This window comes from Bos grunniens, chromosome 2, assembly GCF_055505025.1.
Source record: "Bos grunniens cultivar Pamir isolate PY7600 chromosome 2, Bosgru_T2T1.0, whole genome shotgun sequence".
NCBI lineage: Eukaryota > Metazoa > Chordata > Mammalia > Artiodactyla > Bovidae > Bos > Bos grunniens.
Genome location: NC_141166.1, coordinates 90,709,484 through 90,781,572, shown reverse-complemented (window position 1 = coordinate 90,781,572; position 72,089 = coordinate 90,709,484). Strand labels below are relative to the sequence as shown.

The 72,089-nt window shown below is 39.3% G+C and overlaps 2 long non-coding RNA genes across 2 annotated transcripts; one reads left to right on the top strand and one right to left on the bottom strand.

Annotated features, from left to right (window-relative positions):
• Positions 1-10,266: 10,266 nt before the first annotated feature.
• LOC147378327 (uncharacterized) lies at positions 10,267-10,884 on the bottom strand. Its single transcript, XR_015151888.1, has 2 exons — positions 10,815-10,884; positions 10,267-10,399 (listed from the first exon to the last, which is right to left on the bottom strand). It is a non-coding gene; the product is annotated as an uncharacterized LOC147378327 (long non-coding RNA).
• Positions 10,885-32,062: 21,178 nt separating this feature from the next.
• LOC147378326 (uncharacterized) lies at positions 32,063-43,043 on the top strand. The gene is made up of 3 exons (XR_015151887.1): positions 32,063-32,149; positions 42,235-42,275; positions 42,780-43,043. It is a non-coding gene; the product is annotated as an uncharacterized LOC147378326 (long non-coding RNA).
• The last annotated feature ends 29,046 nt before the right edge of the window (positions 43,044-72,089 follow it).

Here is a 72,089-nt window from a genome sequence, read left to right as displayed (position 1 = left end):
CCCTTTCCTGTTCCAAGATCACACCCCCACCGACAGACACCCACTCACAGTTCATTGTCATGTCGCCCTGTTCTCTTCTTGCCTGTGAGTTTCTCAGTCCTTCCTTATTTTTCATGACTTTGACAGTTTGGATAATACTGGTCTTCTGAAGACCATTCATCTTGTACAAAGCCCCTTAATTTGACTTTTTCTTGTAGTCTTTCTTGTAGTCTTTTTCCCATGATCAGACCAGGGTCATGGATTTGGGGAAGAATTCCACAGCAGAGAAGTACCCTTCTCATCAGGTCCTATCAGAAGGTCCATGATAGTTCAACTAGGAGGGGGATGTATACCTATGGTTGATTCACGTTGAGATTTAACAGAAAACAACAAAGTTCTGTAAAGGAATTATCCTTAAAATATATATATATAAATACATTTTTTAAAAAAGGAAGGTCCATGCTATGTAGTGGATGTATATGATGTGTAGTATGCTGTGATGTGTAGCTGGTGTCATTAACATTGACCTCTTTATTAAGGTAGTGCCTTTTGGTTTCTCCACAGCAAAGTTCCTACTGTGTCCTTTTCATTATTGTCTTCTTAGGAAGGAGGTAAGTCCAGCCCAAATTTAAGGGGAGGAAAGTTAAGCTCCACCCTTCTGGAGCTTTTGTTTCATTTTGTTTTGGAGCAATAATCTTTAAGATTCTCTTCTAACAAAGATCTGTCCCATTTTAGCCATTTATGTATTTATTTGATAATTTATATCAGTATATGAATATTTTTATATATACATATAAATATATATATACATTATATTTTATACATGCATTTTATACTTTGGATTATAACACAATACTACATTATTCTGTTACTCAAATTGCTCCAATTTGGAAAAGAATGTTAATGCATGCAACAATTGCAGCAAGCTCTAAGGATAGCATTTGTGGCATGATTTCAATAATTGTAATAATTGAAGCTGACTGGAAAGAAATATTGAGCAAAATTTCATGAAAGAAACTCCTTATAAGTATGCATACAAAAAGCTGCACAAATAGGAACAGATGGGTGGTGGAGGAGTATTTCATGGAGATGGTTAGATACATTAATGAAGGTAATAAAAAGTATGACACTTTATGCATGGGAGTGCTGATTCTGCTTGGCTGCATCTAACCACCTCAGAAAAAGACTTTGTGTCAACTGATTACAAGCTTGTGTTTTAGTCTACTGCTCTGGAGGTGACATCTGTCTAAGTGGATCAGAAATAATTCTGAAACACAAACAGCACCTAAAGTAAATTTTGATTTTACTATCATTCATTGTAACATAGTGATATTCAATAATGCTTTATTCATTGGGGGCAATGAAGACACTAGACTAGAGCTTACAGTCCAACGTGTGAATCATTAAGCATAGTGAGCTAATCACGTGTGGAAAATAGGTCTTGTAAACAATATTGATGCTTTGTTTTTTATGAGAGAGAAAAAGAAATACAGACAGCTGGATGTTTATTGGCAGTAAAAATTACATTAAATGTTACAAGAGGGGGGTAAAAGTTCTAAAATAGGCTTAATTTCCAAGCAAACTATAATGTAACATTAAGTTTCATATGTACTGTATATACAAAATTTTTGAACTATTCCATATAGAGAGCTCACCACCCTTCTCTTTTATTTCACATGTCCCTTGCTATTTTTTTTTTCTTTTGGCCACACCACATGGCATATGCCATCTTAATTCCCCAACCAGGGATTGAAACTGTGCCCCCTGCATTGGAAGCATGGAGTCTTAAATCAGCACAGGCTCCTCCGTCCATGGGATTTGCCAGGCAAGAGTACTGGAGAGGGGTGCCATTGCCTTCTCCTATAAAAAGTGTCTAACAAACATCAAAATATATTAAGTCTCAGAAAAAATGACTCAACAAAAGAGACATTTAAGAACAATGTGTGTACCAACACCCCCCCCTACCAAAACAAACACAGAACAAAACCTCCAAACCAACGATATGCATTATTTCTGCATTATTTCAGTGTACCAAGTTCTTGCCTTAAAGGTGTTTACATACTATGCCTCTATTAGGAAAGTGCTCCCTCTCTTCCTCTCTTTCTCCCTCTCTCACTCTGAACCTCTCTCTCTCACATTGCCTGGCCCCTAATCATCATTTAGGATTCACCTCTCTCTTTCTCATGTTTCCTAGGCTCACTCTCGGAGAAGGCAATGGCACCCCACTCCAGTACTCTTGCCTGGAATATCCCATGGACGGAGGAGCCTGGTAGGCGGCAGTCCATGGGGTCGCTAAGAGTCGGACATGACTGAGCGACTTCACTTTCACTTTTCACTTTCATGCATTGGAGAAGGAAATGGCAACCCACTCCCATGTTCTTGCCGGGAGAATCCCAGGGACGGGGGAGCCTGGTGGGTTGCCGTCTAACGGGTCGCACAGAGTCGGACATGACTGAAGCAACTTAGCAGGCTCACTCTTGTATAGTTCACTCCTCTTAGCCTCTATTAAAACACTCTGTTCTTGATCGTGGTGGCATTTCCCACACTTTCACAAACTTGTGTAATACTAGCCTCCCTCTAATAGACCTTAATCTCTTTGGGGCAAGGGTCTCATTTAATGTTCATCACTACACACAAAACACTGTTGGCAAAGAAAGAGATTTTCCTTTACCCTTCTAGGTTCTCCTGGCTGGCCTAATAGTGAAACAGACATGAGAAATATTAATTGGATGAAAAAAAAAATAAACCCCACCAAATTTAATTATATACATATGGGGAACCTGGACCAACATGGGAGGTTCCAAAGAGAGTCAGGCCAAGTGAGGTATACACGTCAATCTGGGCTAAGGAAAAGGGGGCATTGGTCTGAGACTTCAAAGGGAAGAAAGGTAAATCATAGGAAAATGAAAAAAAAAGCAAATGTTGGGTAAATAAATGTTTGCTGGGCCATGTAGAAACAGTGGGACCCAGGAATTTTAACAGATTTAACTAGGTTCCTCCCCATCTACCACTCTGAGTCCATATTACACTCTAAATATTTCTGCTGATTGTTCTCTTACCTGGAATAGCTGCCTATCTAAATTATTTTAGGCAGTTAAGAGAGAGGTGAAAAGAAAAACTTCCTGAGTCTTTCATTTCTTCCTCACATGCCAGACAATCAAATTTTTAAATTAGCAAATTTTTCTTCTCTACAACACGGAACCTATATAAGGCCTGGCCTTGTATCTTTATTGATAAATACATGTGTTAATGAGATAACACTAAGCAAAGTATGCTTTTTGGTGCTTAAAATAAATAATCTTGTCCTTGAGATTTTAGAATAGAACTGAAATGCTTTGTTGGAGCAAACACTGAAAACTTCAAGTTGTTTATTTTAGTAGAAATACTTATAACGTGTGACTTTTACAAGGTGTTTTATAGTTTTCAAGTAATCTTCTATGGGCAAATTCAACATGCTCCAAGTTTCTCTAAAAAGTTTCGCAGGAAACTGAATGAGATTTCAAGAGGTTAAACGAACTAGCTGAACATCTAAGTCCTTGGGAAACAATGAAGAACTCAGCCCTGCCTTCAGCACCTGGCTGATTGACTGGATGGGATGAGGCATCACGCTGTCACCCCAGAGCACACAGGCCGGGAGTTCATTTTCTCTCTAGCCTGTGGTTTTAGTTTTATCCCTCAAGACAGGGACACACTCTCTAAGTTCATGCTGATAGTCACTTGAAGCAATAATTTTCCTAAGTTCGATATGATCACACCTCCGTCTATGGTCTCAGAGTATGGCCTAATTGTTGCAGTTAGAAACCAGTTTGCTCGATCATAGCCATATGTGTGCATATATAATGGGTTTCACAAACTTAACCTTTTAAGAAATAGCATTTTCCCCCCTTCGCTTTAAATTTACCAGAGCCCTTCTCACACAACCCATGTAAAGTCCTATTTCATCCCTCCGTGGAAAATGCCCCTTGCCCCATTACTGTTTGGAGCTCCCAGTATCTGGCACCCCTCAGATGTCAAAGAGGTTCTCTGAACACGGATTACTCCCGCCTGGCCCCGCGGCACGTAAGGCTCGAGTCCAAATGACGCTGGCAGGTAGAACTCTGTTATTCCCATGCTGTGGAGAAGCTGGGAGCCTCACGTGCGTGCAGCACTGAACTCTCTGCTGAGATCCTTCACCTCCGTGGCGCGCTGTCAACAAGGGGGCAAGATCACCACTTCCCCTCGCAGCATCCGCCCCCCGCTCACTTCTTCCCAGCTGTAGGAGACCTTCTTCTTTTCTAGTATTTTCTCAGGGGAACACCCTCTCCAAATCTCCCCCTGGGACACACAGAACATCCCTTTCAGGGGTTTAGGCAATTAGAAATGGCAAGAAGAAATACATCTACTTCTTCTGCGTCCTGCCCTAGAAAAATCCCCAAAGCAATGAAGTAACGGGGATTTAGCGCGCTCTGTGAGGTAGTAGTGGAGGAAGAAAATATCAGGAGTATGTGTTTTTAATGTAATAGTCTACTACGGGTTTAGTTCCCCAGTGACAGTGTGGGCATCTTGACAGTAGTGAAGAATGCCTTTTGAGTTTTGATATTATGATGCATAGTCTCTGACGTAAAGGTTCTTACAAGGAGTGGAAGGAAAAATTGAAGGAACAGAGGGAGGGAAGGATGAGGACAGGAAAGAAGGGAAAGAAAGAGGCAGGGAGAAAAAGAGAAAAGGCCTGAAAGAAAGGGAGAGGAATATAAATATTGAATCAATCCAACAAGAGTGCACTGGACAAAGTAAGTATTCCAAGTATGTCGCTAAGTACTGTTGGTCATACAGAAGTGCATTAGCATGCTGAAAATGAGAAGACAAGATAAATACATAAATATATATGTGTGTGTCCTCAGTCAGTCATATCCACTCTCTGCGATCCCATGGACTGCAGCCCACTGGGTTCCTCTGTCCATGGGATTTTCCAGGCAAGAATACTGGAGTGGGTTGCCATTTCTGCCTGTAGGGGATCTTCCCAACCCAGTGATTGAACCCCCCATCTCCTGTGTCTCCTACGCTGGCAGGCAGACTCTACCACTGAGCCACCTGAGAAGCCCATATATATATATATATATATATATATATATATATGTAACTCTAAAACAGAGTATGAAGACTTGTTCTACAAGGTCCCAGGAATCTGCCACATGTACAGCCTGGCAAAAAAAGACCATTCCAAGGCACATATACTTTGGTCAACATGACTACCAACTTCTAGTCCCAGACTGTTCTGGAGGGTACACCTGACCTGAGGCATTTAGCCAGCAAACTGAGATGTGGCCTTTTGTGGAAAGATGAGCTGAGCTAATGTTATGTATTCACTGGATATGATTGCAACTCCACTTATTTATGACAAGGACAAAAAAAAATTGTCTTTAGAAATAAAGCTGTGTTGATATAAGAATGGAGTTGTGTCTGACATCTCTCATCTGCTGTCCTTGATGAGCACTTAGCAACTCAGCCACTGGGGCCATTCTGGGGGCTCATGGATAAGAACATTTGGAGAAGCAACTCTGGCAAGGGGAGGTTTGGACTTAAATGCTGTGAGTTTGCCAGGAATATCCCCGAGTCTCAGTAAGGATAAAGCTATCTTCTGCTGGTCTAGTTCTCCAACGATCTTGAAACACTTGCTTCTGCCATGGCTAAGGTGACTCTTTGGTGGGCAATGGTGTTAAATTGTGCAGTGGTCTCAGAAAGAGAAGGGACATTTGCTTCTCATAGGCAGTGTCATAACCCATGCAATGGTCCCCTGTAATTGCAGCCCTTGGAGCTGTCTAGCCTGTCCACTGTCCCCTCAGCAATGTGCTCTGCCAGCTTTTGGTTGGCAAAGCCATCTATTTCAAGAAACCAAAAATCATAGAAAAGCTACACCTCAACTGGATTTGAACTTTATTTCTATCATCATCCCTTGCCTAGAACAGTAGGATAATTACTCTATTATGGGTTTGAAAAATGTTATTTATTTCTTGGCTTATTAAGAATCATTATCTTGTTTGCTATTAGCTTGTGAAATCATTTCAATGAATTTGTGTTAAATAAACTATTGGCAAAGAAAATATTAGTCTCTGAACGTAATGTGCTACCCATCGAAACAAAACATCCAATCAGAGTCTGTCTCAGAAGGCAAGCAACTATCAAAGGGAGGTGAGGATGAGAGACCGTTGTAACAACTGTCTAGACAGTTCTTAGGGATCAGGTAGAAATTGAAGTCATGTTGAGCAGAAACTAAGAGGAACCAGAAGCTCTGATATAGACCAAAAATTGACTCCATGAAGGATGAGGAAGTATTTCAATAGAGAATAGAGAAAAAAGCTGACAAACCACTAGATATAGGGATTTTTTTGAGAGTGGTCTGGTGAATGAGAGAGAAACAGAGAAATACTGTGATGCCGGACAATGCAGGAACTGGCAGGGCTGTCTCACTTGACCCTTCTCCCGTCCTATGTAGGTCCTTACTATCCACTCTCTTACTAACGTGTGTGGGGTTTTTATTCCTTTAGCAGAATATCCTGACCAAACAAGAGCAATAAAGAGCAAAAGGAGTCAAGTTAAGAAGTTTCCTGCTCCTCCCCAGACAGGGGTGGCACAATCCTTAGCCAAGGGTCCTCAGTGCTGACTGACCCTCAAGGTTACTCATGCAATTTTAAAACACACTTTAAAATGCACTGAGGTTGGGCAGTTCTGGTGAGTTTAAAACCAACAGCTCCAAAGTGAAGGAAGTCCAGACAGCCACATTTTTTACAGTGTTGAGGTGATTCTCAGGCATAGCCAGAGGGGAGAAGATTACAGTCACTACATCTTTGTGTATGAAGGCAGTCCTGAGCATCATTAGCCTTTACAAAAGGCTCCACTTTTCCCTTTATTTTGTGTGCTTAGAAAACTTACAGTCCCTGACTCTTTAAAAGATGTATCATGGTGTGAATTGTTTCGGTGTTAATCATGTGATTAGTTATCTATACTACCCAAACTCAGACACTCAGTTGTGTTCCTGTTTGACTCTTTGCAAGCCTTTGGACTGTAGCCCGACAGACTCCTCTGTCCATGAGATTTTTCAGGCAAGAATACTGGAGACGGTTGCCATTTTCTTCTCCAGGGGATCTTCCTGACCTAGGGATTGAACTCGTGTCTCCTGTGTTTCGGAGAAGGCAACGGCACCCCACTCCAGTACTCTTGCCTGGAAAATCCCATGGACAGAGGAGTCTGGCAGGCTGCAGTCCATGGGGTCGCAAAGAGTCGGGCAGGACTGAGCGACTTCATTTTCACTTTTCCCTTTCATGCATTGGAGAAGGAAATGGCAACCCACTCCAGTGTTCTTGCCTGGAGAATCCCAGGGATGGGGGAGCCTAGTGGGCTTCCATCTATGGGGTCGCACAGAGTTGGCACGACTGAAGCGACTTAGCAGCAGCAGCAGCAGCTCCTGTGTTTCCTGCGCTGTAGGCAGATTCTTTACCAATGTGATTAGTTATCTATACAACCAATCTTATGAGCCTTATTTCTCATCATCTGCTTTATTCAGTATCCCCTTCTACTTCATCATTTATTTTTAAATTTATTGAATATCTGCTATAGTCCAGAAATGGAGTTTTCAGCCTGGCCTGGGAGAGGACGACTGTATACATAGGTAATTATAAGTCAAAGAAGTAAGTGGTGTACATCAGAAGAATAATGACATAAAGTTAATTGTACTCATTGCAAAGTAATGTCTGGTGAAATAGCTGATTTCAAGATTTCTTGATTTACTCAGAAGGTTCTCAATTTCTAATTCTCTTTCTAAATTCTCTGCTCTTCTCTGAGCTTCTGCTTTCTGATTTCAGCACTGGTGGGGTGATTGTATATGAAATATTTCCCACTCAGATACTTTCCAAATGTTTCTCTGATCAAAATATTTACCCATAGTCACTGTAATTAAATAACAAAGTAAAAGTACATGCATTTTCATTTGTACCTAGTTCAAAAGGGGAGCATAGGTAAAAATATCATATTTAAGTGATATGATGTCCCTGAAAACAAGTAATTGTCATATCTAATCGTGATTCAATTTGGTAAATATTATCTGACTGCTGGGAAATCAGGAGACATATTGTAGCAACAGAGCAGCATGTCGCCTACAATAACCTTTTTATTTATTTAATCCAGCTCATTAATAAAGATCTTCTTTTCGTTTTCCTGATGTACGACTACTCCAAAACCACAAGCTCACATTTTGACAGCTAATTTTGCAGGATATAATTTTCCTGCTTAACCCAAGAGGAAAAAGAGACGGATGATTGAGATTAATCATTTGTAAAATTATAATTCTGTCACAGATAATAATTTGCAAGATCTTTTCCTTTTCTGAAGTCCCCAGAATGCACCATAAATTGTCACACTTTGTAACCGAACGTGTAACACATTAGGGGAGTCCTAATAAAGCCAGTCTGCTAGAAAAACAAACCAATTGCCTTATAATTGGCATGTTCCCCACGTGACTATTCTCCTGTGAAGGAATACTGTGCCTTGGGTGAAGAAGGGTTTAAAAATGATTATTCAAGAGGTGGTTATCGCCATCTCTTATTACCATTTGAGCTGTAATAAATGGTATTTTCTTTACTTCAAGTAAGCCTGTTAGAAGATACCATTGTGTACCCAGAAGGTGAATCGGTCCCTTGTGGAAAAGTGAGCAAATTCAGAAATTTTTAATTATTTTCAATTAAAAAAGATACCAGCATAGCCATATAAAAATACTGAGTTTTTCAGAATGGCTATGTTAGTCCAGGGTCTACAGGGCTTACCCTTTTACTGGCAAATCTCTCTGTAAACTTTGCTTTATTTACTAAATCCACTTGATAGGCATTTAATACTGTTCCAACAACAAAGGCAAAGGAACTTCGAGGATTTTATATGAGGCTGGCAGACAGTACATTGACTGTATGAGACTCTATGGGAGGGATGGGGGATGGTGCAGGGCTCTCTGCAGTTTCATGACCCACATTTGGCTAAATTGATTAGGGCTGAAGTTAAGGAGATTAGGGTCATGGGTTTAATGCCTGGGTGGGCCAGCAGGCTTTGCTCAGTTCACATTTTCAGACTATACTGAAATCCTACCAGTCACAGGAATACATGCTGAAGGGGTGCAGGGTGGAGAGGGTTTGAATGCAACAGAACACTCCCATCACTAATTCTTCTTTGAAAATAGCACCCAAAGACCTGTTCTGCCACGAGTTGACCACTTCTCACCAACCCCACAGCCTCCATTTGGGTTTGACCCACCACTATCTTTGCCAAGATTATTGATGTAGCTTCCAACTCCTCTTCCTACTACAAGCCCTGCCTCCTTTAGATTATTCTCAACAAAGATGCAGCGCAATCCCGTTATAATGAAAGTCGCAATGCATCACTCTTATGCTCAAAACCCTCTGATATTTTTCCTGTCTAACCCCAAGTAGGAGCTGAAGCCCTTGCAATGCCAATGAGACCCTAAATAATTTGCCACCTCCTCCCCTCAGTCTTTCTTCAACCCAATGGAAACCCTCTCCTCCCAAGCCCTCTGCAATGTCTGGCGTATGATCTGCAATAAGCTTGGGCTTCCCTGGTGGCTCAGATGGTAAAGAATCTGCCTGCAACACAGGACATGCAGATTCAATCCCTGAGTTAGGAAGATCCCCTAGAGAAGAGAATGGCTATCCAGTCCACAATAAACAATTTGTGTGCGGAAAACTGTTTACCAGAAGATACTGGTTTTTGATTCTGCAACCTGAAGAAATGTGAGTCAAAAGCCTGCCTTCCTTCTTAAAAACTGGAAAAAAGAGAAACAAACCCTAAATTGATCCCTTATTTGTTTCTTTGACAGCAATAAAAGCAAAAGACAAATTAATATCTCAAATATCTCAGTAAGTAAAATTATACCACTACTTGTTAAAAACTAATCTCCTGATTGCCTCAAAGAAAGAAATATTTTCTTAAATTTTCAGTAAGTGCCTAGTCCCAGCAGACACTAGCGTATAGTGTAATGCAATTTAAAACAGGAGATCTGCTTTGATCCTCAATACTCAGTGTCAGTTCAGCGAAGACAGAAATATATAGGACCAGAACTAGGATCCCTATAGTTTGTAGAAAAGAATTATACAAATCTTTCCTGAGTACGTTCTGGCAAACTTAATGAAGGAAGTCACAATACAGAACTAGTTTTAGTAATTACCTGTCTAATAACAAATAATGATTTACATTTACAGACTCATACAAGACCTCATTTGAGTATGTGGTACACATAAGGCATTCATTCATGCATTTAAAAAACATTTAATGAGCACTTACTATTAATATAAAGGAGGCACTATTCTAGGCGATGATGGTAGATCAATGAGCAAAGTTGGAAAAAGCATTGTCTTCATGGGGTTTATATTCTGGTAGGAGGAATCTATAAAAAACATAATAGATACTTTATAGATTATATTACAGGCTGGAAAGTGCTATGGATTAAAGGAAAAATGGACTTGAACAAGGGAAATCAGGAATGCTGTACCATGTATCAATGGCATGGGGGGCAGGGTATGTAGCTGTGTGTTACATATGTTACAGGACAGCAAGAACATCACTGTCTCCACTTAAAACATCTTGGAGGTAAGTGACTTCCCCAGGGATAGTTGACAATTACCTAGCAGATACAGTTCTGAAGTCCAGCTTAAAAAAAATCCTTTAACTTTTTTTTTTGTCTACACCTTGCTGTCTTTTTACATAATGGAATAGGATTGTTTTGATCATAATGTCCCTTAAATCATATTTAATGCCTTGCTTTAAAGGCATGGTTTCATCCCAAGCACCCAGGGCCAGACCTGCATCCATATGCTAAGGTTTTATCTCTGTCCATCCATGATTTTCCTACATGCCTCTGCCCCATTGTGCCTGCAAGAGAAGCAGATATTAGTGGAGAGGCAAGTCACCATGTTCTATTGAGATCTGGAGATTATCAGCTCAGTTTCTGTGGCCATATAGCTTATATACGCTTTTTAGACAACAAAATGAAAAGTAATATGATGAACAACCCTATAGCAATATTTTATTAAGGTGTCATATTTCAAAAGGGGTCTCCAGAATTTCTCGTTTACTCTGAATGTCTACATTTCTTGTAGAAAAGGTTGTGACTGCCCTTAGAAAATGTGTATTCAAAGGTTCTTTCAAATTAAAATGAGGCAGTGAAATGAAAAAAAAAAAAATCAGACAATGAGAAAGAAAGAGGGATCAGCAGCTACTAGGATATCTATGTTGGCTGACTTTCTCAAAAGGAAATACAGTACAGAAACAATCCACCCAAGACGAGGAAATTAAACATGACTTAGTGACGGTAACTGCATCTGTGGCAAAAGCCCAAGTACCATTTATTTTCTAATTTAGGCTAATGTCTCAGAAAACTTTGATTTTTACTTGGATATAAATAAGAGGAAGTTGAAAAACTGCCTGGTGTATGGTTCAGTCTTGATCGTCTATGATATGCAAAAATGATTTAACCTTACCCTTTGGAGGACTATTTTCCTGTAACCCTTTACTTTTCCCTGTTGCTTTGATGTGTCTCTTCTGTCGTAAGGATTCCCTTGTATCTTTACAATCGGTGATTGTCCTTAACATCTGGATTGCCTGGACATCTGCCTGAGACCATGCACCACTCACAAGGCCACTGGTCCACTTCCATCACAAACCCTCCTGTGGCCCTGCTCAGCAGAAACTGAGGCACAGAACTAGACGCTCAACCTGGGTTGGAGAGTCATGAGACAAGGGAATCTGATGTTGGTTCTAATGAAACAATGAACAACCTCTGCTTCTGCTGTGTACATCTTCTTTGTCTGGACTTTCTGGAAGTCTGTGCTTCTAAACTGACAAATGAAGCTAAGATCACATAACCAAAACAACTGGGGGAAAATGGAAACCTCAATCAGCCAGATGTTTTGCCTACACAGTCTCTAAAGGCCAGTCTGATTAGTTGTTTTTATTATATTATTTTCTTTTAGAATAATTGTTTTTCCTATTATGTAAAGTAATGTATATTCGTTGTGGGAAATATACACACTACATGAAAGTATAGCTGTGGACTTTTTTCTAAAATTCCGACTATACTATTAATATTTTTATGTATCTCTTACAAGTCTTTAAGAAAACTTACATATCTGTAATTTTATGTGTGTAATTTTATGCATTTATGCTCTACCTAGTATTATGCATCAATTTCTCTTACCTAAAAATAAATCGTGATTATTTTCCTAGATTATTGAATAGTACCTTCCAGTATGGTTTAATTATTGAATAGCACTATAATTTTCTTTAACCAGTCCCCTTTTGTTGGGCAATTAAATTACTTCTAGTTTTCAAAGCTATGAAAACATAACATACTAATAAACAATTCTGAACAAACTTTTTGTACAGATATTAGATTATTAGTAATGATTATAATATGAATGCTTTTTGCTGAATAATATTGGTGCATTGACAACTAATTGAATGAAAGGGTCCAAGCAAATCTGCTAAATGATTACTTGTATATTTTTAGTTCAGTAGGACAAAAACCCAAAAGAATAAAACTATCTTAAAATTCTATACTGACATATTCAATGGCATGCTTTTACAAACTTAACTCATTTTTATAGCAATACTCATATCATCCTTCTGAGTTTATTAGGAGCAAAGGAAGAGGACCAACACCACTTGGTTCTGTGCTAGTCTTTGCATATGTTATCTATTATGGTGTGGTTTAAATAAGTATCTTAGACTTGATTGGAGAAGGCAATGGCACCCCACTCTAGTACTCTTGCCTGGAAAATCCCATGGACGGAGGAGCCTGGTGGGCTGCAGTCCATGGGGTCGCTAGGAGTCGGACATGACAGCGACTTCACTTTGACTTTTCACTTTCATGCATTGGAGGAGGAAATGGCAACCCAATCCAATGTTCTTGCCTGGAGAATCCCAGGGACAGAGGAGCCTGGTGGGCGCTGTCTACGGGGTTGCACAGAGTTGGACACGACTGAAGCGACTTAGCAGCAGCAGCAGCAGCAGACTTGATTAATATTATTTAAGCTGTCAAATGTACACTGATTAGAGGAATTTTTGGAGGCAAGAGTGTTTGAAGCTCTGTCTTCTACTGAATTTAAGTCTGAAAGGAGATGTGTCATTAATTCAGGAATTCAGGGAATCTCCCTGAGAGTTCTTGTTTTAGAAGTTAACTACTTCAAAAGAAGCATAGGTGTTTATTAGCTGCATGGACCTTTCTTCAGTTTTCTACAAAGAAATCAGAGTTTGTGTTTGGCCCAATCAACTAAATACCTTTGGATTCTATACAAGTCACTGTTTATGCCAATGCTCTCTTGGCTCTATCACCCAAATCAAGAGTAACTTCTCCAGGTCACTGCCTTTAAAAAGCTGTGGTGCCGTGGGACTACTGAAAGGTCTCTAGAGGTCCAGTGAAATTCGGTTTCTAGAATAGCATCTAGAATATCATAACCACCAGAAGTTTCTTGAGTCCTAGTTGAACTATCACTCAGAGGGGATACCAAATCACAAGGCTTTCATCTTTTCCTAATTTGCTTCCCATAACCCCATTGTTTCTGATAAAAGCTATTACCTCCCAAGGCTGAAGTTAAAACATCACTTTCCTAGAATCACCCTGGGCTTCTGCTATTCTGCACTGCTTAGGACCTGGAATGCAAGACATTTCTCTTTGGCAGAAATAAGTTAGTTTGTATCATATCTGAACCCCTTCTGCAGAAATCTGGAGGAAATTGAATCTGTTTTGCAATTGTTAGTGGAGAGGCTTGCACATGGAAACCAATCACAGACATCTGATACTTGTTTCCATAGAATAAGTCATATGCTTGAACGTTATATGTTAGTAGAGACTAGATTGTACAGGTCTACAGTTCATTTTGGAAGAGATAGACTGCTTCATTGATTACAGAAGGTAATCATTGGATTGGAACAAAGGCTAAATATAATTTGTCTATGTATATCTTAAACCAGCACAAGAAGAGTAGTGCAAAAGCAGGGTAAAAGTGTATGTTCATCAATACTTAATTTTACACCAAGCATTTGTATTAACACAGCAGAATATTCTGTATCATTCACTGGTATTTTGAGTGGTGAAGCCCTCAAAGTAACTGCTTTTTTTGTACTTCAAATTTAGGTCATTTTATTGCATAGAGAAATAAAAAATATTTTGAACCCCCCTGGGGTTGAGAAATATAAAGCATGTGAAGTAGAAAGATACTTTAGGTTTCTTTTAAAGTTTCTGCATAAATCTAAACTGCTCTTCAGTAATTAAAGTATACCCTAATTGCTTGAGGCCATCCAACCTGAATAAACATTAGAAACCTTGACGATTTCCCATGGAAAGAATCATCTTCACCCTAGTTTGGGAGAATTGAGGGAACCGTACCACAATGCACTCACGCTTTGACGTCTACTGACGCTGGGCACCGGCCATCCCACAGGCCCCCCTTGCTCAGAGAAGTAGAGATAAGAACTGGGCACCATAACTGCAGACATGATGACTCTTACAGTAAGTCAGCAGCAGTATTCTTCAACCTGAGTCATGGTTTTCAATGTGCAGGTTCATGCAGGAGGAAACAGAGTAATGGTTAGAGAATGAGCATGCAAGAGCAAAACTGTGCTTTCAGATCATAGGATAATATTATGCGCAACATCCCCATCTCCAACAAGGAGTGAGTTCTGCTAAAAACTCACATTGCCCAGTTGCTACCTTTAGAAGTTACCAGTTCACTTGCTTTTTTTTTTTTTTTTTTCCAGCAGTTATGCTCCATTTTTACCTCTTAGCTTGTCAGCACATTTCTGTGTGAACCAATGGTTCCAATTGGTCTGTTATACTCATTTAACCTGGGAGTCCTAAAATTCTATTGTTTGTATTTGTTGTTAAAACCAAAACCCCAAATCAAACAAACTAAAAACTGGCATTGCTTTAAGGGAAACTTGCTGTCGTATCAGACCACTGATATGAACACAATACAAGACTACACAGTTTCAGCATTAGGCTTAGTGATTACATGTGTGCATTTTAATTAAACCAACTGGTGTTCTCTCAGGGCCTAGAAGAGCCTATAAAGCTAGGAAGGCCACATTTATTACATTCTCATAGGAAAGGACAATAGCATACCTCTGAAGTGTGTATTGTATTTTGGTTTGATGTTATTACTGCCAGGATTTGTCACCATTGGTTCTGAAAACTGAGGTGAACTGGTACACATTTTAATTCATGGATAGTTTTAACTTGAAACAAGTAAACAATCTGATCTGATACCGTTTAAGGAACTAATGGAAGAAGGAAAGATCATAGATCTTGAAATTAATTAAACTCAATAACAATGCAGGGACTTCCTTGGTGGATCAGTGGTAAAGAATCTGCCTGACTAAGCAGGAGACATGGGTTACACCCTTGATCTAGGAAGATCCCACGAACCACGGAGCAACCAAGTCCACGTGCCACAGCTATTGAGCCTGTGCTCTAGAGCCCGGGAGCCACAGCTACCAAGTCCATGTGCTGCAACTACTAAAACCCGCATGCCCTAGAGCCCGTGCCCCACAAGAGAAGCCACCACAGTGAGACGGCCACACACTGCCATGGAGAGTAGCCCCTGCTCACTGCAACTAGAGAAAGCCTGCACACAGGCACCAAGACCCAGAGCAGCCAATAAATAAATTAATTAAATCTTTTTAAAAAAATAACAAAGCAATATCTGTTAGTAACTGGAATAATCCTCCTACATGGTGGTTTCTGAGTTGACCTAAGTAAATTTATGCCTAGGAAATTAAAGCTTTGTTATGATGTAGATGAACCAGCCTAAAATCAAAGTGTATTTAAACCTTAAAAGCACCGCATCCATCTATTCTCCATCAATAGAAGTGTTTTAAATAGGTTACATAAAGGAGAGAGAATGAAAGAATGAGATATTCATCAAAATATTTACATCTTGCTCTGTCATGAAGACTGTTACGCACTGATATTTTGTCATACTTCTGATGGAAAAGACAGGAAGTCTCCATCGCAGGGCCCCATATAAGAAATGAGATGGGATTGGATGTCATCACTATCAATCACTCAGGTATAAGAGAGGGAGGTGGATCATCTAGACCCCAGTGAAATGAAACCAGAAGGTACCTGTGTCATCTTTGTCAGCCCCTTTACTGATTTAACTTTTGGATATAATTAAAAAAAAGAAACTTCCCAACAGAGGAATGGCTGCAAATCCAAAGTGAGAAATATGTGAATAATAATATCCAATATTATCAAGAGCAGAAACTGAATGAACTTGTAGAAAATCCTTTTTGTTACATCTTGGATGTTTAAAGTTTTCTCTCAAGTCTTATAAAATCAGCAAATTAATTAAGAGAGGACCTAGAAAAGAGAAGGGACTCTCCCCTAATCTTTAGCCAAGAATGCTCCATAAACACTCCCCAGCAGTCTGACAAGGTAGAATTATGGCATCATCATTTCACAAATAAGAAAACTGAGACCAAGAAAGATCAGACATCTCTTTCAATATCACCATACAGGAGAGTAGTAAAATGGGCAACCTTATCTGCTGGGTCTGTCAATGCTTTTTCAAATAGCAGAGTGAGAATGATGAGATAATCATGGAAGATGTGAAAGTAAGGAATGTATGTTGAGTTGGTTAAAAAAAAAATCGATGATTTGAAAACCATAGAATGACTTAAATGTCACTGCTTTAAACCCCAACCCTTCTGAAGGCATTTGTCTCTTCAAAACAGAAGTGAGATGTATTTAGACCAGAGAGAAAGCTCCTAGGGTTATTTTCCTACCCTACAGTAAACTAGGGTGGTGACACCTCCTGAGAATAAGGGTACACAATAGTAAATTCCTTTTGGAATTGCTGAAATAAATATGGAGTTACTCAGTTTTCTGGATTTGGACTTGCCTGGGTTCCAAGAGTCAAGTTCTTTCTGACTGTGCAAACATGTGAGACTTCGGTAAGCCATGAAACTTAACACCGATGTTCACAAAAGTCTGCACATATTTGGAATCTTTTTGGAGTCAACCTTAGGAATATTTTTGAAGCCAGATGACATAATTACCCTCATTTTTTAGTCAACCACACCCGATTATTGAACAACAAAAATGTTATTAGTCATACCGCAAATCCTCTGTGCAGCCCAAAGTGGTTTCGATTTATACATAGCAAAAACTTGGGATACTTTCAAAGGACAAATATCTGACCCCTTATGCATATTAAAAATAATATCCCAAAGTCTAGGAAGACAGTTTCTAGAAAAGCACTCCAACAATTAGAGAGCAATGTCAGTGTCATTTTAATAGTGGCCTCCAATGTGGCCGCTTTAAATGACTTCACTCATTTGGATGTTTGGCTCCAGAAATGTTTATATAATCAGTTTAAGAATCCATCTTATAATGAAGATAATGACAATGTGTCATTAATTTCAATAGTAATGTTACATTTTGTTTATATGTTATTGACTTCTATGATTTTTCTTTCTAATTGAAATACACCTTGTGGTAAAGGACCCAGATCTCATGTGTGAAGCCTGAAGAATTTTAGCACACGTATTAATATATTCTTTGTAATGAGAATCAAGGTCAAGACATAGAGCATTTCAAGCCCCTGACAAAGCTCCCTAGGTTCCCCACTCCAGGCTGACTGACCTGACCTCCAATCACAATAGATAAATTTAGTTTACTTTTGAACTTCATATAAATAGAATTACAGAACTGTACTCTTTTGTATTGGATTTCTTTCATTTAATTTCATATCCAGAGATATACCCATGGTCTTGTGTGTAACACTATTTAGTTCCTTTTCTTGCTTTGAATATTACATTCTATGGTTAGACCACAATGCACTGGCCCATTCCACTGTTGGTAGAAGTTTGGATTATTTATGTTGGGGTTGTTATGGATAAAGCTGGAATGAGCACTCTGATATGTGCCTCTGGGTGGAGCTAAGTCCTCATTTCCATTTGGTATGTTTCCAGGAGACAAATTGCTGTGTCATACCTATTTTAACTTTCATAGGCACTGCCAGAAATATTTTCAAAGTGTTTATACTAATTTACACCCTGGTGTTTGTTAAATGACATAAAAGGAAAAACCGTTTAAGCAGTTGACCTTCCTGGATTCATCAGTGTTTCTTTACATGAGCTGTTCTTTTTTTGAAGGAAAGCTTAGAGATATTAAAACAAAATCTCTGCCATATTATTTTCCTCTTTGCTTTCCTGGACTATTTCTAACCCATTAAATTTGTAAAGTCTCTGTCTTCTTTCTTGCTATGTTCTCCAGAGACACAAGGTGATTCCTTTATAGCGCTTTACTGTTGATTTGTGTGTCTTGTATTTGCACTTGGGGTGAACTGCTGGCAAGAGAGTGGGCCATGCTCTCTTCTCTCACCTACTGCCTGTGTGGATAAGACTCTGATCAGCCTCAGAGGTAGAAGGCCATGACTTGCTCTGTCATGACATGAGACCCAGGAGGTTTGACAAAGATGGTGTGATGTCTTCAACAGCATCTCCTAAAACTCAGAGAAGTACAGTGACAAATTCAATTCCAAATTCCATACTCACCATTGCCTGAACCTCCATATTGTCACCATTCAAGATTTCATCATTAACTTGCCCAGATAATTATCTTTTAGTAAGGCCAACGTTCTAATTCTAGTCAAGAAAACAAAATATTACTGGCAGCTCTTCCCAGCTATATGCTTTAGTGATTCCAGATGTGCATATCAAAGAAATGTTGGCAACAGAGCACTGTCTAAAAAAAAGAAAAAGAAATGAAATGTGCAGACTATTTGCTAAACATTTCAAAGACCCTAGAAATCCAGCTGACACCAAAATCAATATTTGCATTTTAATCTAAATCAATATTTTCATTTTAATCTTTGCTTAATTGGACCTAATAGAGCCTGTACCAAAGATAAAAGCCATTTGAAGTTGAACTTATTTTCCCCCCATTATTACTTTTGTCCCTACTACTTTTTTGTAAAACATTTTGGAGGAAGCAGATATTTGATTTAAATTGTTCATTTTCAAAATAAATATCTTTCTTTTCTGGGAACACAGATCAGGAATCCTGTATTGGGAGTTTTGTTTATATTATCTTATTATGTATGGCTTAACAGATCTTTATTTTTCTTGTAACTTAATGAAACTGAAGTAAAACAATTGGTACTAATTTGTACTAATTTCACATGTGTGTACTAGATATAACTCTTGAATAACAATATAAAGCTATAATAATCAATATGACATATTAATATACTATTAATATGACAGTCTTAAATTGTAATATGTTTAATTTAATATTATATTAATTATAATATTAATATGGCATAGTTTAAAAATTTTTATCTCATTATAAAATTATAAAAACAATAGTAATAAAATAACAGCTCATGTTAAATCAAAACAATAGTCCATGTTAGTTTATACTTTGGCTCTCTGACCATTTCACCCAACTAAAACATGAGAATAGGAAATTTAAGAGGAAATACAGAGTCACTGTGCAGGCTAAATGGACATATCAACAGTCATAACATCCTGTGCTTCTTTAAATGTCTTAGTTTTTTCCCTCAGTTTTACTGAGATATAATTGATATAGCTCACTGTATAAATTTAAGATGTACAGCATAATGTTTTGACTTACATACCTAGTGAAATAATTACCATGATAATTTTAGTTTAGCATCCTCCTGTGTTTCTTAAAAGTTATTTCAAGCTTCCACTCAGGGTCTATTTCCTTTTAATTTACGTACAATACTAACCAACTATGCAGAGCAATCAACTTTCAAACTCATGGTAGAAGTGAAACAGTTTGGTGCCACAAAAAAGCATATGGCAATAAGAAATGATAGCTAATAGCAAAAAAATAATAGTTACACAAAATAAAAAAGCAGTAGCAATTATTATTAGTCCTGAAGAAGCATGGCTGCTACGGTCATTTTGTTCAGGGAAAACAGCTCACCTGCCTCAGGTACATCTTTTTGTCTTTTACTCCAGTTAGTGCTGCAGTGCTGGCTGCAGGTGAGGGTAACCTGAAAGCCCCTGCTCAGGGAGCATCCCAAGGATCCCCTTCTGTCCTCAGGCTTCTCTGGTGTTGCAACCTGACATCAAAAGGAGCTCATTTGTCATTATTGTGCAAGCAAGTATGGATTTATCACTTCTGGAGACCCGATGGACTGTAACCATTGAGACTGCACACCACAACTACTGAAGCCCACGCCTTAGAGCTTGTGTTCTGCAACAAGATAAGCCACTGCAATGAAAAGCCTGCATAAGGCAACTAGAGTAGCCCCCTCACACTGCAACTGGAGAAAAGCCCATGCAGCAACAAAGACCGAGCACAGCTAAAAATAAATAAATAATGTTTTTTTTTAATTGAAAAAAAGAAAAGAAGATATGGATCTATCAGGAGAACTTAAGAAAACAGGGAAACTGAGAACACTAAATTAAAATTGGTTTTCATCTAGACCAGTATTTTGCAGATTATATTCCAGGGAGCCCCGAAATCATATAATTGTCCTTCAGAGTACATCATGGGGTTAGAGGCAGTTGATACAGACAGGTAGCAGTTTGGGCCCACTTTTCTGCCTTAATATCATGTTTACTTTCTATTCTAAATGTAGAAGTTCTACCTAAAATTACATTTGAAAAAAGAATTTACTACTATAAAAATAAAATTTGTGAACCATAATGAGAAATCTTTACATATACCATAGGGATATATCAAAATACTGGGATTCTCCATGCTTTGGAGGTAATTCATGAATTATTTCTTTGAAGTACCAACAATTTCTAGTCCAACAATAAGCTATTATTCTGTACCTGGCTAACAGGATCTCTGCCATTACATGATAACATCAGAGTCAGATGGGCTATAATATTATAATAAAGTTCTTAAATATTAATAAATGCACATTTCTTTGGAGTAATGCTATGCCCAGGTTCAGGCTTGAGCCTGGTTTTTTATGACTGTGGGAGTGAAAAGGTTCAGACAAATAATATTTAAAATTAGCATAACATTCCCACCTGCCCTTTGCTGCCTGCAGTAAGAAGTGTCTTGCAGAGTTATGTCTGTGTCACTGAACTATGCTATACAGATGGGGTATGATTGGCCTGTAGGCTTAAAGTGCTCAGAAAACACTTCAACAAGTGGAGACAGGAAGGTCTTTGACGTTGAGGGTGGTTATTTGAGGGCAATGCACTGCAGAACGTGTTTGAACGTCAAGGTTAGAGCTTAGTAATAGGGAAGACTGTCTACAAAATGGAAACTCATTTCTCTAAGCCACAGAGCAGCCTAACAAATCTGTTTGGAGGCCGAGTTCTTTGAATGGCCTTAGAGCTGTTAGAAGACAGACTCTAATGTCATATTGAGTTGTATCAGACTTCAGGCTCATTTATTCTTTGGAAATATTACAAGAGTCATAGCTCAAGAATAGGAACAAGCAAAGTTTTCAGATTTTATTCATGCTGGATTTTTTTCCCCAAGGTCATCTTTCTTACATTTCTTTCCTTTCTTCTTTAACTTACAGCTTTTCTCTAAACCAGGTGAGCCCCTGTTGGATAATTTGTCCTCTAATAAGATCAATTCATCTTCCACTGACCTCTGCAGTCAATTATGCCACTTTTAAAAGATCCCCAAGTTAAAAATTTTCAATATCTGCTGATATGTCATGTTATTAAATGAAACCTTCAGATATTTAAAAATTTTCTTCTGCTTAAAACAGGAGCATAAACAGCAACAACAGAAATCCCATCCCTCCTGTTTGACAGTGCAGCATCCGCCTCTCAGTTGCTGAGGGAAATACAGCAAAGCCAAGCACAGAGTATCTGTTCTCCGTATCTTGTCCCTGCCTCCACACTCCAGGGTGTCATGTCGATTGGAGTCATCAAGGACTAGGGGTAGGAAATCCTAACAAGTGAGGAGAAATTAATTTGGACTACTAAAATTTACTCCCCAAAATGAAAAAAAAATAGCTGAAAGAGAAAAGGCTATATCAATAAGAAGCATGTCATAAGTAGTGTAAATAAGGAGAGGCAGGAAGTAGTTGTCACCTTCGATGAGTGAGTTAGGGAGGCAGAGGATGGAGGAGTTAGAAAAGAGGAAAATTCCACCAGTGCACGGGAGTCCAGGCTGAAGAAGTGGTGCCATTTCTCTGCATTCATGTTCCCTAATCCCCTTGCCCGTGCTCAAATTCTGCATTTTGTTAAAATGCAGATCTGATTCCATGGGCTTTAAATGGGGCCTGCAATTCTGCATTTCTAACTCATTCCCAACTTGATGCCGCAAAGCTAGGGACCAAATGTGGAGTTACAAGTTTAAACAACCAGTGTTCCTCAGAGAGAGTCTGGAAATAAACACACACACACCTACACTAAATTAACCTTCAACAAAGGAGGCAAGAATACACAATGGGAAAAACACCATCTCTTCAGCAAGTAGTGATGGGAACATTGGACACCACATGTAAACCAACAGAAGTTAGGACACACCCTTACACCATACACAAAAATAAACTCAAAATGTCTTAAACACTTAAATATAAGGCACAATACCGTAAAACTCCTAGAAGAGAATATAGGCAAAACATTCTCTGACATAAATCATACCACTGTTTTCTTAGGTCAGTCTCCTGAGGCAGTAAACAAAAGCACAAGTAAACAAATGGGACTTAATCAAACTTACAAGCTTTTGTACTGCAAAGGACACCATAAACAAAACGAAAAGACAGCCTACAGACTGGGAGGAAATATTTGCAAATGATGCCACTGACAAGGGCTTAATTCCCAAAATGTACAAACAGCTCATGCTACTCAACAACAAAAAAACAAATAGCCCAGTCAAAGAATGGGCAGACCTCAACAAACATTTCTTCAAAGAAGAGACACAGATGACCAACAGGCACATGAAGAGATGTTCAACATCACCAATTATTAGAGAAATGCAAATCGTAACTACAACAAGATGCCATCTCATACTGGTCAGAATGACCATCATTTAAAAACCAGCAAATAACAAATGCTGGAGAGCATGTGGAGAAAAGGGAAGCTCCTACTATGTTGGTAGGAATGGAAATTGGTGCAGCCACTATGGAAAACAGTATGGAGATTCCTCAAGGGATGACCTGGAGGGACGGTACGGGGAGGGAAGTGGGAGGGGGTTCAGGATGGGGAACACATGTACGCCCGTGGCGGATTCATATAGATGTGTGGCAGAACCAATACAATATTGTAAAGTTATTAGCCTCCAATTAAAATAAATAAATTTAAAAAATAAATAAAATTATAATTGCCATATGATCCAGGAGTTCTACTTCTGGAAATATATCTGGATAAAACTATAATTCAAAAAGATACATGCATCCCTATGTCCATAGCAGCGCTATTCACAATAGCCAAGACATGGAAACAACTTAAATGTTGTTTCAATTCATCCATTGAGAGATGAATGAATAAAGAAAATATGATATATACAATGGAATAACACTCAGCCATAAAAAGAATTAAATAATGCCATTTGCAACAACATGGATGTAACTAGAGATTATTATACTAAGTGAAGTAAATCAGAAAGATAAAAACAAATACCATACGACATCACTTATACATGGAATCTAAAATATGATACAAATGAACCTATCAGGTGGCACTAGAGATAAAGGACCAGTCTACCAATGCAGGAGACACAAGAGACGTGGGTTTTATCCCTGGGTCAGGAAGATCCCCTGGAGAAGAAAATGGCAACCCACTCCAGCACTCTTGCTTGGGAGACCCCATGGACAGAGGAGCCTGGCAGGCTACAGTCCATGGGGTTTGCAAAGAGTCAGACATGACTGAAGTGACTTCAGTTCAGTTCCATTCAGTCACTCATGTCCAACTCTTTGAAGACCCCATGGACCCTGCAGTACGCCAGGCTTCCCTGTCCATCACAAGCTTCTGGAGCTTGCTCAAACTCATGTCCATCGAGTCAGTGATGCCATCCAACCATCTCATCCTCTGTCGTCCCCTTCTCCTCCTGCCCCCAATCCCTCCCAGCATCAGGATCTTTTCAAATGAGTCATTTCTTCACATCAGGTGGCCAGAGTATCGTAGCTTCAGCTTCAGCATCAGTCCTTCCAATGAATATTCAGGACTGATTTCCTTTAGGATGGACTGGTTGGAGCTCCTTGTGGTTCAAGGGACTCTCAAGAGTCCTCTCCAACCCACAATTGAAAAGCATTAATTCTTTGGTGCTCAGCTTTCTTTATAGTCCAACTCTCACATCCATACATGACTACTAGAAAAACCATAGCTTTGACTAGAGGGAACTTTGTGGGCAAAGTAATGTCTCTGCTTTTTAATATGCCATCTAGGTTGGTTATAGCTTTTCTTCAAGGAGCAAGCATCTTTTAATTTCATGGCTGCAGTCACCATCTGCAGTGATTTTTGGAGTCCCCAAAAATAAAGTCTGCCACTGTTTCCACTGTTTTTCCATCTACTTGCCATGAAGTGATGGGACTGGATGCCATGATCCTAGTTTTTTGAATGTTGAGTTTTAAGCCAGATTTTTCACTTTCCTCTTTCACTTTCATCAAGAGGCTCTTCAGTTCCTCTTCACTTTCTGCCATAAGGGTGGTGTCATCTGCATATCTGAGGCTATTGATATTTCTCCCAGCAGTCTTACCATGAAGCAGAAGCAGACTCACAGATAGAGTACACACTTGTGGTTGCCAATGGGGAGGGGAAGTGGGCAAGAATGGATTGGGAGTCTGGAATTTGTAAAAGCAAACTATTACATATAGAATGGATAAATAACAAGATCTTATTGTATAGTACAGGGAATTATATTCAATATCTTGTGATTTACCATAATGGAAAAGAGTATGAAACAGAATATACATATGTGTGTACATTCTTTTTCAATGTGTATATCTGTATAACTAAATCACTTTGTTGTACAGCAGAAATTAACACATAGTAAATCAATTATACTTTAGAAAAATAAATTAAAAACAAACATAACACCCCCATCCCCACCCCCCAAAAAACAACCGTTGTTCCTAATCTCTTGAATGTCTCTCACTGAACATACAATCATAACATACATAAGTTTATTATTTTTTTTTGTACACAAGTTTTTAAGAAGACATAATACTTTACTGTGTCAGCCAGCATTCACCAGAGAAACAGAACCCACAGAACAAGTCACTTTATATCTAGGGATGTGGGGGAGGGTGAGATTTTTAAGAAATTGGTTCACCCAGTTGTGGGAATTGGCAAATATGAAATTTATAGAGCAGGCTGGAAATTATATTACTGTTTTAAAGAAGAGCTTCTTCTATAGGAAAGCACAGTTTTACTCTTAAAGCCTTTGACTGATTAGATAAGACCCACCTACATTATCAAGGGTGATGTATTTTACTTAAACTTAACTAATTATAATTATTAATTCTATCTACAAATATCTTCAGAGCAATAACTAGGTTAGTGTTTGAACAAACAACTTGCAGGCCATGATCTGGCCAGGTTGACATATAACATTAGCTTTCACACATACTATGTAATTTTCAGCAGATTTGTTTTTCCCTCCCTTAAAATGTCTTGGAAATCATTCTTCATTAAGAGCAACATTGTTTCTATTATATGAATGTAATATAATCATACAAGTAGTCTTTTATTTTTGAAATTTTACTCTTCGCTATTACAAAAATGCTGCTGTGAACATTTTAGAAAAAAATGTCTTTAACTACAAATATGAATATATCTGCAATATAAATACTTAGGTCTAAAAATACTAGTCAACGAGTGTGTAAAGTTTTAATTTTCATAGAAATTAACCAACTATTTTTGAAAAATAGACTTTGCTGATTAATACCTTTAATAAAAATGGGTAAGAATTTGTTTTCATACATTCTCAATGACATTATACTACAAAATATTTTCAGCTTTACCATTCAGATACATGAAAATGTTCCTTCAAATTTTATTTTGTGGATGATCATTATTTTTATGTTTTGAAGTTAGTTGTATTTTTTTTTAAACTGTGATGAAGGTATTTATGCTCTTATTACATTTATTTTTATTTTTTTTTAATTTTATTTTATTTTTAAACTTTACAATATTTTATTGGTTATGCCATATATCGAAATGAATCCGCCACGGGCATACATGTGTTCCCCATCCTGAACCCTCCTCCCTCCTCCCTCCCCATACCATCCCTCTGGGTCGTCCCAGTGCACCAGCCCCAAGCATCCAGTATCGTGCATCAAACCTGGACTGGCGACTCGTTGTGAAGTTATTTGTAATTTCATTTCTTCTGTTTCTCCTGCCCATATTTCTGGGGTCATTAGTATTTTTTATTATTGATTTATTAGAATTCAATATATCTTATGACTATTAGCCATTTTGTGTATATATATAATATATATATTATATATATACATATTATATATGTATTATATATTATATATACATCTATATATATGTATATATACATTTTGTGTGTGTGTATATATGTATATATATATACACACACACAATGCAAATATTTTTTTTCCTGGTGTGTTGTCTGTCTTTTAACTTCATTTGTGTTATTTTTAGCTATGCAAATATTTTCATTTCAATGCACAGCTATTTGTCTTTAATTTTATGGCTTCTGGATTTTGTGTCCAAACTTTCTCTACAAGAAAATACAAAATTTTTTTCCTATATTTTCTTCTATACTTGTATGGTATTTCATTTTGTCTTAAAATCTTTGACGATTTTATTTATTCTGGTGTAAAGAGTGTAACAGAGATAAACTCCTCACTCTCATTCTTCTGGCTAGTCAGTTGTCCAAAACCCATTTGTTTGATAATCTACTTTTTATCACATATTAAATTCCACTATGTATTGACTCTATTTATAAAATATCTATCCTTAAAAATCTATTACATAAATATCTATGACTTTTTCTATGATATGTCTAATATTCCTAATAGAGCTAGTGCCCCTCAGAATTCTTATACTTTGAAACTTTTCTACCTAGTCTTATAATTTAAATCAGTGTATCCATCATCAAAAATTATTGTTGGGACTTAGAGAATGAAATTATGGTTGCCAGGGAGAAGGATGGGTAGAAAAAATAGTTAGGGAGTTTGGGATGGACATGTAGACACTGCTGTATTTTAAACGGATAACAAACAAGGACCTAATGAATAGCACAGGGAACTCTGCTCAATGCTATGTGACAGCCTGGACGGGAGGCGAGTTTGGGGAAGGTTGGATGCAGGTGTACGTATGGCTGAGTCCCTTAGCTGCTCACCTGAAACCACTGCAACATTGTTAATCACGTTGCTAATCGGCTTTACCCCAATACAGAATAAACAGTTAAAAACTTATTGTGCATATTTTGATTGACACTGAATTAAAGTTATGAAAATTCATCACTCCCTTAAAATTAAGGGAGAATGTGTATTTCATGCTTTCTCAACAGGGTAATTACAACTTAAAGGAACAAAATCTAGTTTTTGGAAGTCAAAAAATTTAACTTTTTTTAAAAAACTTACTCTTTTTCTGTATAAAACACAGAAAAATATAAGGTTTATAAACAGATATTTAGTGTATCTGTGATATTAAAATTTAATCGGAGAGGGAGATTAAGAAAAAAATACATCCGAAAAAGTTCCTTTGGAGGCAATACTGTAAATACAGTTGAGAAACACTGTTCTAGCTATACAAAGCTGAGTCTTCTTAGCTAAGAACAGGTCGGTTCTTAATACATACTTGAGCCTGTTAGGTTCAATGGGGAATTTAAACATTTTCTTCAAATATATCTGGGAATTTATTTCCAGGTGGTTTATCTTGACTTAAAATTTAATTTGAGGATGATCTTGTCAGAATTTCTAATTGCAAAGGTGTTATGATTATTTTTATCTCATTCTCTAGCATTAATATAATCAGGAAATAATGAAAATTTAGCATCATTTTCTAATCTTTATACTTCTTATTATTCTATTTGCTTTAATATGTTCATTCTGTATGTGCTTCACTGATGCAGAAAACCATCTCAGGAACAATAAAGAAATGTATAAAATACTTTAAAAATAATATACATTATATATTATAATATATGTATTATATATATTTAATAACTGTACGTATAAACATTCATTGAATATTAATATATGCCACAGGCACCCTGAAGTGTTTTTGCTTTACTTTATTTGAAGCATTGAACTCTGAGTTCAGAGGCCATTCTCCTTTTCAGAGAGAAAGATAGACTCCCGGCATTCACAAGGGTTATATCCTAAGATACCTGCAAATTTCCAAATCTGCAAACAATTCTATTATTTTCCTTAAGAAAAGCACATGCAACAACAATGAGACATCAAAACTGTAGTACCAAGATGGGGACACAGGGCATTCAACTATGTATTTCAACAAAAATGACAAATGATTGTGTTCCATGACACAAATCAGCAAACAGTAGGAACAGTGGTTGTCAGATCCAAGGATTTCCTCCATATTAGAATCTTCTTGCAATGTGACAGAACAAGGCATGAGGTTATTTCTAAAGTAGGTCCACTGCTTTAGGCTTAAGAGGGAATTTATTCTTGTGAATGAGCATCCCAAGTAACTAATCACATCCACATTCCCCAGTAACATTGTTCCCAGCAAGCAGCCTGGGGGCGGCATTTAATTGATACTCTAGTGTATTGGGTTTTCCAGGTGGCTCAGATGGTAAAGAATCTGCCTGCAATGCAGGAGACCTGGGTTCAATCCCTGATTTGGGAAGATCCCTGAAGAAGAGCATGGCAACCCACTCCAGTATTCTCGCCTGGAGAATTCCATAGACAGAGGAGCCTGGTGGGCTGCAGTCCATGAGTTCGCAGAGAGTCAAACACAACTGACCAACTAACACTAGTGTATTATTATAAAGTGGAAAAGAAGCAAAACACTAAATAGACTCACTTTGTAAAACTTCTCAGAGTAAAACTTTTGACTCGATGCCAAACATCCAGATGAAAACTGACGAAAAACAAAGACAACTCTCCATATGTCTTCCTTTAGTAAATATATAGGGATCACTCTTCTTATTCTTTCTTTTTAGGGTAATAACTCAAGCAGCATAAGAAAACAAGGACCAGAGGACATATTAGGGTTACTAAAGGGCATGCTAACCTCATACAGGAAAACAGAACACATTACAGTGAATGACCAGGACAGCATGAGGTGATCACCAAACCCCCAAATTACTCACCTGTCTCTGCATCTGTGATTCCAGCCATTTAACTCGTAAAACCTGTATTTCCTCCTCCTGCAAACAGATTGGACTTTCCAGCCTCTTGAATTTGAGCCAGTGGGACATGAGCAGACACCATTCATGCAGAAGTTTGGAATGGCTTGTGTATTTAGTTAGAAGACTTACCCATTGCAGTCATGCTGCACCATGAGAGAAGCCACCTGGGTAGCCCACTGATCCAGGGAAGATGAGAACCTTGTGGAGTAAATCCAGCCCCAACTTAAAGCCACACCCAGCCTCAATCAACCTCAATATGCCAGCAAATTTGGAAAACTCAGCAGTGGCCACAGGACTGGAAAAGGTCATTTTTCATTCCAATCCCAAAGAAAGGCAATGCCAAAGAATGCTCAAACTACTGCACAATTGCACTCATCTCACACGCTAGTAAAGTAATGCTCAAAATTCTCCAAGCCAGGCTTCAACAATACGTGAACTGTGAACTTCCAGATGCTCAAGCTGATTTTAGAAAAGACACAGGAACCAGAGATCAAATTGCTAACATCCACTGGATCATCAAAAAAGCAAGAGAGTTCCAGAAAAACATCTATTTCTGCTTTATTGACTATGCCAAAGCCTTTGACTGTGTGGATCACCACAAACTGTGGATAATTCTTCAAGAGATGGGAATACCAGACCACCTGACCTGCCTCTTGAGAAATCTGTATGCAGGTCAGGAAGCAACTGACCAGGTTAGAACTGGACATGGAACAACAGACTGGTTCCAAATAGGAAAAGGAGTACATCAAGGCTGTATACTGTCACCCTGCTTATTTAACTTATATACAGAGTACATCATGAGAAACTCTGGGCTGGAAGAAGCACAAGCTGGAATCAAGATTGCCGGGAGAAATATCAATAACCTCAGATGTGCAGATGACACCACCCTTATGGCAGAAAGTGAAGAGGAACTAAAAAGCCTCTTGATGAAAGTGAAAGAGGAGAGTGAAAAAGTTGGCTTAAAGCTCAACATTCAGAAAACTAAGATCATGGCATCTGGTCCCGTCACTTCATGGCAAATAGATGGAGAAACAGTGTCAGACTTTATTTTTTGTGGCTCCAAAATCACTGCAGATGGTGATTGCAGCCATGAAATTAAAAGACGCTTACTTCTTGGAAGAAAAGTTATGACCAACCTAGACAGCATATTAAAAAGCAGAGACATTACTTTGCCAACAAAGGTCCATCTAGTCAAGGCTATGGTTTTTCTAGTAGTCATGTATGGATGTGAGAGTTGGACTATAAAGAAAGCTGAGGGCCGAAGAATTGGTTCTTTTGAACTGTGGTGTTGGAGAAGACTGTTGAGAGTCCCTTGGACTGCAGGGAGATCCAACCAGTTCATCCTAAAGGAAATCAGTACTGAATATTCATTGGAAGGACTCATGTTGAAGCTGAAACTTCAATACTTTGGCCACCTGATGAGAAGAGCTGACTCCTTTGGAAAAACCCTGATGCTGGGAGGGATTGGGGGCAAGAGGAGAAGGGAACGACAGAGGATGAGATGGTTGGATGGCATCACCGACTCAATGGACATGAATTTGAGTAAACTCTGGGAGTTGGTGATGGACAGGGAGGCCTAGCATGCTGCAGTCCATGGGTCGCAAAGAGTCAGACATGACTGACCGACTGAACTGAAAGCCTCAATCAACCAGTTTTCAGCCAACTCAAAGAAGTGTGAGAGAGAGTAACTGTGTCTTAAGCCACTAAGTTCATTACACAGAATTATTGGGTGGAAAGAGCTGATCCTTACCATGAACCCAAAATAGACTGAGCATGAGTAGATGTCTATAACACAATGTTTCATGTAGACCTCATTATGTTCATAGTGATGTTATTGGCTAGGAATACCTGATGCACACAGCTAGGGACCCCAGAGATCTTTCTCCAACAAGAGCCAGTGCTTTAACTGGACTGACCCCTGTGGTTCTTATTACAACTGCAAGATGCACCTCAGCAACAACCATAAAGGAACTTGGAGAAACAAGGTTTATAACTCACTGAGGATACATGGCGAGGTCTTGGGGAAAGAGAGAAGGAGGATCTTGGACTCTGCCTTTATTGGGCTGAGAGTGGCATGCCTAGGGTGTTGTGGGTTTACTCTTTATTGAAGAATTTAAAACAGAAGAGCAGAAATTAAGGTGCAGGAAGGGAAAATGCAGTCACTCAAGCAATCAATTATATAGGATATGTAAAAGGGAAACCTCATGGGTGGAGCAGCCTAGTTCCTTGTCTAGTTGTTTACGTAGGAGCTATGTCATACAGCTGGCAATATGTTTATTTGACATGCATGTCTTTGAAATGGATGCCTTGGTAATCAAAGGCTCAAGTTATGTCTGACTCTTTGCAACCCCACAGATTATAACCTGCCAGTATCCTCTGTCCATGGGCTTTTCGGGGCAAGAATAGTAGAGTGGGTTTCCATTTCCTTCTCCAGGGGATCTTCCCGACACAGGGATCAAACCTGCATCTCCTGCATTTCAGGAGTATTCTTTACCGCTGTGCCGCCTGGGAAGCCTAATAGGTGTAGTAAAAATGCTAAATTTGGGCCTGAGCCATTTTTAAAGACTCTCTAGGGCAGTGAGTCTCCATCATGGCTACACATCAGAATCACCTGGGAGCTTTCAAAATTCCTCATATCCAGGTCACATCCCAGGAATGTGTAAGTGGAGATGCAGGCGTCAGTATTTTTCAACCCCCCAGGTGACTGCAATAGACAGCTAAGTAAGTTTGTCAATCACTGGCTTTATAAGCTCAATGATGAGTTAATTTTATTTATTTATTTTTTTGGCCACACCATGTGACATGCAGGATCTTAGTTCCCCGACCAGGGATTGAACCCGTGCCCCTTTCAGGAGAAGTGAGGAGTCTTAACTACTAGACCACAAGGTAAGTACCCTCAATGATGAGTTAAGAGCCTGGACATTCTGTGATACATATTCGGTCTTAAACACGACTGCACTTTTGCTGTTGTGAAAAAGCCCTTAGCAACACAGCAGTCCTCAGCACCCCTGTCATGGTGGAAGGGGCATCAGCTGTGCCTCTTTAAGTAATTCAGACTCAAATTCAGACCATTTCCCTCAGGAGATTACTTGGATAAAGATGCTTGAACACATGTTTCCATTATCACCTAAGAGCCAGACTAATTCTGTACCACTTTAAATTCTTTTCCTGGTTAGCATTCATCCTAGCCAAGCAGAAGTAGTGGTCTGCATTTCATATGAAGTATGTCAAACAAGGTCACAATGTCAAAGCCAGATTAAAAACGAGATGCAGGTTCAGAGTCAGAGCATGTGCACTTAAACGTATGGCCTCTCCTGTTAGGGTGCTTCCATCTGCTGAGTCATCTAAAGCCGCCTCTTCTTTGACCATTTTGGGTATCCAATCTTTCTGCAAACAATTCTGGCTTCTGTGCTGCCCCCAGAAGCTTGGCATCACAGGCAGGAGTGGATTCTGCAGGGCCCCTGAACTTCCTTCTGCTTATGCCAGTCACTAGTGGAGGAAAGAAAAGGGAAACCAATGAACTCAGTTCTTTAGCATTCTCAGTATCACCACCAATCAAATATATATATTTGTGAAGGACTACAGAGACAAGAGGACCTGAAAGCTGGATTGGGAGATGACTGCTTTCTAAATCCTCTTGATTTTATGGCAGTAGAAAATTGTTATCTGGTCAAGGGCTAGATGCCCGATGCACAGAGAAGCCAATACTACAGCATTGGCTTTTGAGGAAAGAGAAAGCTTTATCGCAAGGTCAGACAGCAAGGACACAGGAAGTCCAGCTCAGATCTGTCTCCCAGATCTGGGATTTAGTCAAATGTTTCTGAGTTAGGGGAGGGGGGCTGGTATGTGGAAGCCCTGGCAAGCAGGCTGCCATTGGAGGGCTTTAGAACTTGGGGCTTTAGGGAATGGTATGGTAAAGGAGCGTCAGCACTGGATCTTCCTGGACAGCGGACCCTTCGCTTCTGAGAGGGTTCCACTTTTCTGGATCTAGTCATGTCCTAGCCCTTTGGCTCTGTTTGGGGTGAAACAATGGTTCTGGGTGTTGTTTGAGGTCAAGATTTTCTTCTCTGCACTGCTGTATGACATGCAGTTTTGATCTATTATCTCTGGAAAACAATTCAGTGTCTTACAATAGGGCCAGCGTGGGGCTGGTTCCATGGTTACATAAATAAGCTTCTGGATCATTTTTGGGGAGAGGCTGTTTAGTGCAATGCTTAAAAGCATGGACTGCAGATCCAGGCCTTTGAATCCATTTCCTCATCTGTCCAATGAAGGTACTTAATTATATTTAATTTTTGATGTAGGTTTACATGAGTAATAGATGAAAAGTATTTAGAACACTGTCTGCACATAGTAAGTTATAGAACTGTGCTCTTTTATTCATGCAATCATTTATTAATTTTTTTTTTTTTTTTTGGCTAGAGGGTTCAGAAAGCCCTACTATGTGTCAGACACTATGTTGGGTTCTGGTATTGCAGTGGGAATAAGATAATATGATCCCTATAAATTTCAGGGAAAAAGAGAAAGACAGTCATGTAAAAGTTATAATCACTCTAATTATATCCCTTGGGGGCCAGAGAAGGAGCACCTGGGCAGTATTAAACCTCGGGTTATCAATGAGAACAAATTTCTCCTTGTCTTAGCATTTGCTTACACATCTGATAATGTACAATAGTTTACTCTCTCCAAAATGACTGTCCTCCTAAATCCTGGTCTAGGACAATGAAACAAAATAGATTTGTTCTCTTTAAATAGTATATGTGTCCAGCCATACCCTTTATCTGTTGGGCCTTGGGCAAATCACTAGCTTCTTTGTCTATATTTTCCACTCTAAGAAGGAAATAATACCACCTACTTTGCAAAGTTGTTGCAGGCTGATAAACATATGTAGAACACCTAGAGCTCCTTTTATATTTGCAGCTTCCATGAATCTGAAGTAACCATCCTGAGTTATTCCAAATGAAGCCCTAAGAAGTGTCCCTCCCCAGGCAGATGTAGAGAAAATGTTCTCTCCTGAGAAGTTCTCAGATCCAGTCCTGTATTTTGGAGGGATCTCTTTTCCTCCTCTATTCTTCTTTTGCTGTCTCTGATATTTTCTCACCTTATTCATACAGGGATCTCTAGATTAAGAAAGGCACAGTTTTATCTGTGCATAGCATGGAGCTTGATTCAACTCCCTATCTCCTAGGGTTTACAGGATGACTACAGCAATCTATTCTCCCCTCATTTACATCAATTCATTGTCATAGACTAATAAAAATTAAACTTTTTAAAGATAGTCAGGAATTGTTTCTTAAAGTGGACTTATATACAGATCATCATGACTGTTGGGATGTTTTACCCATACAGAAACATGAACATTTCTATCGTTCCTCCTATTTCTAAAGCTTGTTTTCCTTTGCCAGGCTCTTATCTAACCTATAATCCAAGGAAAAAGGAAGCTTGAGAGCAGCCAAGCTGAGCATCTATCACGGGGTTCCCATTGGTGTCAAATAGATTTGGAAAATTTAGGATCAAATACAAATGAACACTTTTTAAAAATCACTGTAGCACATTATCAAGTGAAAGGACAATCCATGGAAAGAGAAAGTATCTGCAAGTCGTATATCTGATAAGAGTCTAGGAGCTATAAAACAAACTTTTACAACCCAGAAATAAAAAGACAAATAACCCAATTTAAAAATGAGGAAAGAATTTGAATAAGCACTTCTCAGAAGAAGATATATAAATAGCCAATAAGCACATGAAAGAATGTTCAACATCATTAGCCTTCAGATCAGATCAGAGCAGTCACTCAGTCGTGTCCAACTCTTTGCGACCCCGTGAATCACAGCACGCCAGGCCTCCCTGTCCATCACCAACTCCCGGAGTTCACTGAGACTCACATCCATTGAGTCCGTGATGCCATCCAGCCATCTCATCCTCTGTCTTCCCCTTCTCCTCCTGCCCCCAATCCCTCCCAGCATCACAGTCTTTTCCAATGAGTCAACTCTTTTCATGAGGTGGCCACAGTACTGGAGTTTCAGCTTTAGCATCATTCGTTCCAAAGAAATCCCAGGGCTGATCTCCTTCAGAATGGACTGGTTGGATCTCCTTGCAGTCCAAGGGACTCTCAAGAGTCTTCTCCAACACCACAGTTCAAAAGCATCAATTCTTCAGCACTCAGCCTTCTTCACAGTCCAACTCTCACATCCATACATGACCACAGGAAAAACCATAGCCTTGACTAGACGAACCTTTGTTGGCAAAGTAATGTCTCTGCTTTTGAATATGCTATCTAGGTTGGTCATAACTTTCCTTCCAAGGAGTAAGCGTCTTTTAGTTTCATGGCTGCAGTCACCATCTGTAGTGATTTTGGAGCCCAGAAAAATAAAGTCTGACACATTAGCCTTCAGGGAAATGCAAATCAAAGCCACACTGAGATTCAACTTTACAGCTATCAGGATGAATTGAAGAAAACAAGTGTTGTTGAGAATGTTGAGAAATTGGAACCCTCAAACACTGTTGGTGGGACCAAAAAGTGGTACAGCTGCTATGGAGAACAGTTTGACAGTTCCTCAGAAAGATAAGCATAATTACTATATCACCCCAAAATTCCACTTTTACACATACACCCAACAGAATTAGAACGTATGTTTACACACAAAAATGTACACAAACATACATATCAATATTATTCATAATAGACAAAAATGGAAGCAACTGAAATTATGAATGGGTAAATAGAATGTGATATATCCATAAGTAAAATACTACTCACCCATTAAGAAGGAATGTACCAATGTATGTACCGATACATACCACAAAATAGGTAAATTTTGAAAACATAATGCTAAGTGAAAAAAGTCACCCATACAAAAATCACATATGATTCTTTTACATGAAATTTCCAGAATAGACATATCTGTGGAAATGGAAAGCAGGTTAGTAGTTGCCAGAAACTAGGAGGAAAGGGTGAATTGGAAGGAATTGATAAAGCATACAGTTTCTTTTTGGGATGATGAAAATATTCTGGAATTAGATAGTGGTGATGATTCCCATCACTTCAAGGGATATAAATGGGGAAACAGTGTCAGACTTTATTTTTTGGGGCTCCAAAATCACTGCAGATGGTGATGACAGTCATGAAATTAAAAGACACTTACTCCTTGGAAGGAAAGCTATGACCAACCTAGATAGCATATTCAAAAGTAGAGACATTACTTTGCCCACAAAGGTCCGTCTAGTCAAGGCTATGGTTTTTCCAGTGGTCATGTATGGATGCGAGAGTTGGACTGCGAAGAAAGCTGAGGGCTGAAGAATTGATGCTTTTGAACTGTGGTGTTGGAGAAGACTCTTGAGAGTCCCTTGGACTGCAAGGAGATCCAAGCAGTCCATTCTGAAGGAGATCAGTCCTGGGTGTTCTGATGCATCATTCTGGAAGGAATGATGCTAAAGCTGAAACTCCAATACTTTGGCCACCTCATGCGAAGAGTTGACTCATTGGAAAAGACTGTGATGCTGGGAGGGATTGGGGGCAGGAGGAGAAGGGGACGGCAGAGGATGAGATGGCTAGATGGCATCACCGACTCGATGGACATGAGTTTGAGTGAACTCTGGGAGTTGGTGATGAATAGGGAGGCCTGGCATGCTGTGATTCATGGGGTCACAAAGAGTCAGACACGACTGAGCGACTGAACTGAACTGAAGATTATACAACATAGTGAATATTTTAAAAACCACTGAATTGTATACTTTAAGGTAGTCATTTTATGGTATGTGAATTATATCTCAATTTTTTAAAAACTATAGGACTTTTCTAAGGGTTTCTTTGGCTAATTTTAATTCTAAAATTTGTATATAACTGCAAAGTTGTATACAATAACTAATAATAATTAAAGTGATTTTGAAAAAAAGACAGGGGCTTCCCTGGTGGCTCAGATGGTAAAAAGAATTTGCCTGCAATGTAGGAGACCCAGATTCGATCCCTGGGTTGGGAAGATCCCCTGGAGAAGGAAATGGCAACCCACTCCAGTATTCTTGCCTGGAGAATTCCATGGACAGAGGAGCCTGGTGGGCTACAGTTCATAGGGTCACAAATTGTTGGACACGACTGAGTGACTAATACTTTCACTTGAAAAAGAAGCTGGAGGCATCACATTCCTTGATTTAAAGCTACACTGAGAAACTATAGTAATCAAAACAGTAGGATAGTGGCATAAGAAACAGATGCACAAACTAAAGGAAATAGAACAGACAGTCCAGGAATGAACCCAGGCACATATGGCCAATGAATTTTTGACAAAGGAGTCAAGAATATACACATGGAAAGGGCAGTCTCTTCAATAAATGGTGTTGGAAAATTGAACAGCCACAAATAAAAGAATAAAACTGGATCACTATCTTGCATCATACACAAAAATTAACTCAAAATGATTAAAGATTTGAATGTAAGACCTAAAAACACAAAACTCCTAGAAGAAAACATTAAGAATAAGATCCTTGACATTGGTCTTGGCTATGATGTTTTGGATTTGATACCGAAAGCAAAGGTGTCAAAAGCAAAAGTATACAAGTGGGGCTACAGCAAATTAAAAAGCTTTTGCACAACAAAGGAAACCGTCAACAAAATGAAAAGGTAACCTATGAATGGGAGAAAGTATTTGTTAACCATATACCCCATAAGGGGTTAATATCCAAAATACACAAGGAATTTGTACAACTCAATAGCAAAGCAAACAAATAAAAAAAAAAAACACCCAATTTTAAAATGGATAAAGGACCTAAATAGATATTTTTCCAAAGAAGACATTCAAATAGCCAACAGGTACATGAAAAGGTGCCCAACATCATTTACAATGCAAATTGTAAAAAATGTAAATTAAAATGACAAGGAGATATTATCTCAAATGATATCAAAAAGATAAAAGATAACAAGTATTGGCAAGGATGTGGAGAAAAAAGAACAACTTTGCACTGTTTGTGGGAGTGCAAATTGGAAAAGCCAATATGGAAAACAGTGTGGAGAAAACAGAACTACCATAGGACCTAATAAGCCCCACTTCTGGGTATATATTCAAAGAAAATGAAAATGGGATATTGAAGAGATATCTGTACCCCTTTGTTTATTGCAGAATTAATCACAATAGTCAAGGCATAGTGTCCATCAATAGGAGTAAGTGTAAGTGTAATGTAAGTGTCCATCAACAGAAGAATGGATAAAGAAGACGTGGCATAGCTATCCAACAGAATATCCTTCAACAATGAGAAAAGACATCATGCCATTTGAGAGAACATGGATGGACCTTAGGGACAGTATGCTGACCGAAATTTCATATACAGAAAGACGAGTGTGAATAATCTCACTTTTGTGTGGAATCTAAAATAGTCAAAAATAGAAACGGAGACCAGAATGGTGTGACCAAGTGTTGGTGGTGGGAGGAAAGGGGAAATGTTGGTTGATGAGTACAAACTTCCAGCAATAAGATGAATAATTTCTGGAAGTCTAATGTACAGCATAGTGACTATAGTTAATACTACTGCACTGTATACTTGAAAGTTGTAAGGCAGTAAATCTTAAATGCTTATTATGTGATATGATATGCAAACGTTAACTATGATGGTAATCATTTTGCAATATATAAGTGCATCAAATCAACACATTGTACACCTTAAACTTACACAATGTTGTATGTTAATTATATCTCAATAGAGCTGGAGGGGACAAAGGAAAATAACACGTGTTGGTGAGAAATTGAAACCCTTATACATTGCTATTGGGAATGCTAACTGTTCAGCTGATGTGGAAGTTGAGCAGTTCCTCAGAAGGTTAAACACAGAACTATCATATGACCCAGCAATTCCACTCCTAGGTATATTCCTGAAAGAAGTGAAAGCATGTTCATATAAAAACTTGTGCATAAATGTTCACAGCAGCATTATTCATAATAGCCCCAAAGTAGAAACAGTTAAATGCCCATGAAGTGATAATAGATAAACAAAATGTGGTAAGTCCATACAATGAAATGTTATTCAGCCATTAAGAGGAATGCAGTATTGTTAGATACTACAACATGGGTTAACCTGAAAAATAGGCTCAGTCAAGGATTATGATACCATTTATATAAAATGTCCAGAACAGGTAAATCTAAAGAGATAGAAAGTAGGTAACAGTTGCTGGGGATGGAGGGAAGGAGGGAATCTGGACTAACTGATAGGAGTTATGGGATTTCTTTTAGGGGGGATGACTGAAATCTTCTGAAATTAGATAGTAGTGATGGTTACACAGAGTTTCCCAGGTGGCTCAGTGGGTAAAGAATCCACCTGCAATGCAGGAGCCACAGGAGACACGAGTTTGATCCCTGGGTGGGGAAGATCCCCTGGAGAAGGAAATGGCAACCCAACCAAGTATTCTCGCCTGGGAAATCCCATGGACAGAGGAGCCTGGAGGGCTACAGTCCATGAGGTTGCAAAGAATTGGACACGACTGAGCACAACACTTGTGTGTAGTCTTCTTAAACTCACTGTTTATTTTTTCCTCTAAAATAGCTGAATACTCTTATCTCTATATTATAAACTTGAAATTTTTAATGTGTATGAGTATGTGGGTTTGAGAATGTGTGTCCCGGGAGATAAGAGAAAGTTCAAAAGAAAGAAAAAGCATATTGTTAAGAATATTTGCCCTAAATTTCAGTTGGTAGAATTATTGTTCCTTTGAGCCCCAGAATATGTTTATAAAAATTAAATTAAATTAAACAATAAAATGGTGACTTTATAGTATGTGAATTCTATCTCATTTTTTAAAAAACTGTAAGATCTCTCTCAGGTTTTCTTTTTGGCTAATATGCAGTATTAATTTCCAAGACACAAATACAGAATTTCCATCTTATTTAACAGTGGAAACTGTTTTTCACAGAGTTACTCTATGTGAAATATTGCTCTAATGAATTGACTTGAAGTAAATATGAACGTAAGAGTATCCAGCACTCTGAGTGCGTGGTTGGCTTAACTATTTCACCATGGTTGATTCTAGGTCGTTACCATGTCCCCAGCTCACTTTGGCTCCACTGACAGAATCATGTCTCATTATATGTTAAGCTTTTATTGCCCTGCATCTAATTGCTCCTAGTGTGAGGAATGGGACTTCAAAAAACTCTCTTAAAAATGAGATAATATTCTGGAAAGTGAGCACAAGGTAACCAAGATGACTGATTTAATGACAGGTGAAGCTTAAAATACGTACAAGGTTCATAACACAGCAAAGGCTCTAACGCACAAAGCATGACATTTTCAGTCTATTAAGTCATTCCAGCAAGATTAGTCTTTGGGTTAGGTGTATTACTCTGGAGACTATTTTCACAATGTCATGGGGACACTTATGCCAAAATATTTTCTCGGAAATGATACACATGGGTGCCTATACCACAGTAGCCAAAATGGCCCTAAGAAAAACCTGATGTGTTTTAAATCATACATATAAAAAAAGTAATCTGACTCATGCTTCCTTTTTGTCTAAATGATAAAATAAATAAATCTGCTGAGATTAAGGAAACAGCCTGAAACCAACAGACTTTCTTGCATTTTCAATATCTATGATAACTTTGCACAATACACCATAAAACATTGAATGACAGAATGAACAAAGAGTTGAAGGGGAAGAAAAGGAGCAGGAGGAGGGTGATGAAGGGAGGGAAGGGAGAGGGGAAGAGGAAGCAGCAGCAGCAACAGAATCAATGAAGTATTTTCTTCAGGGACTCTATTGGGAGCAAAGGTATATGAAAAACACAGATATTTATGGACAAATGTCACTTCTAATTGTGCATGACTAATTAGTTTTCTACTTGCAAATAGCTATACTGATTTTCTTTTTTTGCATGTTTAGATGCTAAACATATTTTATACCAGAAAAAAAGATTTTATTTTTTTCGTGGTATGGAAAGCAAAGCCAGATATCATGTGAACCAGATGTATTCTTTTGGATGGAGTACAAGAAAACCTGTGAAGATTAACAGTAAATCTTTTTCTGTGCTCATAAACTGCTGAAAAAAATTGGCATAAAATGTGTTGCTGCTAAATAAGTTATGTATGCATATCTTACTGGCTACAAATGAGTGAATGACCAAGGTAGTGTTTGCTCTTTAGAAGGAGAGGCTTAAGCAGAGCCAAGGGTGCGTTTCACATCCCACAGCATGCCTTCCATCTCCCTTATTATGCAAATTACTCCCTGATAGAAACCTAGCTGCTTCAGGTGGAACTTTCACCCTTACAGGACATTCTCTGGTCAAGCCTTACATGACCTCTGTCACAATGACTCTCTAAGTGCACATTCAGAAAATAATCTTATATAGTAAGCACATGTTTAAATGTTTTGAACTATGTTATCTTTGTTATTAATGGTCAACCTTTTACATCTCTATTTCTTGCTTCTGCAACTAGACTGTAATTTCCCTGAGATCAGCGTTTGTATTTTATGTGCCTCTCTACAGGTGCACAGATTCAAGGAATATGTGTTCACTAGACAATGGCACCCCACTCCAGTACTCTTGCCTGGAAAATCCCATGGACAGAGGAGCCTGGTAGGCTATAGTCCATGGGGTTGCTAAGAGTCGGACACGACTGAGCGACTTCACTTTGACTTTTCACTTTCACGCACTGGAGAAGGAAATGGCAACCCACTCCAGTGTTCTTGCCTGGAGAATCCAGGGGACGGGGGAGCCTGGTGGGCTGCCGTCTATGGGGTTGCACAGAGTAGGACACAATTGAAGCGACTTAGCAGCAGCAGCAGCAAACTAAAAAATATCCTTCAATTTAGGAGAATTTTTCTCCCAGAAAAAATTACTGTGAAAGTGTTGGATGACTTCATTACTTATTTATCAATTATTCATATAATGGCACCTATATAACAGGTGCCAGCCACTAGTGTGTGGAATACTGATAGAATCTTTGTAGCAACGTAATTCCAATAAATTCTATTACTGTCTTTTCCATTTTAGGGAAGAGGAAACTGAGGCACACAGAACATTACTGCTGACAGGTAAAAAATAGCAGATGCAGAAACCAGACCCAGGCAGTCTGGCTCTAGAATCTGTGCTCATTTCAGCCACTATACTCTGCTGCCTTGAATGGCCGTTCTCTGTTGACTGTTTTCTTTCCACTTCATAGCAGTTTTGGTTACTGTCAGTAACATATCATGCATATTCTTTTCTAGAATATTGATTGTGAGGTGTCTTGGACTAGGTAGCTTCTTTCACATTCAGTATGGAATGCATTTGCAAAAGCATTCCAAATACTATCTTGCCACCTCTCTTACCAACTTCTTGCTAATAATTGCCACTGTGTCTTTGATGTGCCCCACTATTACAGTATAACTTAAAACAGTGTCATCCTGTTCTTTTTTAAAATTATTGTTTAGCCATTGAGAATCAACATTTCTATTCTGGTTTCTTCTCTTCTAATCTATTCTGGCTATGTGTACAGTGTTGGTACCTTTTAATGAAAAATAGAATACCAAGAACTTCTATCTTGGCATCACTTTCAGGCCCCATAAAAACAGATCTGCCAAAGACTCTTCTGGTGCTTCCTTATAGCTGAGACGGGAAGTCATCATAGTATCCTCAATCTGCTCCCAGAAACTACTCAGCAGATCCAGCCAAGCTGTCCTGAAAGAGGAGTTCACCCTGAGAACCTGCATTTGTTAAAAGCAGTCTTTTAAAGTCTCCTTTATGCTAATAAAGAAAGGTCTATTGTAAAGACATCTGCGCTTGAAGCAAAGCGACGGTATTCTATGTGAATATTGCCATCCCATTCTCCTCGCCGTCCACCAGCTACAGGATGCCTTTCTCTAAGTGCCAGAGCATCCGTATTAATATAATGCGAGTAGATCTGATGTGAGCCAGGGAAGAAAGGGGCCAGGGGATGAGAGAGCTTTTGTGGAGGAAACCTTTTAGTGTGTGCCCCCTGTGGAGGGTGGAAGAGAGAAATGATCAAAGGGCTCACAAGAGGCCAAGTCTCCCCTAAGAGGACAGATAAAGGACAAAGGTTGTTGTATTAAAATATCTAAGGAACTCTCGAGGCAGTATGGAGAAACAGGACACTAGCACAATGCTTCATTTATGCCAGCCAGCCTACTTTGTTCAGCAGTGTTACATATGCATTTAGAGCCAAGCAGTCATCCAGGCCATCATCCCGTAAGTCTATGTGGAAGAATCTCAGAATGCCTGTGACCCTCTAGGCCATGCAAGCCCTGTGTTGGGTGGCAGTTTAACCAGACTTATCTTAAATAAAGGCTGGTGTAACACTATTCAGAAAGCTCATGTTGCTTAAAACTGCTAACAGCAATTTATCTCCTTAACTTCAAACCTCTGTCCTCTACGTTGCAAGCCCATGGCATAAAGTTGAGAAGAGACATGTTAATGTTAGGGGAAGCACACTGATTGAAACCGCCCACCCTGGCCAGGCACCACAGTAACCATTTGCATGAGTTGTTTTATGACAGGAGATCCTGATAAGGAATATGGAACTAAGCCACCACCAACCAGAAGAGTTTGGGAAAGGTCGAAAGAAGACACCGCGTGCCCGTCCACTTCCCAGAATCCCTCTCACTAGCATCCATCTTGGCTGAGCCATGCATGCGCCACCAGGAAAGAATGAATTATTGGTCAAAGACCATCTGGACACTAATCCCATCACCATAAAACCCGAGACTGCGAGCCACGCAGCAGAGCAGTTTTCCTGGGTTCCCTTACCCTACTGCTCTCCATCTGGGTGCCCTTTCCCAATAAAATCTCTTGCTTTGTCAGCGCATGTGTCTCCTCAGACAATTCATTTCCAAGTGTTAGACAAGAGCCCAGTTTTGGGCCCTGGAAGGGGCCCCCCCTTCCTGCAACATTAACACATACAATTCACTCTACAAAGACTGAGCAAAAACTGTGGCTGGTAAAGGGATACCTCAGACTATGCTCTAAGGAAGTTTCTCTCACCATCTAGCAAAGATAAGAAGTATAACCAGGTAACCCTAATATAATGTCAAAAACTATGTGTTATAGAAGGATCTGCTCCCAGGGTATTATGGACAGAGAAGGATCCTGCAGCTTAATCAGGTTGGGCTTCCTGGAGGAGCCAAAGTCTATGAATTTATGGTTAGTGGGTATGTTCTTATCCTAGATTCCCTGCCTGGAAAATTACGTTATGAATAAATTTGACATAATATCTAGCCCTTAATATCTCACCTGCTTTTCTGTTCCTGCCATCAGCAAATCTCCCCTTTCACCAAACCTGGTTGCAACAATCCATCAAAACCTCAGTGACAAAAGAGTACAATTCAATCCCAATGGATACCAATTTTCCAATTAAGAATACTCCAGTCAGCTGTAGCTCTGTTCATCCCATACTCAGTTTTTTCTCGGTCTAGTTATTCTGCTGCACTTTTGTCTTTATATTTATATCTCTTTGTAAGAACTTTTCTTCCTCCTATCTCACCTTCTCCTCCACCCCATTCAACTCCACCACAGACACACCACACACTCACATCACACCTGAGTGACTATACCTAGAACAAGTTCTACTCATAAACGATTTTAAAAACAAAGAGGTAACCTAGTTAAAGGGGAGAATCAATAATGCTCTTATAGTTTCTGGGAAAATCAGTTCTGGACACAAAATTATAGCCACATTTAATTTCAATTTCCAAATATATTTGGCTATCATGTATTTATTAAAACCCCCAAATTACAGTCTCCACTGTTGTTCCTGGTGAAATGAAGAGGCCAAACCAAGACAGAAGCCAGAGAAAAACTGTGTCAGTACAGGAAATAAATAACAGTACAGGAAATAAATAACAGGTGTAGTTCATGATTCCCAAAATCAATGTCCAGGCACTGTTCTAAGTCTTTTATGTATATTAAGATATTTAATCCTCACAATTGCCTGATGAGAGAAGTACTATAATTATCACCCTCATTTTACAGATGGTAAAATGGAGGCATGGAAAGTCAAGAAAATTTGCTTGAGGTTATAAAGGTAAGGAATTGGCAGAAGGAGGCCTTGAAGTCAGGGGCCTGACTCTGGAATCTGAGCACAGGAGAGCCCACCACGCACTCGGCACAGCAAGCTGTCTGGGGTCATTAACAGAGCTTCACACACAGCTTGTCCTAAGGGGAGGGGAGCCCTGGCTCAGGGAGGAAACCTGAATCAACAGGCAGAGCAAGGGCTTGAGCTCCATTTTCAAGCATCTCCGAGACTCTTACCAAAGTCTTTCTCTTTGTCTGCAGCTGCCTTGTCACTATAATTTACTTTATTTTGCTTATACTATTTAAAACGTAACTGTTGAGCTTTGATACACACAGCACTGTAAAATCAACTGTATAGTCAGGAAAAAAGAAAGGACACACGTTGAGAAGCACTGAAGCTCGAAAGGGGAAAGGATTTGCTATGATTGAGGACTTAACACTAGCAGCCTTGAATCACCTACATTTTTACTTAAACATCCTGACCTGCTTTCCTAAAAATCTGCTTTGAAACTCAGAAAGCCAAAATAAAACTTACGTATATCACCCTACCTTATAGTTTTCATAAAATTTAAGGAGATTTTTGTTACCGTCTTCCTCAAAGTTAGATGTACTTTTTTCTCAAGAGAATTTATTCTATTTTTGGACATCTCAAATAATTAAAAACTTTATCTCAATACTGAATAAACTCTAATGTAGCATGCAGAACAGCAACTGGCTCACTCTAAAAGCTTAATGGATGTTAGTTTTATTATTAATTATAGGCAGTTTTGATTCAGTGCATCATATAACTACAACTCTATATGTATTTAGAAAAGTTTTTTAAAAGAGTGTAATTCCTAATGTCTTGATTGTTGACACATCCTTATACTAGGAAGCTTTTGTAGCAGAAGGAAAATCATCTGAACAACACATAGAAGAAATTAATTAATTGCTGCTGGTTGGCAGATGTTGCAATAAAGCACTTTCTAATTAATTTGATATTAAATTAATATCAAAATCTAGTCACTTATAAACTGTGCATCTGGACAAATATGTTTCTCGAGTATAATGTTGCTGTTATGCCAGTGACAGTCACATAACATGGCCTTAGCTAGACCAAAGCACCTCCTCCTCAATTCAGAGGGGACAGAGTAGGAATCACATCCATTGTAGCCACTGGAATCCTGAATCAGGAATCAGAGCCACAGAGAGCATAAGATCTCCTGGGTCTGCTGAGAAGAAAAGAGGAGACTTTTTGCAAAGGAATTTTGCATCCTTCACAAAGAGAAGCTACATGAAGACAGAGAAGAACGCTTGCTGACTGAAGTACAAACGTGGTGCCGTTGTTTGATGATCCAATAGAAATAACCCAGGAGGCTGAATTATTTATCACCAGCCCCTTTCTGTCCCTTGATGCAGTGATAGTTATTGTTAGATTGGTTGCTAGAGAATCAGGCAAACAAGCAGATATTCTCAAAACTAGTTTGGAAAATACTAATTTCAGTTTGGGGAAAGACTTTTTAAATGGCTGTCAAGAACGTGTTTGAAGTGGAACGAAACGATGAATTGAATAGAGCTTCAATTTTCACAGTTTGCTATCAGGATAAGGAAAACAAAAGAAAACATTGTTTTCTAGAAAGCATTATTTCATTGTGATTATAATGAGTGATTCTGGCCATTTATATTTTCCTGCCTGGGGCCACCTTTTGTCACAGAATTTTTGCATATTAAGCAGGGGGGAAAGCTAATCTAAAATTAATAACTGCACAAAAGCATACATTTTTGATAGGATAGAGGCATTCACATTTAGAGTTTACCGTTATTAAAAACATATTTAACCTTTACATCTAGTCCTTTTTTCCTCATGGAAAATGACCTAGTGCCTTATATTTCCCCTTACTTTCTAAATCTAACTGCAAAGTTGTCTATGTGATATAGACACAAAGAAGCATAGATGGCCACTAAAAGCAGTGGCTTTCAAGAAGGCCTGCACATCTATAATAAAACTGAAATGTTGCTGAACCAGAAATGCCACAATTCAGTTTTCACCATTTGGAGTCTTTCATTGATTTCTTTTACCATTTGCTGTTATTGATAATAGTAACAAATACCACTTATCGGGCACTTACTCTGGGTCAGACACAAAGCTCAAATCTTGTCATTCCTTTTATATTTATGATAGTCTGTCTGCAAGATGGCCATTATTCAGCTCTACTTAAGAGTTGAGGAAAATAAAGCTCAGAGAGGTTAAGGAATCATCAAAAAGCATACAACATATGAACACTGAGGCTGGGATCCCCATGCCCACTGTAGTGCTTCCACATCCTGCCCCCACTATGCTCCAACCCACTGCCTCTTCTGTTCTCCACCTGCCTGTCTTGTCTGTGAAGTTCCGTCTGTGATGATGGGAACGTTCTAAACCTGCATTTTCCAATGCATTAGCTGAATGTGGCTACTGGGCACTTGAAATGTGGATACAGTGTGACTGAGGAAATCAAGTTTTATTTTTATTTAATTTAAAAAGCCACATATGGCTGCTGCTGCTGCTACTGCCAAGTCACTTCAGTCATGTCCGACTCTGTGCATATGGCTAGTTGCTACTGTATTAGGCAGTGTAACTCTGAAATAAACAAGGCAGAACTGTGATACCTACTCTAGTGTACTTAACATAGATGACACTTGGACTGAACAATTTTTGATGGGCATCTTCCTACTTTCATTCTTTTTCAATGAAAGTGTTTCATCACTGGTGGTGGGCATCACGGAGAGAACCATTATGCCGTGAGGAAGTGATATTGCATAAAACTGCCCCCCTCAACCCCCACTCCCTTACTGCAGCCCCAAGTCTGCAAGTAGATCCAGTCTCCCTCCATTAGTATTAGGCCTCCAAAGTATGTGGGCCCACTGCCCACATCTGCTTCCCATTCTTTTCTCTTATCCATTAACGTACCATGAACCCATAAAATTAAATATCCTGCTCACTCACACCATTAGTCTTCCAAATGGTAAGGGCAAGACACTTTAGAACTTCCTCTCAAAAAAATTACACTTTTCCTCTTTAAAACATTGTTAATTTTTGTCTGCTATAAATGGCAACCCACTCAAGTATTTTTGCCTAGAGAATCCTGTGGACAGAGGAGCCTGGAGGGCTGCTGTCCATAGGGTTGCATAGAGTCGGACATGACTGAAACGACTTAGCACGTGTGCATGCATGCATAACCAGCTTAACACCCTTAGAGTTTCATAATGAGAACGATAATTATTTTTCAATGCTGACTCTGAGTCTAGCATCCATCTCATTTAATCATCACCAGGGCCCCATGAGGCCCCGTTTTACAAATGAAGAGCTTGTCTGGCTCACCTCAAACTTCGTAACTCTTTCCACTGCTCTACCCTGTCATTAGCTTTCAAACTTGTCATCGCCTGCTACCTCTGCTACATATTCATCTTGGTTTTGGGACAAATTCATCTCATATAAAAAGAAGCAATTAGACAAATATTGATACAATAAAGCCTTGGAAAAGGCCTTTGTAGAATCCTAATCTTCTCCAGATCAATGTTGGCTGAACAAGAAAATATGTAGAAGTTAAAACCCAACAGAACTTACTTGACTTAAAAGTGAAATCTGATTACAGCTAAACTGCTGAGAACACATCTATGACAATAAAATTAGATTAATGGAAAGATGAGATTTGATTAACTACTTAGGATCATCCATCAAGATTTCAGTGTGTTAAATTCAATTCTATTAGGTGAGGAAAAAAATACCAGCTGGTGTAAAGTTATGCTTTTAATATGTATCCCTATAGTACACTGTTTGGTGAGTAATCTAGGCTGAACCTAAAGGTCAAGAAAAATGCCCTCTCAAAAGACCTGAAACAGCAATGGAGAAAACAGAAACGACATTTCACCACCCCCCAGCACAGTTCTTAGACTTATCTATCTGAAGCTGTTAAAGAAAGAGCATAACGAGTTTGAATAGGCTTCTAGGATTTCCAAGCTCTTTTACATGTTATCAGGAAAAAGTACCTCAGTCTTCTATTTCTTCTACTTCTTCTATTCTTCTATTTCTTCATGAAAAATCAAAGGATGAAAGCAATTAGTCTCAGGATTTTGTTAAGTGCTAATAGATCTAAGGATGCTTTTCTTCATCTAATGGTTTATCTATAGAATGTTATTTAATGTGAAGTGTGTGTGTGTGTAATATAGAGTTTTTATTCTGACTTGGTCTAACTCTAATTCTCACCATCATGCCCCCTAAAACTGGACATATTTGTTGTCACAGACCAGATCTACATTTTTAAAATTTAAAAGCAGATAATAGATATTCTATTTGATTATATTCACTTCATTTTTCCAAACAGCATTCTTAGCATGGGTTTGAAATTATATTAACTGTTTCTAAATCCCTTATATTACAGATCCAAGATATAGATCTATTTCCTTGACCCTGATTTCCTGAACAGGGCAAGAAGGGTCTTTCTAAGCATCACTGCCATATTTTATTCTTGGCACCTATGACTTTGTACCAACTAATCATATTTTTCCCATGAACCTGTATTAAAATACAAGGCTGCAGCTAGTCATTGCTCTGTACTGTTCTTCAAATGTAAAAGCTCCATCTCTGGGAGCACTCAGAATCTGTCCAGGGACCCATTGCAAATGAAGATAAATTGACACCATGCCTGGGGAGCTCTGGTCAGAAATGCAATTTTCAGGAAGATGGTGACTAGTCTCCAAAAGTATTCACGTCAATGAAACATGACAGGTGTCACCAGGAACAGAGATCCCAGGAAAAGGGAAATTAGAGCCTCTCATGTCCCTACTCATCTGTGGTTTCCTAATTGCAGTTGTTGGCATTAATTGATGCTGGTGTCATTTTTGATCATGTGAGGCTGTCTTGAGTGCCTTGCATTTACAAAGGGCTTGACATCCTGAGAGCCACAGCATGTTTGGATCAAATCTGCTTTCAACATGCCATGTTCAAGAATCTTCTTCCCGAAGGCCATTAGTGAAAATGACCTGGCAAAATCATTGCCCCCTGAAATTGCACTTGCTGCTGAGGAAGCCATTCATGGTTTGTCTTTCCCACAGCTGTAAGAGTTGCAGGGAGTGTTAATAGTTCATCAGTGTGGCTGTGCAGTTGGATAATCAGACATGTATTTCAGGTAACTGTCTTCTCTCCCAAATGGTGCTGTGTGTTCTCCTTAGGTGTGCTCCAGAGGGCAGTTGCATTTAAAAAACATTTATTTTACATTGATTTGAATAAGATAAAAGTAATTCTGAGTTGCAAACAAAATTTCTTCTTTAAGGGCAGAGCAACTTTCTGGTTTTAGGTCCAGCATAAAAGTTTGTCACAAAGGAAAGAAAGGAAGCCCATATAGCTTTTCCTATTGACCTTAGATGGGGCCGAGCAAGGGAATTGAATCCTCAAGTGCCATTTTGTTTTTCAGAAAACACGTAAATGCAAATCTGATGAAGCACGCTGCTCCATTAGCCATGGGTGACTTCCTGTTGGATCTATTGAAGACTTAAGTTCACAGGACTGGAGGCAGTAAATTGCTTCCTTTGTGCCAAGAGCTGGAGGATTAACATTGTTTCAGCATTGAAAGCTCCATGATATAAATAAAAAACTGGGTCCAGCCTTATAATGATATGCTCACTGGCTCAGCATTTCCAATCTGTTGTTTTCCATATAAGATAATAAATAACAATAGATACATCCATCATCAACAATGAAATCAATACCAATGTCTTTTTATCATCATCATCACTATTATATTATCAGCATCATTATATAAAATATTACATATCCTTTATATATTTCATTTAGCCTAATAAGAAATATATATTTGCTTTTGTGATACACTGAATACAAATACAACATATGTCTGTCACTTTAATTCAAACTAATTGAGATCTAATTGTGTAAAGAGCCATGTTAAGGCAACAATTTTAAAATACTTCATGTTAGAATGATTAGGTTATCTTAACAAATCTGCTCTTTGGGGACAAAGTTTATTTCATCAATCTCTCTTATATATAAAGTTTCTCAATGTCTTTTGAATACCTATGAGGTGATTTAAGGAAAATGGTCCCATCTTTGGCTACCTAGATGCATTTGCGTTTAGGGCTTTGAGTGTTTCTGCAAGCTTTCAGGTTATTTTTCTGATCTCTCCTTCTCCCCACAGTTGGTTATCTTTGTGGCTTGCCTCTACCTCCCCTTCTGGAAACTGAACTAGAACTCACAAACTCCCTCCACTAGGAGGTTTCCAGAAGACAAGGGAAGAGCTGGATGGCACATGTGAAACAAATTGTTACATGGAATTTTATAGTTACTTTTGCTTGTGGAAAATAAGGCCTCCATAGACTTCTTAAAGCTTAATACAGAGGTGATGAAAAAACTTAGGATTTTATATCTACAAATAGTTTCCTTGTCCTCTCTGCCTTTCCCTAAGTGCTATTGCTACCAGACAAAAATGCAGAATAACAAAGTATTTAAGGAATACAATTGCTTCACAATGGAACAGGAAGAGAAAAATCCTTTAGGGAGCAAATAGCATCCCAGAAACAACCTCAATACTCAACCCTGTGGAGACAAATGAGCTTTCTGATAAGGCAGCAATTGCACACCTGGATCCACCAGCTGGATACTCCAAACTCTTTGAATAAAGGGGGTCCACACTCCCCAATATCCTTATTGCTTATCTTATTTATACAACATGTACCTCTGTGGCATGTGACATTTGACATTTGAAAACACACATATGTAAAAATGAATTATAAAATGGTGAGGTAAAATATATATAGAAACCCTAGTATTTTACTCAACTAAATCCATCACCTTGTGCATACTTTGGGCTATCTGTACCCTATATATTTTGGAACATTGATTCCTAAATCTTTTCATGCATGGAGCCAACTTTAACCTTGAATATTTCATCTTGTGGTTTTGCCTTTTTAGTCTCCAGGCAATGCTTGAAGTACAATGATTGCTGGCAATGGAGATAATGATTTTTTTATTTCTTCCAGTGGTTTGGTAGCACAAGCCTAGTCACAAATCTTTCTCTCTCTCCTTGTGATATTAAGGCTGTACACTGTAACTTAAGAAACACTTCATTTTCTCTCTTGTAAAGATAAATAAAAACAAATTTGTCTGGAAAGAATGCAAGGACTCTGCCTCTTGCAGTCTGGAAGAAACTCTAGGTGAAATATCACAATGGATCTCAGAGACTGTTTCATTTTCCACCCCATTACAGGGCAGAAACCCTGTCATGAGGTTTCCATGACAGCCTACAGTGTAAAACCCCCAAGCAGCCAGCGTAATGTATGAGGGAGTTTGGAGAAATAAATGTGTTAGGTACGTAGAATAGGGAAAAGGAGTCCAAAATGGCAATGGCTAAAAGACAAAGAAGGGAAAAGCCTGCGAAAATAGAACAAAAGAAGGTCCAAGGACCAGAGTGAGGACCTCAGGTAAAACAAACAACACTCCCGGCTAGCCCAATTTACATAGGACAGCCCAGGGAGAGATAAACATATAAAAAGAGGAGCCAAAGCTAGCTCTCTCTCTCTCCTGCATGCTGGGGCGCTCTTCTCCTCATGTCTTTGGATCAACGTGCCCTCATGCCTCGAAGATGGATTTTCCTGCTATCTTCTAAATAAAACAGAGCTGTAACACTGAGCTACAACACTTATTTGTCTAAGAGCTATAACATGGTCCTTTCAAGACCTGAGGGCTATAACACAGTCTGTCCAAGACCCGAGAGCTGTGACACGCCACGGGGGCTTTAATGTCCATCACTCCAAATTTTTGTTCTGATGAGACAAAGAACCGAGGAACACACACTCACGTGACAAATGGAACCCTCAGCTGACTTTACCAAGCGCAGGTAAAGATGAGCACAATAACAGAGGATGGGATATACTTAATATTGTGGCTGGCCAAGTTCTAGAAGAGCAAAAACTAAAATTTGTCATGATAGGAATAAGAATAGTGACTGTTGATAGGAGTGCTGGCTTGGAAGAGGTCCTGAGGAACTTTCTTGGGTGACAGACACGTTTTACTTCTTGGTGGCACTTCAGCTCAGAGCGTGAGGGACTGAAACATACAGGACCAGAGCCAAAGGGCAGATTCTGAAGATTCGTTAGGCAAAGAGAAAACACTGTCCTTTAAGGTAAAAGAGATCAGAGAGACAAAACTTTGTGCCTAGGATTAGTTTGACACAAAAACAATCTTCCAAAGGCAGGATCAAGATGGTAGATTGTAAGATCCTGAGCTCACCTTCTCAGACAAACATTCCAAAAGTGCAACCACAGATGGAGCAACTACCTCTGAAAACTACCTGAGGATGAGCAGAACAGATTTCCTTCAGCTAAAGATATAAGAAAAGGCCACATTGAGATGAGAAAAGAGGCAGAGGCACAGTGTAGTCAGAACCCCCTTCACCACAGCAGGAGGGCTATCATAACCACAGAGGTGCCCCCCCCCGCCCCAGAGGAGAAAGGGGTCTGCATCCCATATCAGGCACCCACCCCAAGGGACCTGTTCCAGGATGAGTCCCCATAATATCAGGCTTTGAAAACAAGAAAGACTTACATCTGAAAGAGCCAGAGGGATGTGGGAAACTGAGATTGCATTCTTGAAGGGCTCATGCACAAACTTACTTTCCCTAAGTTTCAGTGAAGACACAGCAGTTTGAAAAGTGCGTGGATCAGGTGTGTGTCAGAGACCAGGTGGGCCTTTCTTCAGGTACATGAGCACTGGTGGGCACCATTCTTTTATAACTCTCCTTGCACCTAGTTATCCTGGTGCCAGCAGTGCCATTCGGTCACTCTCCATCATCCTAGCTAACAGCATGCATTCTGCCTCTGCACTTCCCTGAGGACCAGGCCAGCCCAACACATCAGCCCTGACCAGCCCCTCCAAAGGGACCCTACCCTACCTCATCTGGCAGGCTACCTTGGCCAGCAGGCATGCCCCCTCAAAGCAGCTCTTCTTCTGGAATCCAGCCCTGCAGCAGCTGTGGTTGGACCTCTCTGTCAGCCTTGACAAGACCAACCCCACACACAAGTACCCGCATAGCACTCACAGCCCAAACACAACAGCAGGGTGTGTGCAGCTCACACAAAAGATACACTGGGACACCTAGCTCTGGTGAGCCAGAGGACCATGCCACTGAGCCCCACAGGATGCCATCTACATAAGTCCATTCCTTCAAAACTGGGAGACATATCTGACTTACCTAATGAATAGACACAAACACAGAAATATTAACATCACACTCCTGGCTTCAGACTGTACTACAAAGCTACAGTAACCAAGACAGTATGGTCTTGGTATAAAAACAGACATATAAATCAATGAAACAGTACAGAAAGTCCAGAAATACACCCCCCACACATATGCTTAATTATTCTACAACAAAGGAGGCAAGAATACACAATGGGGAAGATGCAGCCTCTTCGATAAGTGATGTTGGGAAAGCTGGAGAGTTACATCACTAACAATCAGGGAAATGCAAATCAAAGCTATAGTGAGATAAAACATTAAACTGATTACAATGGCTATTATCAGAAAGATAAGAAATAACAAGTGTTGAGACTGTAGAGAAAAAGGAGCCCATTTGCACTCTTAGTAGAAATGTAAATTGATGCAGTCACTACAGAAGACAGTATGGAGGTTCCTCAAAAATTAAAAATAGAACTATCAAATGATCCAGTGAGACCACTTCTGGGTATTTATCCAAAGAAAACAAAAACACTAATTTGAAAAGATAAGGCTGCAAGTGCACATGTCAGCCTACTTCTCACACATGCACTCACCTTCTGTTCAGAAACCATCTACATGCCTAAACCATTTTGTTCCTAAGAGACGAATTGAATATTTATCCACAGTCCTTCAGGTTTCTTGGAATTGTTCTTGTTATTATAATCATGAAAGTTATTAAATATGAAGAAAATTTATAAAACATGAGTGTGAAAACACAGTTTTGGTTCTCTTGAAAACCGTATCAATTACAATCAATCCAGGTAAACAACTTCTATACTGTGGAGCATTTCATGCAAAGATAGGTACACTAAAGGACAGAAATGGTATGGACCTAACAGAATCAGAAGATATTAAGAAGAGGTGGCAAGAAAACATACAAGAACTATCCATATAAGATCTTAATGACCCAGATAATCATGATAACCCAGATAACCATAATCACTCACCTAAAGCCAGACATCCTGGAGTACAAAGTCAACTGGGCCTTAGCATCACTATGAACAAACTTAGTGGAGGTGATGGAATTCCAGTTGAGCTATTTCAAATTCTAAAAGATGATGCTGTGAAAGTGCTGCACTCAATATGCCAGCAAATTTGGAAAACTCAGCAGTGGCCACAGGACTGGAAAAGGTCAGTTTTCATGCCAATCCCAAAGAAAGGCAATGTCAAAAAATGTTCCAACTACCGCACAATTGCACTTATCTCACACACTAGCAAAGTAATGCTCAAAATTCTCCAAGCCAGACCTCAATAGTATGTGAACCAAGAACTTCCAGAGATTCAAGCTGGATTTAGAAAAGGCAGAGGAACCAGACATCAAATTGCCAATATCCATTGGATCATAGAAAAAACAAGAGTTTCAGAAAAACATCTACTTCTGCTTCATTAACTAGGCTAAATCCTTTGACTGCGTGGATCACAACAAACTGTGGAAAATTCTTAAAGAGACGGAAATATTAGAGATCACCTTACTGGCCCCTTAAGAAGTCTGTATGCAAGGCAAGAAGCAATATCTAGAACCAGACATGGAATAACAGACTGGTTCCAAATTGGGAAAGGAATACGTTAAGGCTGTATATTGTCACCCTGCTTAACTTATATGCAGAGTAAATCATGTGAAATTCTGGACTGGATGAAGCACAAGCTGGAATCAACGTTGCTGGGAGAAATATCAGTAACCTCAGATATGCAGATGACACCACTGTAATGGCAAAAAGCAAAAAGGAACTAAAGAGCCTCTTGATGAAAGTGAAAGCGGAGAGTGAAAAAGCTGGCTTAAAACTCAACATTCAAAAAACGAAGATCATGGCATCCTGTCCCATCAATTCATGTCAAATAGATGGGGAAACAATGGAAACAGTGACAGACTTTATTTTCTTGAACTAAAATCACTGCAGATGGTGACTGTAGCCATGAAATTAAAAGACGCTTGCTCCTTGGAAGAAAAGCTATGACCAACCTAGACAGCATATTATAAAGCAGAGACATTACTTTACTGACAAAGTTCCATCTAGCCAAAGTTATCGTTTTTCCAGTAGTCATGTATGGATGTGAGAGTTGGATCATACAGAAAGCTGAGTGCCAAAGAACTGATGCTTTTGTTTTTTGTTTTTTGTTTTTTTAGAACTGATGCTTTTGAACTGTGGTATTGGAGAAGACTCTTGACAGTCCCTTGGACATCAAGGAGATCAAACTAGTCAATCCTATAGGAAATCAGTCCTGAATATTCATTAGAAGGACTGATGCTGAAGCTGAAACTCTAATACTTTGGTCATCTGATGCAAATAACTGAGTCACTGGAAAAGACCCTGATTCTGGGAAAGATTGAAGGCAGAAGGAGAAGGGGACAACATAGGATGAGGTGGTTGGACGGCATCACTGACTCGATGGACATGAATTCAAGCAACCTCTGGGAGTTGGTGATGGACAGAGAAGCCTGGTGTGCTGTAGTCCATGATGTCACAAAAAGTCAGACACTACTGAGTCGGACTGAACTGACTGACTGATGACTCAGTAAGAAAACTAATAAAAATTGGTGAGTTAATTAGTCATTTTACACATCAGGATACTGATGAAATATGAAAAGGTACTCAACCTCGTTAATTATCATGGAAATATGAATTCAAACCACAACTTCATGCCACTGCATGTATACCCGAATGGCTAAAATAAAAATGACTGACAGGGCCTTGTGCTACTAACAGTGGATAGAGTAGTTATAACCCTTATATACCATAGGAATATGAAGGAACACAAGCACTTTGGGAAAGTTTCAGCCTTACAAATGATGAAAATTGTATCCACCGTGATCCAGCAATTTGACTTCTAAGTATCTACTCATGACAAAGGGACAAAGGCAGTTTCCCCAAAAGGCATGTACTGAAATGCACATAGCAGCACTACAATAACAGCAAAAAACAAGAAGTGATCCAAATATCTATTATTAGTAGAATGGAACTGTGGTTTGGCTCTATAATGGAATGCTTCAGACAAATAGAAAACAGAAAACTACATTTATATCTAAAACCTAGATGAGTCTCACAAATACAAATTTAAGGGAAAGAGGTGAAACACAAAAGAATATGTTCTATATGATTCCGTTTAAAGAAAAGCCAAAAACATAACAACGACCTATGGTGATCAAAATCAGAATAATTATTATTTGGGGAGGAGGGTGGGTAAGTGGAGGGTAGAAGGGGGGTTTTGGTGATATTAGTAATGTTCTACTTCTAATCTAGGCAGCAGTTACAAAGGTGTGTTCACTTCAGGAAAATGTATCAAAAATTTATACTTATATTTATGTTGAACTTATTTTCTCCAACTACTCAATTTTTAGAACTTAGTCAAAAAGAATTATTTTCAAATAAGGAAAATGAAAAATCAGCCAGTAAAAGACTGGGCAGAAAATATAACCTAGAGTTGGCTGTAATACTCAGATTATCAAGCAAGTGTCCTTATTTTCTTACTCCACTTTAAAGTCGATGTAACTGAAAAGATCAGATTATGAGTAAGTATTGTGTTAAAAAAAGGAATACATGAAACCAATCCAAACACAAAGAAAAGACTATGGCCCTACCTCAGAAGATTTTCAAATGCATAAGGACATATAAAATTTACATTAATATAAAATAATTAAATAGTTCAAAGTAGATACGCTTGCACCTATTTATGTCTCTCTCTCTCACACACACACATACACACACACAACTAACTACCACATTCAAATGCAGAGCATAAAAGCTTTTCCTGTATTGACAATCAGAAATCTAAGCTTTCAGAAATTCTGACTCTGTGGGTCCCTCTCCAGCTGGACACTAAACACCTGCCTCGATTCGATTGTTCTAACAAAATGGAAGTAGGTCTTTACCTTTGACCTGGAAGATTATTAGGTATCCTGGGCAGCTCAGTGCCTTGGTACCTTCCTTTCCTTCCACTGACATCTGACAGCTTTCTTAAGATGATAATCTGTCCCTTGGAAATACATCCAGCAAAAAGTTCATAATGATCTAAGACTTCATTGATAAGCATGAGCCACAATGAAATTCCCAACAACATACTTTGCAGTGAAAAGTGCCAAATTACCAAAATGCAAAGATAAAGTTTAATTTTGTGCAAATATATACTTCGTCTCCAAGGCTATATGTTTGATCAGCAATATACTTGGGTTACTGTGTTTTTTTAAGTTGAAAAAAACCCATAAAGAAATTGGTTTTCTTCCCCATCAACCCTACCTATAGACAGTCCTATGTCTCATGGAAAGCTTTCTTGGAAGTTCTATGAATGTTTTCTATTGCTTGCTTTCTCATTCTCTCTATTGCTCTTAATTCTGCCTCCCCCACACTTGTAATCTCTTCTTCTACAGCTGTTCTCTCCTGTGCAATACAAACATGTGGCAGAGAACCTTGTCTTCATTTCCCCCGAGATACCTTTTATTTTATTTTTGTTTTAATTGTTTGGCCATGCTGCGTGGCATGCAAGATCCTAGTTCCCCCACCAGGGATTGAATCTGTGCCCCCGGCATAGAAAGTGGAGTCTTAGCCATTGGATCACCAGGGAAATCCTCCCCAAATACTTTTTAAAACCTGTTGTTTATAATAAATACTCAGCTCCTGGTCTTAAGGCATTCCTAACTCAGAATATTTCTCACTGGCCAGGTTTTTCCTCCTAAGTCTTTGATTCTCCAGCCATGAGATTCCTCCTCCGTGTCCCCAAAATGACCTCAAAGTGTTGACCGTAAATCGAGCAGCTCAAAAGTGTTCATTTCCCTAATAGAGAAGTGTCACTTTCTCTTTCTTCACCTCTCTTCCCCAACTCACCCCAGCTCAACCCAGAGAGCCTTCTTTAAGTAAATGAATTCATTATTAATGTCTTCTTAAGCTGATCATTTATTTCCTGGAGGGAAATTCTGTGAATAGCTCTTAATGTTATACTTTTAATCAAATGAAAAATACAAGATCACCATTATTCCTGTCATTGCTCGACAGGCTGGCTTTAGCGCGTGTTCTTTGGCACATCCACCCCAGCTCCCAGGCTTCTCAGGACTCCTTCTTTTCCTTCTTCTCTTCCAGCATAGTCTTCTCTCTCAGCTGACCTCCTCCTCCCCCTCCTCCTCCTTCCCTTTCCCTTTCTCCACCCTCTCCCTGTCAAGGGAAGGCCTGACATTTTGTTCATTAGCCTAGCTGTTTAGTCACAGGATGAGAAACTGGCCCTGAAAATAGGATTTGCATATCTCCCAGACAAAGGTTAAAAGTGCTCTCCTACCTGGAGGTCTCTGTCTGTCTCCAAGCTTTACCATGACTGCTAGTGCCTGTGTGGGGAAAACAGGAGAGAGAAATGTATCCTTTTCAATTCCAAACTCTGATAGTACTGCTGTTTAATGGCAGCAATGCATCAAAATAATGAATAATCTAAATCCTAGAAACCTAGATATGAAAATAGACTTTGCCAAATAGGAAACCATATTTAACTCCAGCTTTCAGATTCAGATTATTCAAAAGAGCATATCAGTTAATAATAGTCTTGAGCATCATCAGTTCATCTGGAGACAGTGTGGTTTTGGGAAAGCACATTAACGGAATGTCTATGGAAATCCTGTAGGGCCAGCTGGTCCCAGGAGACTTCCAAGCCTTTCAATTATTTCCTCTGGGGTTAAGGCTCTATCACCACCATGAATTCGCGTCTGAGCAGTGAGTCTTTGTATCACACTGGTAACTCATTGCCTTTTTGGTTCTTATTGGGGATTCAGATACTGTCTTCCATCAGCCTTTTCATCAGTCTCAGTTACAGTTTTGCTGTTTTGCAATTATATGCTATTATCTGTACATCATCTCGTCCCATCTTCTGAACTGACTTCCAAGCCCCATACTGAAAGGCATGTGCTATTTTCTGTGCTATTGAAATGCCTGGTTTATGCCCTCCCAGGTCCTTTAAAATCAAGGTCTAAAGCAGGGAGGGATGGCATCCATTGCTAGAAAACCACCAACTACGTTCACTGATAACCAATTACAGTGTTAAAAGCTAAATCTTGTAAGCTTCCCCTCCTGCCCCACAGGGATAAAGAAAGAGTCTGGTGTGTGGAAACAAAGCAATCACTTAAAATGTAACAAGGCACATTCTCGAACTAATACCATGACTCACTCTACACATGCAGTATTGATATTTCAGATTATATTTAATTGAACTGAGGTTGCAGTTTATTTTCCAAATGCAAACATGTGTTTAATTAGAGCAAAATGTGCATCTCTATAACACTGAATTTTAAATACCAGGTTCTAAAGTTTATTGATTGATGATTATTGTGGGGAAACATGAGCTCTTATGCATAAATCTTTTGACAGGAGCTGTCTGTCAAAAATAATGATCCTTTTAAAACTCATGAATAAATAATGATGCAGGTCCACTTTACATAAAAATACATACTCATTTACACTCTGTCCACTGAAATGAAATATGGTTATTTAAAATAATGACTCTGTGATGGGTGAGTAATGAAACATTATTAATTTAATACACATGGTATTTTATACTCACTTTCAAATTACATGCATCTATTTTCAATATTAACACATTAGGCTATTTCTTTTTTTAAAGACCTCTAACAAAACGTCTGGTACTGAAAATCCTTTCACGGATGAGATTGTGAATTTTAATTCTGCAGTGCTGGGGTCTCATTTTGGTCACAAGCCGGAAAGTAATAACTGGGCTGTCACTGTGGTGAAGTTTTATTGTCTGCCCTGACTTGGAACATCCAGAAGGAACCACCTCCTTTTCCTCCCAAAGGAAAAAGCGTGACGAGTTGAGAAGGAGAGCCAGAACACCATTTGCTTTTCTTCATCCTTTCCCATCTGGAATTCAATTCTGTGAATATGTTTTTCTCTGGTCTTTTCTTCCTTTATCCCACTCTGATTTTCTGTTTGCTGAGAAAGAGCTGGGGGATGATCCTGAAATTGGGTGCTTCTTTGAGCACTTTTATAGGAATTCAGGGACAGAGGTAGGAAATTAGAGAAAATTATTTTCCACTTTTCCTTTTGGATATGTAGAGTCACGCTTCTGCTTCACCCTCAGATGTTTCCATTTCTTACTCCTGCCACTTCCTTTTTTCTCTAGTAATGACCCAACATCAGAAATGGTAGTATTGGAAAAGAGGGTCTGGTTAGGTTTGGAAAGCAGCAGGATGTAGAAGGGGATGACAGAGGATGAGATGGTTGGATGGCATCACCAACTCAATGGACATGAATTTGAGTAAGCTCCGGGAGTTGGTGATGGACAGGGAGGCCTGGCGTGCTGCAGTCCATGGGGTCACAAAGAGTCCAACACAACTGAGTGACTGGACTGAACTGAGGATGTGGAAAGATAGGAAAAAGAACCATTGCTCTGTTTCCTTTTACTCCATTTTTTCAAGCCATGCTGTCTACTACCTTAGAATTTCCAGTTGGCTTTTATAAGCCTAGATTTTTAAATATGAGAAATGCTAATGGAAGTTTCTGTCACCATTTTACACAGGGAAATTGAACCGCAACAAAATGACGTGCATTGGGTACAAATACACAGAGGCATTCCTACTCCCAAGCAAATAAACTCTTTGCTGGGAAACAAGTGTACAGTAAATAGTACCATGTTTAGACTGACACTAAGCACTGTTCCTTGATGCCATTGTCCTGTTTTACCAACACAGGCTCTGCTGCCTCAACCACATGCCATTTTCCATACAGGAAATTGTCTGTGCCTCCAAAAGGAAAAAAACTCTTACTTTTTTTTGGCTGTGCTGGGTTGTCCTTGCTGTATGCAGGCTTTCCCTACTTGCGGTGAGTGGGAGGTACTCTTCGTTTTGGTGCACAGCTTCTCTTTGTTGCTGAGCACAGGCTCTAGGCATGCAGCCTTCAGTAATTGCAGCAGGCAGGCTCGGTAGTCATGGTGTATGGGTTTAGTTGTTCGGAGGGATGTGAAATCTTCCTGGACCAGAGACTGAACCCATATCCCCTGCATTGGCAGGTGGATTCTTATCCATTGTACCACCAGGGAAGTTACTGGCTGTTTAAGTAACTCAACCAGTGTTGCTCAGCGTGCAAAAGGTTCCCACACTTGAAAGATAATGTTTTGACATTTTTTCTTTTAAAATTGAAATCACTTGGATTAAAGAATTTTGTGAAACCCTTGAGATAGTTTTAGAATCCCCTGTCATGTTGCAGGAGAAAACTTGTGAGTACTGAGGTTAGAATGGGGTCTTAAAAGATAAATAGCCAAGGGAAATTAATTTTAAATCTTTGGCTAAAGGTTAACTGTTTCTTAAAATAGATTTGAAAAGTGTCACCTTAAATGCTTTTCAAATCAGTGTTTCATACAAAAGAGTGATTCAAAGGGATGCATAAAAACATACATCTACAAATTGCTTGTTTATATATGTCTCTTATATAATTATAAAGTGTAAATTTAGACACAGTATCAAGAAAGAGTTAGCTCCCACTAGCATATACATATATATATATATTTTTTTTTAATTGTCTTCACAGGAGACCCCTGAGATGAAAATTGAGATTATATTGTCTCATTGTGTGTCCTTTTTACTTTATTTATACAACTAGATTGGCTCTTTTCCTTCATATTATCTGACTGCCAACAATGTGCTCAAGTTACTCTTTTCTACACTACAGATTTTCCCTCAGTTGTGTCTGACTCTTTGCGGCCCCATGGACTGTAGCCTGCCAGGCTCCTCCGTCCATGGGATTTTCCAGGCAAGAATACTGGAGTGGGTTGCCATTTCCTTCTCTAGGGGATCTTCCCAACCCAGAAATCGAACCCAGGTCTCCCGCATTGTAGGCAGACTCCTTACCATCTGAGCCACCAGGGAAGTCATTTATAGGCCTTAACCAATATATTATTCTAAACTTATGTTATTAGATTTAAATAAAAGACACTTACATGAATTCTATTTTGTAGTATAATGCTTGTCAAATTAACAAGTCAACATGAAATTAAAAAACACTTGCTCCTTGGAAGGAAAGTTATGACCAACCTAGATAGCATATTGAAAAGCAGAGACATTACTTTGCCAACAAAGGTCTGTCTAGTCAAAGCTATGGTTTTTCCAGTGGTCACGTATGGATGTGAGAGTTGGACTATAAAGAAGGCTGAGTGCCAAAGAATTGATGCTTTTGAACTGTGGTATTGGAGAAGACTCTTGAGGGTCTCTTGGGCTGCAAGGAGATCCAAGCAGTCCATCCTAAAGGAAATCAGTCCTGAGTGTTCATTGGAAGGACTGATGTTGAAGCTGAAACTCCAAAACTTTGGCCACCTGATGTGAAGAGCTGACTCATTTGAAAAGACCCTGATGCTGGAAAAGATTGAGGGCAGGAGGAGAAGGGGATGGCAGAGGATGAGATGGTTGGATGGCATTTCCGACTTAATGGACATGGGTTTGGGTGGACTCTGGGAGTTGGTGATAGACAGGGAGGCCTGGCGTGCTGCGGTTCATGGGGTTGCAAAGCGCTGGATCGACTGAGCAACTGAACTGAACTAAACTGAATGTAATAAATGTTGCAGTTTGTGCTAAGCGCAACACTGAATTGGGCAAGATAAAAAGAAATTGCATTTAGACCTCCCTGGTGGTGCAATGGATGAAAATCTGCTTGCCAATGCAGAGAACATGGCTTTGATCCCTGGTCCTGGAAGATTCCACACGCTATGGAACAACTAAGCCCATTCGCTACAACTACCGAGCTCACATACTACAGCTACTGAAACCCGATTGCCTAGAACCTGTGCTCTGCAACAAGAGAAGCCACCGCAGTGAGAAAAGTAGTCCCCACTACCACAACGAAGAGTAGTCCTCACTCACTGCAACTGGAGAAAGCCTGGGCATAGCAACAAAGACACAGGTCAGCAAAAAATAAAAAAAATAAAAAATAATAATAAATAAAATTTTAAAAAGTAATCACAAACTTAAGATAAAAAAAGATAATCACAAACCTATAAAAGAATATTGCAGGATATCACATTCACCAATGCTCCTCGAACAGGTCATAGAAACACCAGGCAAATAGGACATTATTGATTCAGACATTTCTCTTTACAATTTTTAGAATTTGGTTATTCATATAGTTGAAATACCATTTTAGATGAAAACATGTTTTAAAGACTTTCTAATGAAAGAAAATCTTTGTAAGAGAAAAAATTTTAAAATTAGCTTTGGTCCAGAAATCGAGAGCTGTGGCCTCTTGTACTCCTTGTTTTGTCGTTTGTGTGACAAGTCATTGTCACATCCTGGGAGTCATTTAAAAATAAATAACCATAAAGCAAAAAATAAAATTTAACAAAAGAATTCATGCATATGTGCTGCTGCTGCTAAGTCGCTTCAGTCATGTCTGACTCTGTGCAACCCCATAGATGGCAGCCCACCAGGCTCCCCCGTCCCTGGGAATCTCCAGGCAAGAACACTGGAGTGGGTTGCCATCTCCTTCTCCAATGCATGAAAGTGAAAAGGGAAAGTGAAGTCACTCAGCCGTGTCCAACTCTTGGTGACTCCACGGACTGCATCCCACCAGGCTCCCCATCCATGGATTTTCCAGGCAAGAGTACTGTAGTGGGCTACCATTGCCTTCTCCATATATAAGTACACACTGCTATATTTAAAATGAACAACCAACAAGGACCTGCTACATAGCACATGGAACTTTGCTAGGTGTTATGTGGCAGCCTGCATGGGAGGGGAATTTGGGGGAGGATGGACATATGTATATGTATGGCTGAGTCCCTTTGCTGTTCACCCGAAACTGTAACAACATTGTTAATCAGTTATACTTCAATACAAAATAAAAAGTTTAAAAAATATTACAAAAGCACATGTTGTGTGAGTTTATACACATGAGATACAAAGACAATGCCATTAGAAGGACAGCAGCTATCTTTGGGAGAGTGTACAGAAGCACAAGATATTAAGAAAAGGTGGCAAGAATGCACAGAAAAACTGTACAAAAAAGAGCTTCACAACCCAGATAATCATGATGGTGTGATCACTCACCTAGAGCCAGACATCCTGGAATGTGAAGTCAAGTGGGCCTTAGAAAGCATCACTACGAACAAAGCTAGAGGAGGTGATGGAATTCCAGTTGAGCTATTTCAAATCCTGAAAGATGATGCTGTGAAAGTGCTGCACTCAATATGCCAGCAAATTTGGAACACTCAGCAGTGGCCACAGGACTGGAAAAGGTCAGTTTTCATTCCAATCCCAAAGAAAGGCAATGCCAAAGAATGCTCAAACTACTGCACAATTGCACTCCTCTCACACACTAGTAAAGTAATGCTCCAAATTCTCCAAGCCAGGCTTCAGCAATACGTGAACCGTGAACTTTCAGATGTTCGAGCTGGTTTTAGAAAAGGCAGAGGAACCAGAGACCAAATTGCCAACATCCGCTGGATCATGGAAAAAGCAAGAGAGTTCCAGAAAAACATCTATTTCTGCTTTATTGACTATGCCAAAGCCTTTGACTGTGTGGATCACAAGAAACTGTGGAAAATTCTGAAAGAGATGGGAATACCAGAGCACCTGATCTGCCTCTTGAGAAACTTATATGCAGGTCAGGAAGCAACAGTTAGAACTGGACATGGAACAACAGACTGGTTCCAAATAGGAAAAGGAGTACGTCAAGGCTGTATATTGTCACCCTGCTTATTTAACATATGCAGAGTACATTATGAGAAACGCTGGGCTGGATGAAGCACAATCTGGATCAAGATTGCCAGGAGAAATATCAATAACCTCAGACATGCAGATGACACCACCCTTACAGCAGAAAGTGAAGAAGAACTAAAGAGCCTCTTGATGAAAGTGAAAGAGGAGAGTGAAAAAGCTGGCTTAAAACTCAACATTGAGAAAACAAAGATCATGGCATCTGGTTGCATCACTTCATGGCAAATAGATGGGGAAACAGTGGAAACAGTGTCAGACTTTATTTTTGGGGGCTCCAAAATCACTGCAGATGGTGATTGCAGCCATGAAATTAAAAGACGCTTACTCCTTGGAAGGAAAGTTATGACCAACTTAGATAGCATTTTAAAAAGCAGAGACATTACTTTGCCAACAAAGGTCTGTCTAGTCAAGGGTATGGTTTCCCAGTGGTCATGTATGGATGTGAGTTGCACTGTGAAGAAAGCTAAGCGCCAAAGAATTTATGCTTTTGAACTGTGGTGTTGGAGAAGATTCTTGAGAGTCCCTTGGACTGCAAGGAGGTCCAACCAGTCCATCCTAAAGGAGATCAGTTTCGGGTGTTCATTGGAAGGAATGATGCTGAAGCTGAAACTCCAGTACTTTGGCCACCTCATGTAAAGAGTTGACTCACTGGAAAAGAGCCTGATGCTGGGAGGGATTGGGGGCAGGAGGAAAAGGGGACGACAGAGGATGAGATGGCTGAATGGCATCACCAACTCGAAGGACATAAGTTTGAGTAAACTCTGGGGGTTGGTGATGGACAGCGAGGTGTGGAGTGCTGCGATTCATGGGGTCACAAAGAGTCGGACACAACTGAGCGACTGAACTGAACTCAACTGAGTGATGGGAAGGGAGTAGAATAGGTGAGTTTGGTTGCTAGAAGTGATTTTTTAAATTTTGTTTGGGGTTTTCTTTCTTTCATTTGTTGTTTAATCTGCATACTGGTTACATGGTGTGTTTAGGTGTTTTTTAATGCAGTAAGCTATGGGTGCGTTTTTTTAAAAAAATTCTTTTTTTATTGAAATATACTGGATTTACAATTGTGTTAGTTTCGGGTATATAGCAAAGTGATTCATTTATATATACATATATATCTTTTTTTTTTTTCAGATTCTTTTCCCTTATAGGTTATTACAAAATATTGAGTATATTTCCCTGTGCTGTACAGTAGGTCCTTGTTGGTTGTCTATTTGATATATAGTTGTGTGTGAATATTAATCCAAACTCTTAATTTATTCCAATATGCCTTTGATATGGCACTTTTCCATATGAATATTATATTTCATTTAAAAGGAAAAATTTAAAGAAAGTTGAAATAATCTTTTTTTCTAAAGTTCTACTAGTCTGTGAAAACTGCCTTTTGTGACCCCATGGACTGTAGCCTGCCAGGCTCCTCCGTCCATGGGATTTTCCAAGCAAGAATACTGGAATGGGTTGACATTTTTTTTTCCAGGGGATCTTCACAACCCAGGGATCAAACCCAGGTTTCCCGCATTGTAGGCAGATGCTTTTACTGTCTGAGCCACCAGGGAAGTCCCAGTGATAGGATACCTATCATAAATCAAGTACTTTCGTCTGTCTCAGGGACCTCATTTTGGACACTGAGGAATGTGCAGTAACATATTTCTATTGCTTTTTACATTTTTCTGCTTCCTCCTCTGTGCTCACTCTTGAGACTGTCATTGAGTGTGGCTTCCAGTAGCTTTCTCATCCTTACTTCTTATTTACTCATAATCTCCTGCAGGGTGGGAAAGAAACAGATAATCAAGCTGCTAAGCTTTCAGTAAAGATCTGAATACCTGCATTCTGAAAGCTTAAGGCTGCCGGAAATCTAAGCTTTAGATAAGGGAGGCAGTTGTATCAGTTCAGTTCAGTGGCTCAGTCGTGTCCCACTCTTTGCAGTTGTACACCTCATCTCAAAAAACCTTAACCTCAGGAATCACTTCAAATTTTTACAGTGGCCTTCCACAAGAACAGGTGTTGTTTAGCTGGATCCTCAGAAGGTTTTTTTTGCTGTTTTTTAGTCTCTTTATGTCCAAGAGTTTTCAAAAATAACTTTGTTACCAACTCAGATATTGTCTTACAGAACATTTGCTCACAAGACTATTCTTTTTTTTTGAGCTCATATATATTTCCCTGTAATTTCTACACAAATGGAAGTCCTGAGGCTCTCAAATGGACAAGCAATTAGGTCTACTTTGGCCATTCTTTATTTTTTTTAGTTGGAGGATAATTGTTTTACAGTGTTGTGGTAGTCTCTGCCATACATCTACTGGAATCAGTCATACTTTTATATCTATCTCTGTCCTCCCTCTTGAGCCTCCCTCCTCCTCCCATCCAGCCCCTCGAGGTCATCACAGAGAGTGAGGTTGGGCTCCTTGTGCTTTATAGCAGCTTCCTGCTCCTTATCTATCTTACACTTGGTAGTGTATATATGTCAGTGTCACTCTCTCAATCCATCCTGCCCTCTCCTTCCCCTGCCGTGCCCACAGGTCTGTTCTCTATGTCTTTGTCTCCATTTCTTCTCTGTAAACAGGTGCATCAGTACTATTTTTCTAGATTCCATATATATGTGTTAATATATGATAATTGTTTTTCTCTTTCATACTTCACTCTGCATAACAGGCTCTAGGTCCATCCATCTCAAATGACTCAAATCCATTCCTTTTTATGGCTGAGCCATACTTCACTGTATATGCTGCTGCTGCTGCTGCTGCTGCTGTCGCTTCAGTTGTGTCTGACTCTGTGCGACCCCATAGACGGCAGTCCACCAGGCTCCCCCATCCCTGGGATTCTCCAGGCAAGAACACTGGAGTGGGTTGCCATTTCCTTCTCCAGTGCATGAAAGTGAAAAGTGAAAGTGAAGTCACTCAGTGGTTTCCGACTCTTCGTGACCCCATTGTATATATGTACCATAATTTCTTTATCCATTCATCTATTGATGGATATCTAGGTTACTTCTATATTCTGGTTATTGTAACTAGTGCTGCAATCAATATTTGCATACATGTGTCTTTTTGAATTGTGGTTTTCTCAGGGTATATGCCCAGTAGTGAAATTGCTTGGTCATTTGGTAGTTTTATTCCTAGTTTGTTAAGGAATATCCATACTGTTCTCCAAAGTGAATGTATCTATTTACATTCCCTATACTGATGGTTCTTAACTTCAGCTTTGTGGTGAAGACCAGAGTGATCTATAGGTCTTTGTGCAAAACATGTTCATGCCCCCTCTTGGGAGGTTCTGATTCAGTGAACACGCTGAGGCAACTGTATTTTTGCACTCTTAACAGATGATGTGGATGTTCAGTTGGGTTTGAGAAATATGCCTACACCTTCTACCTGCCAGTCCTTCCCTTCCACACATGGGGACATGGTCATCTGTGCACTGTCCTCTCCAAGCCACACAGCCCTGGTTTCTTCAACTGTTCTTGGGTAGGCCTTAGTTTGTACATTTCTCATCACTTAGATCATCACCCTGAACTTAAGTTTCATAATGTGCCTTTTAAATGTGGCAACCAAGCATTAAACTCCAAGCTTAGATTTGGTCCCACTAGAGTGGAATTGACTTGTTCTCTCCCTTTGTTTAGATTCTGGGCTTCACTTGTTGCAGTCTAGTGATAAGCTTGCTTGAGTCACATTATAATGTTGTCTAATACTGACATTATAGCCAGTTGTAAGACATAGGACTTTTTACCTGATTTTTCCTTCATTCCTTTCTGCCTCTCTGCCTACCAGCATTTCCTCTCTCTTTCATCAGTAACATTTGAGTGTTACTTGGGGTTCAGCCCTGAGGATTAAGAAAGAATCAAGACAGACACAGTTCCTGCCTTGCCAGAGTCAGGATTCAGACAAACAAAGCATCAATTATGTCTTAGACTAGTTCTCACCTCTACTGTGCTGGCAAAACTGATTTATGAGCACCTCAAACTTGAGCCAGAAAGGATAAAGGGCTGTTGACAGAACTCTTGAGGGAGTCTGTCGTCTTGCTCACATGGAGGGCCAGGATCTCTCTTGAGTGAGTCACGTAGGTTCTGGCATCTGTATTTAACAACACCTGGAAGGGCTCTTTAAGTCAAAACTTTATGGGCACAGCCAGAACATTTGACAAGAATGATGGGACTGGGATTGTGTAGTAAGAACTATAAACATTTTATCACATAGTCTTATATTCTCCAATCATGATTGCCAGGCTGGTAGGGGTAACCATCTCAGTTCTGGTTCCTCTGAATCCCCTTTTCTTTGTCCCCCGATGACCATAATGAGGGGTCTGGACCATGATTGATTCAGGATATATCACTGTTCTCAGCCATTATTTTGCTTGCAGAATGTTTTTGCAGTACCTAGGCTTGTATTCCTCTCAGACTCTGGTTGCCTGTTTTGCCACGTGATACGAAGGGCTGTGGGCTGCTGCTGCTCTTTGGTTTTCAGTCCTGAAGGCTCTGTGTGTGCTTTGTGTGCTCCCTTTGCTGACCCTCTCTGAGGGTCAACTGTTCTATGTGTTCCCGTGATTGAGGGAGCGTTTTCAATTCCCTTTGAATGCAAGAGCATCTTGTTCATCAGTGACCCAAAGCCAGACCAACTCACTGTGCCCTCTAGGGCACCTCCTGAAACACTTCTTGGCAGCAGGAGCCCTGAAACCTTCTCTGCTCACACCCGGCAACCGATGTTTGGTGTGTGATGCCTACACTGTCCCTGGAACATTTCCTCTTCTAGGTTGGGACTACAATTACAAGTCTGTCAAGATTATTTTGAATCTTGATTCTATCATCTATCTCAGTGTTCTGCTTCTGAAAATGTCATAGCCATGGCTCCTTCAGTGTTAGATAAATTTGGAACCAAAACGCTGGCAGTTTGGGATAGAGAACTGAGAACACAACCAGATACCTCTAAGTGGATATCCATGTTCTATTTTGTTATGGCCATTCAGCCAGTTCTCACGTTTTGGCTGGAACTTTATGCTGTGAACATAATATATCATAAAATATAAAACACATGCTGAAAATTACTGCAAACAAAAACATACAGTTTAATAAGCTACCACAAAGTAAACTGTGTAATTTCTTCTCACATCAAGAATAGAAACTTTGCTCCCAGGCACTACCCAATCCTTATCCTTTTCTCCTACTCTAGAGTGGTTACCACTGTCCTGATTTTTCTGACAGGCTACCACCACCAGGGCACCGCATAGACAGAAGACTGATACACACTCCAGTCTTTCCATGAAAAAGCCTACTTACTCTCCTGGAGCTTCAGCCTGAGAGGCAGGTTTCAGGTCTGCCATGTATCCAGAGGCTGCAGTACTGCTCTCAGGAAACGTAGGCTGGGGATCACCGTCTTTATGCTCTTCTTCGGCCTCACTACTGAGGACTGAGAGAGCAGCTCTATGGTACTTTGCAGAAAGGAGCTTATACACTCACTTGGAGACCTGATTTTTACAATAGTTGCCCAGAGGATACCTTAAGATCATCTGGTCTAGAGGCCAGCAGGTATTATGATTGTGGTCCTATAGGACTATATATATTTGCATACATTAAAAGCTGCTGCCTGAGGCTCAATGATCCACCTTGTGGAATAATGGAAATAAAAATAAACAAGCAGGACCTAATTAAACTTAAAAAGCTTTTGCACAGCAAAGGCAACTATAAACAAGGTGAAAAGACAACTCTCAGAATGGGAGAAAATAATAGCAAATGAAACAACTGACAAAGGATTAATTTACAAAATACACAAGCAGCTCATACAACTTAATACCAGAAAAACAAACAACTCAATCAAAAAGTGGGCAAAAGACGTAAACAGACCTTTCTCCAAAGGCATACAGATGGCTAACAAATACATGAAAAGATGCTCAACATCACTCATTATTAGAGAAATGCAAATCAAAACTACA